The 72,089-nt window shown below is 40.5% G+C and overlaps 1 protein-coding gene across 1 annotated transcript; it reads left to right on the top strand.

The window, feature by feature from the left end:
- Positions 1 to 37,610: 37,610 nt before the first annotated feature.
- Positions 37,611 to 47,316, top strand: LOC103697749 (ent-copalyl diphosphate synthase 1, chloroplastic-like). The gene is made up of 15 exons (XM_039117290.1): positions 37,611 to 37,803; positions 38,905 to 38,997; positions 40,867 to 40,958; positions 41,408 to 41,696; positions 41,790 to 41,973; positions 42,074 to 42,288; positions 42,377 to 42,497; positions 42,580 to 42,692; positions 43,555 to 43,781; positions 44,536 to 44,651; positions 44,740 to 44,838; positions 44,922 to 45,170; positions 45,747 to 45,882; positions 46,007 to 46,216; positions 46,895 to 47,316. The coding sequence occupies exons 1-15, from the start codon at positions 37,725 to 37,727 to the stop codon at positions 47,126 to 47,128; spliced, it is 2,457 nt and encodes an 818-aa protein (XP_038973218.1). The 5' UTR covers positions 37,611 to 37,724; the 3' UTR covers positions 47,129 to 47,316.
- Positions 47,317 to 72,089: the final 24,773 nt, after the last annotated feature.

Raw genomic sequence — 72,089 nt, 5'->3', positions numbered from 1 at the left:
TAATTAAATTTATAAAATATGTGAAGTAAAATAATGATAAGTGCTATGAATAAGATATTAATTTATGCATTATTTAGCACTTATCACACCCCCCAATCTATATTTTGCTAGTCCTCGAGCAAAATAAAAAACTAACTCACTTTCGCAGGAATCGCGATTGCATTTACCGTATGCAATAAGGCTTTAAACTCCTAGGTGGCCCTAGTGGACGAGTTTTGTCTCGTGAGGGTTTCCAGCTCAGATACCCACAAACTGCTGTCTCTACCCAAAAGAATTTATTTTATCATTTTGTAAAATCTAATTTCAAATGCATAAGTGCCAAGAACTTCAAAAGCACACAAAGTTTTAATTACTAAGTCAGCCCAAATCCTAGGTCAGTATGCAACTTAAGTTGAAATCATTGAGTTTCCGTTAGGAAGTTGTAAGATTTATTTATATTTGGGTGCTTGGTGATATCTGGACCATATACAAGCTAAGGCTTTAGATCCCTAAAATACTGCTAAAACTAGTAGTTTCCAAGAATTGGTCAAATAAGACTTAATCACTAATTCAAAATCATCCTATCTTGCAGGATTTTGAGAGTTGTGGATGTTTACTTTAATACCTCTTGGGCTTTATCTGTAATATTCCAGTTTACTCAAATTTTTACAACGACGACTTTCACACTATCGTCTTTTTCAAGGCCAATATTATTTTTTTTCTTTTTTTATTTATATTTTTTTGTATTTATAAGTAAATTATGCACTTTTACTCTTGTAATGATTCCTCCATGTAGCGAGCATTCAGTCAACACTCCCACACCAGATAGCATAAGGTGTTGGGCATCAAGACTCCCTTACGGACCTATGCTCGGGTTCATCATCACAAGCTGCTGACCTTTGACGATAGGTAGCCCTTTTCGATATACCTAACTAAATTCACTTCTTCTTTTTTTTTGAGATAAATATGGGATAATAGTGAATTAGATAGGTATGATTCATCATGACTCAAGGTTGCTACCAGACTTAACAACATAATGTTGAACCTAACCCTTAGAAGTGCAGGCCATGTGTATTGTGAAATTCCAAAGTAAAAAATTATCTTACAACTCACTAAAAGAACTTTTAATGAAAAGAACTCAAATTGTCTTACTCCTTACTAATTATTGGGCTTTTTAGATTTTATATACTTTGTGTATTTATCATTTCAGCACTAAGGCATAGAAATTAGTTTTTTTTTTAATTCGAAAAACTTATTCACAAATCAAAAATTTAAAAAAATTTTCTCAAAAATTCCAATCCTATACCCCCCAACCTAGATCAAACATTATCCTCAATATTTTTTTTTAATATTATATTATTATATTTTTTTTCGTTATTTTATTTTGGACGAAAATATGATGCATATGGAGGATAGAAGTATTGTACCTTAGTTGCATCAGTAATATGAGGACACCTGAAAAAATACGATAAGAAAATGTGTAAAAATAACCTATGAAAATTGGGTTGCCTCCCACAAGCGCTAAGTTTAACGTCTTCAGCCAGACGCAGTGCATCCTTAATTATCCCGATAAATAGGATCCATTAAATCAAGGGATTCAATCAACTGTCCATCTGCAACACACTCTATGTAAGGTTTCAATCTTTGACCATTGACGTTCAGAACACGACCATCACTAATGTTCTGAATTTCTACCGCACCATGAGGAAAAACCTTCCTAACTAAAAAGGGACCATCCCACCTAAAGCGAAGTTTACCAGGGAAGAGATGCAATTTAGAATTGAATAGCCAAACCTTTTGGTTAGCTCGAAAGACTTACGGTTAATGGATTTGTCATGAAAAGCCTTAGTCCTTGCCTTGTAAATTTTGGCATTTTCATATGCCTCATTGCGTAACTCTTCAAGCTCGTTGAGTTGAAGTTTTCGATTAGAACCAACTGCTGCCATATCAAAGTTAAACTTTTTAATGGCCAAAAAAGCTCTATGCTCAAGTTCTATCGGTAGGTGGCAAGCTTTACCAAAAATCAGTCGATAGGGAGACATGCCAATAGGAGTCTTATAGGCAGTACGATAAGCTCAGAGAGAATCGTTTAACCTTTGAGACCAATCTTTTCTATCAGGGCGTATTGTTTTCTCTAAGATATGTTTTATCTCCCTATTGAAAACTTCAACTTGCCCGCTTGTTTGGGGATGGTACGGGGTGGCAACTTTGTGGGTGATTGAATACTTGCGAACCAAAGCCTCAAAAGATCGGTTGCAGAAATGTGATCCTCCATCACTAATGATAGCTCGGGGTGTGCCAAAGCGACTAAATATATTTGTTTGTAAAAACTTAACCACAAACTTATGATCATTAGTCCTAGTGGCAACAGCTTCTACCCACTTTGGGACATAATCTACCCCGACAAGAATGTACTCAAAATCAAAAGAACGCGGGAAAGGACCCATGAAGTCAATACCCCAGACATCAAAAATTTCTATAATTAAAATGGGGTTAAGTGGCATCATATCTCTACGGGTGATTGTACCCATTCGCTGGCATTGCTCACAAGTCCGACAAAAATTGTGAGCATCTTTGAACAAGGAGGGCCAATAGAATCCACTTTGTAAGACTTTAGCTGCAGTTTTTCTACCCCCGAAATGTCCTCCGCAGGCTTGGGTATGACAAAAATCAAGAATACTCTGAAATTCACATTCAGGCACACATCGACGGATTACTTGATCAGGACAGTACTTGAACAGATCGGCGTCATCCCAAAAGTAGAACTTAACTTGCAAAAAGAATCGATCCTTGTCCTGCTTGGACCAATGATCGGAAATTTGTCCTATGGCAAGATAGTTTACTATGTTGGCAAACCATGGTGTTTTTTCTTGTTGCACTTCAAACAATTGTTCATCTGAAAAGGAGTCATGAAGTGGGGAAGTGCTATGAGAAGGCTCGAGAAGGATTCTAGACAAGTGGTCTGCAACAACATTTGAGGTGCCTTTCTTATCACGAATTTCTAGATTAAATTCCTATAACAACAGGATCCATCGAATTAGACGAGGCTTAGTGTCCTTCTTTGAAAGGAGGTACCGGAGAGCAGAATGATCAGTGAATAAAATAACCTTGGATCCTAAGAGATAGGATCGAAACTTGTCTAGAGCAAATACTACAGCTAGTAATTCTTTCTCAGTAGTGGTATAATTCAATTGCGCATCTGAGAGTGTCTTACTAGCGTAGTAGATGACATGAGGTAACTTCTCTAGCCGTTGTCCTAAAACCGCTCCAATGGCATAGTCAGAAGAATTACACATAAGTTCAAATGGGAGGGTCCAATTGGGAGGTTGTATGACAAGTGCCGTAGACAACTTAGATCGGAATTTTTCAAAGGCCTCTTTACATGCTTCATCAAAGACAAAGGGTGTATCCTTGGCAAGGAGATTGCACAAGGGCCTAGAGATTTTGCTGAAGTCTTTAATGAAGCGACGGTAAAAACCAGCATGGCCAAGAAAAGAACGGATTTGTTTCACAGATTTGGGTGGAGGAAGATTAGAAATAAGATCAACTTTTGCTTTATCTACCTCAATACCCCTTTTGGATACAATGTGTCCCAAGACTATACCCTCTTGAACCATGAAATGGCTTTTTTTCCAACTTAGTATTAGATTGGTCTCCTTACATTCTTTTAGAATCAGTGCTAAATTATTGAGACAATCATCGAATGAGGGGCCAAAAACTGAAAAATCGTCCATGAATACCTCCAGAAATTTTTCTACCATGTCAAAAAAAATTGCCATCATGCATCGTTGAAATGTTGCGGGTGCATTGCAGAGTCCAAATGGCATTCTTCTATACGCAAATGTCCCAAATGGACATGTGAAAGTGGTTTTCTCTTGATCATCGGGATACACGGCCACTTGGTTATAACCAGAATAACCATCTAAGAAATAGTAGAAACCCTGACCGCTAACCTTTCTAATATTTGGTCAATAAAGGGCAAAGAAAAATGGTCCTTCCTAGTCATGGAGTTTAACTTCCTGTAGTCAATGCAAACACGCCAGCTAGTGGTCGTGCGTGTGGGCATCAACTCTCCTTCTACATTTTCAACCACAGTAATGCCCGACTTCTTTGGTACTACTTGAGTCCGACTCACCCAGTTGCTATCAAAGATAGGGTAAATGATTCCGGCATCTAGCAACTTTACTACTTCTTTCTTGACCACCACTTTCATGTTAGGGTTGAGTCTCCTGCGCATTTCACGGATCGGTTTCGCATCTTCTTCTAGGTGAATGCGATGCATGCAAATGGATGGGTCAATCCCCTTCAGATCAGTTACGGACCATCCAATTGCATGTTTGTGTTCTTCGAGTACACTCAAAAGTTGACTCTCCTATTTGTCAGACAGGTCAGCCGCGATGATTACAGGTAGGGTATCTTCAGATCCTAGAAAAGCATACTTAAGGGTTACCGGAAGTGGCTTTAACTCAAGTTTGGAAGGGAACTCGATGGAAGGGCACTGTGGCGTACTAGAAAGGGTAGGAAGAGGTTCATATCGGATACGCCAAGGATGAGAATTTGTGGAAGACGGATTGTCAAGTAGGACATTGACTTCTTCTATGGCCTTGTTAAATTACAATTATTAATGTCAAAATGGGCTAAACATGCTTCCAAAGGGTCATCTGCCAGAATGTAGAGAAGGGCTTCTTCTACAAGATCGTCCATTTTGTCTACTAGGAAGCACTCATCTTCCCTTGCAGGTTGATCAGAGGCATGGAATACATTTAGTTTGACTTTCATGTTCCCAAAAGATATATCCATCACCCGAGTTCTACAGTTAATACATGCATTGGTTGTAGCTAAGAAGGGACGACTAAGAATCATAGGGATCTATTTCTTAAGGTTCGGCACAGGTTCCATATCAAGGACGATGAAATCAACTGGAAAATAAAATTTATCTATCTTGACTAGGACATCTTCAATTGTTCCTCGTGGTATTTTAACAGATCGATCAGCCAATTGCAGGGACACCGAAGTAGGCTTTAATTCACCTAATCCGAACTTCTCGTAGACTGAATAAGGAAGGAGGTTAACACTTGCCCCTAAATCTAATAGTGCTCGATCAATAGAATTGTCTTCTACCACACAAGAGATGGTAGGTGCACCAGGATCCTTGAACTTAGGAGGGGTTTTGTGCTGGAGGATGGAGCTCACTTGTTCAGTTAGGAAGACCTTTTTAGGCACATGTGTCCTAGATTTTCGTTTCTGGGTACAAAGGTCTTTGAGAAATTTGGCATACGATGGAACTTGTTTTATGGCATCAAGGAGAGGGAGGTTGATTTTGACTTGTTTGAAGACCTCCATTATTTCTTCCAATGAAGTTCCTTTCATGCCAAAGGAAGAAGGTGCTTTCAGACATTGAGGAAAAGGGGCCTTTGGTGTAAGAGGTGTGGTCGATACTGGACTAGATGGGTTCTCTTTAGGCACAGTCACACTCCTGTCTTCATTTTCCTTATGTTCTTTTTCTTCAACCTTATTGTCCGCTTCTTAAGGTAGTTATGGCATTAGCTTGTTCATGGTGAACATCATTCGGGTGAGTCTCTTGAGCGATGTACTGCCCTCTCGGGTTACTCACTGGTTGGCTTGGAAGCTTTTCTTCCTCTCACTTGTTCAATGCATTAGCTAGTTGCCCCATTTGGGATTCTAGCTTGGCGATAGATTGCGTGTGAGAGTGCACCAATTGTGTAATGGTTTCCAAACCTTGAAGGACGGTCAACACTTTCTCCTCAAAGGCTGTGTTTCTATGAGGTGGAGGAGGAGTGTGTTGAAATTGAGTCGAAGGACGGTAGGGATGAATATTTTGTGGGGTTTGAAAATTCTGAGGGTTTTGAAAATTTTGAGAGTATGGTTGGGCAGTATTCGAAGCTTGCTGCTTCCAAAAAAAGTTGGGATGATTCCGCTATCCCGGATTATATGTATTGAAAAATGGGTCATTACCCGGTCTGGGCTGTGTTTGAGCTACCCGGTCTGGGCTGTGTTTGAGCAGCATTGATGTGTTCTTGCACGAGTTCGGAAAATTGAGGTACTGAGGGGCACTCATGGATAGGGTGGGATGGGCTAGAACAGATAGCACACACTTGTGCTTGAAAAGAGCTAACGACATGTCCTCCTATCATCAGTTGGTCAATCTTATGGGGCAATGCATCTACCTTGCTAGACAGGTCCATAGAATGACTTTTTCACAAATGGTCCCTTTTCTTTGAGAACTCGGGGGTGCTTGACGAGAACAGGAAGCATGGTGGAGGGAGTTTTCATTGAGATTTTCAAATAATTCCCATGCTTCATGCTCATTTTTAAGCATGAAAGTTCCCCCATAAGAAGCATCAACTATCTGACGGTTTCGTTCAGACAATCCGTCATAAAAGCATTGCACTAATTGCCACTTGGGTATCTGATGATAAGGGCATTACGGATTAGGTCCCGAAATCTCTCCCAAGTTTCATGAAATTCTTCTCCCTCAGTTTGGGAGAAGCTTGTAATGGCACGTCTAAACTGGTTCGTTCTTCCTATAGGAAAGTATTTTTTGAGGAATTCTTGTTGCATTTGATCCCAGGAACGAATCGAATCGGCTTCTAAAGAATTCAGCCATTGCTTGGCTCTGTCTTTAAGGGAGAAAGGGAATAATCTAAGTTTTAGAGCATCATCAGTGAAGTTCTGAATCTTGACAATGGTATAGATTTCAAGAAATTCATCTAGGTGTTTATATGGATCTTCGTTGGTGAGCCCATAAAAAGATGGGAGCATTTGGATCACACTAGACTTTATTTCATATTGTACAGCTGCTACCTCAGGTAATCGAATGCAAGATGGAGAAGTATAAATGGTAGGAGTAAAGTACTTCCTCAAGAGTTTGGGTTGTTCTTCAGCCATCTCGACAGGCGGAGCAAATTCTATGGTTCTATAGGTGCGGATTTTAGCTCGAAGGGCCCTAATAGAATGCTCTATTTCAGAATCAAAAGGTACTAATTCAGAAGATCTGGAACGATACCCTAGCATATACTAAAACTCTTCTGATCAGTCAAGTGCAGTCAAGCATGCATAAAGATTAACACATCAAATCCTTGTGTTTGCCCTAAAATCACTAGACAGCTCCTAACTGGTTTGAACAGAGCACCTAAGCCTCCAATCCGGTCTAATGAACTGAGTTGACCAGGTAAGCTCCCAGGTAAGTGGGAGGATCACGATGCATTGCGAAGGTCCCACTTAAAAATCACTTGCCTCGAACAGATGAACTGTCTCTCTTGGGACAAAGCTTGCCTAGACATCAACTGAGCCACAGAGCGAAATTGGTGCAACTTTCAGTGATCTTCGTCCTATTGAGCTCGAATGTCCCTAGAAGCCAACGTCTAATTGATTTTAATTAAAGTGATAGCTATGTGAGAATTGGTTCACCTAATTTGGGCAAGAATCTGGTGATGAAATCCAGTTCTTATCTTGTTGGGGTGATTGTCCTTATTATGTGCGGATTTTTTGGTGTATGTGTATCAAGCATGCATTCACACTTTTACTAAATTAAAATCAAACAATCACCACAAAATTTCAAGCAAACTAGGGATCAATTTAAATAAGAAAGGTTTAGAGGTTACCAAAGAGAATTTCCCCAGCATTTTTTTTATTTTTTATGCAAACCTCTACAGCATTCCTTTTTCAGTAGTTCCCTTTTTGCCCAGACTTCCTCTTCGATTCCTGATCAAATAATACTAAGAGAAAAATCAAAAATTAGTAAGAGAGAAAAAGAAGATTAGTAACAAAATAGAAAATATTTTTATTTTATTTTAGATATATATATATATATATTAAGATAAAAGAAAAATAACTATGCTAGCAATCCCCGGCAACGGCGCCAAAAATTGATAAATCGTCCATGAATACCTCCAGAAATTTTTCTACCATGTCAGAAAAAATTGCCATCATGCATCGTTGAAATGTCGCGAGTGCATTGCAAAGTCCAAATGGCATTCTTCTATACGCAAATATCCCAAATGGACATGTGAAAGTGGTTTTCTCTTGATCATCGGGATATACGGCCACTTGGTTATATCCAGAATAACCATCTAAGAAACAGTAGAAATCCTGACCAGCTAACCTTTCCAATATTTGGTCAATAAAGGGCAAAGAAAAATGGTCCTTCCTAGTCATGGAGTTTAACTTCTTGTAGTCAATGCAAACACGCCAGCTAGTGGTCGTGCGTGTGGGCATCAACTCTCCTTCTGCATTTTCAACCATAGTAATGCCCGACTTTTTTGGTACAACTTGAGTCGGACTCACCCAGTTGCTATCAGAGATAGGATAAATGATTCCGGCATCTAGCAACTTTACTACTTCTTTCTTGACCACCTCTTTCATGTTAGGGTTGAGTCTCCTTTGCATTTCACGGGTCGATTTTGCATCTTCTTCTAGTTGAATGCGATGCATGCAAATGGATGGGTCAATCCCCTTCAGATCAGTTACGGACCATCCAATTGCATGTTTGTGTTCTCCGAGTACACTCAAAAGTTGACTCTCCTGTTTGTTAGACAGGTCAGCTGCGATGATTACAGGTAGGGTATCTTCTAGTCCTAGAAAAGCATACTTAAGGGTTACCGGAAGTGGCTTTAACTCAAGTTTGGGAGGGAACTCGATGGAAGGGCACTATGGCGTACTAGAAAGGGTAGGAAGAGGTTCATATCGGATACGCCAAGGATGAGAATTTGTGGGAGACGGATTGTCAAGTAGGACATTGACTTCTTCTATGGCCTTGTTTAAATTAAAATTATCAATGTCAAAATGGGCTAAACATGCTTCCAAAGGGTCATCTGCCAGAATGTAGAGAAGGGCTTCTTCTACAAGATCGTCCATTTTGTCTACTACGAAGCACTCATCTTCCCTTCCAGGTTGATCAGAGGTGTGGAATACATTTAGTTTGACTTTCATGTTCCCAAAAGATATATCCATCACCCCAGTTCTACAGTTAATACATGCATTGGCTGTAGCAAAGAAGGGACGACCAAGAATCATAGGAATCTGTTTCTTAAGGTTCGGCATAGGTTCCATATCAAGGACGATGAAATCAACTGGAAAATAAAATTTATCTACCTTGACTAGGACATCTTTAATTGTTCCTCGTGGTATTTTAATAGATCGATCAGCCAATTGTAGGGACACCGAAGTAGGCTTTAATTCACCTAATTCGAACTTTCCGTAGACTAAATAAGGAAGGAGGTTAACACTTGCCCCTAAATCTAATAGTGTCGATCAATAGAATTGTCTCCTACCACACAAGAGATAGTAGGTGCACCAGGATCCTTGAACTTAGGAGGGGTTTTGTGCTGAAGGATGGAGCTCAATTGTTCAGTTAGGAAGACCTTTTTAGGCACATGTGTCCTAGATTTTCGTTTTTAGGTACAAAGGTCTTTGAAAAATTTGGCATACGATGGAACTTGTTTTATGGCATCAAGGAGAGGGAGGTTGATTTTGACTTGTTTGAAGATCTCCATTATTTCTTCCAATGAATTTCCTTTCATGCCAACTGAAGATGGATTATTTCCAAATTACTTTTGTAAATTCTTATTTAAATGCTTATTAGGCTTGTAGCCAATTTGCATGTTAATCCAAGAATAAATTAAAATACAAATAACCCTTGTTCCGATGTTAGTGGTGAATTCCTTACCCTAGGTTTTTCCAAACTGATATCATTTTAATTGCATTTCTTATTAACTTACTTAGTTTAATAGTCTTCACAAACTGTCTTTTTAAATATTTTTTTTATGAAAATAACTATATTTCAATTCCTGTGGATCGATATCCGTAATCACTATCCCCGGCAATGGCGCTAAAAATTGATAGTCAACTTTAAAGACCACGCAATAGCACGTATTTGGTAAGATAGTGATTACGGGTATCGATCCATAGGGATTGGGGTACAGTTATTTTCTTAAAAATATTTAAAAAAGAAAATTTGTGAAGACTATTAAACTAAGCAATTTTAATAAGAAATGCAATTAAAATGATATCAGTTTGGGGGAACCTAGGGCAAGGAATTCACCACTAACATCGAAACGAGGGTTAATTATATTTTAATTTATTCTTGGATTAACATGCAAATTGACTACAAGCCTAATAAGCATTCAAATAAAAATCTTACAAAAGTAATTTAGGAACATCCATCTTTGGTTGGCATGAAATGTCTATCCTAAACTAGCGTGACTGGACACTGCATCTTCCCTAAGCATGGGTGATCTTCTATTAACTTAGTGATCATGAAGAACAGTTGTATAAATGTGTTGCCCAGAGATGGTCACCCAAGAGGGGGGTGAATTGGATGTTTTAAAACTTTTTGGCTAATTTAAAAATAAAACACACAAATATATGAACTAAAGCAAAGATAAAGCGATAAGAAGAGACAACCACAAACACACGGTTTTATAGTGGTTCGGAGCCTTCACCGCTCCTACATCCACTCCCCAAAGCGCCTTGGGAATTTCCACTATAATCCAAGATTACAGTACGGTAGTTTTGCGAGTTCACTACCCAACTCGTTGTTTTACACCGGGCTCACAACAAACCCAAAACCCCCAATTTCTCTTAGGCTTGGGACGCCCTTTTCCTTGTTCCAAGTCCCTTGACTGGAACAAGCACCACAATAAAAGAGTGTATAAAAGGATATAAAAGCTCTAGAAAGCAAATATAGCACTTATGAACAATGAAACCCGGAAGAATCTTTTTGCCGTTGGAAGCGTGGGAGATGTTGATTCTTCCGATGTGGGACGCGTAGGGTTGGGTGTGAGCTTTGAATCCCGAGCACACGAGAGTGGTTGAGCTTGAAATCGCTTGGGAGACTTGTAAGCCCTTGATTTCCTTTCTTGAATGCACTCACTCCCTTGAGCTTTTCTTTCTAACTTCTCTCTTGAATGATTTTGCTTTTGGTTGGTTAAGAGTTGTTGAGAAGCACTTAAGAGCTCCCTTTTATATCCCAAAAAGCAAATATAGGCGTTAGAGATAAAGTAGAGAAGATTTGAAATTCAAATCAAACCTGAAAAGCTGTCAGTCGCGTTCCAGGCGCTCCGGGGACGTCTCCGCTACAACGAGAGACGTCTCGCCTATAGGATTTTACTTTTTACTTTATCTGGGGTCGACTCGGCACTTTACGGGGACGTCTCGGCGTGTTAGCGCTTTTTGAGTGGGGACGACTCCGCTGCTTTGGGGACGACTCCGCTTCTTTATCTCCGAAAATCATGTCCTCTGGAATTCCCTGAGAGAGTCGACTCCGCTCTTTCAGGGGACGTCTCCGCTTGTCTGCACTTTATGCGTGGGGACGACTCCGCTTTCTCAGGGTCGACTCCGCTTCCTTATCACCGAAAAAACCATTCTCTGGAAAACCCTGAGAGAGCCGTCTCCGCCATCTTAGGGACGACTCGGGAAGTCTCCTTTTTGCTTGCGGGGACGACTCCGCGTATAGCGGGGACGTCTCGCGCATATCCCTTGAAAAGCGTCTTTCTGCCGCCACTGAGAGAGTCGACTCCGCTACTGAGAGAGTCGACTCCGCTAACGCGGGGACGACTCGACAGAAGCCGGGGACGTCTCCAAGTGTGCCAGTTCTTCCTGCTTGTGCCAGAGACGTCTCTGAAACTATCAGGAGACGTCTCGGCTGTCCCTGAACTTTTTCTTTAGCTCAAAATATTCTTCAATAAATTCATAAAAATTATGGGAACTTGCCTAGACATTTCTTAACAATATTCTAAATAAAACACATGAATTTCTCAATTGAATTGTTAAGATATAATGGAATTTTACTCTAGTGTTTTGTATTCATCAAAATCCATTAGGGGGTTAACAATCTCCCCCTTTTTGATGATGACAAAACATTGAGTATATGCAAAATTTGAAATTTAAACATATACACAGTATTGATCAGATATACAAGTATAATGTTTTGATTTGAACTAGATACAATGTGCATCACTCAAAATATTCAATTTTCAGTTCTTTCCTTGTGCATAAGATTGATCTTTATAGTTCTTAAATGATTTTATCATATGAACTGAATTTGAATCAAGTTAGAATGAAATATTGATGCTGAAGATAATTGAAAGCTAGATTCTTTTTGACTCCCTCTTTCTTTTCCAGAAGGGCAATTATCTTAAAATCAATATTCTTCAATTTTATCTTTTCTAAATCAACTTTGGAGTATGATTAAAAAATTTGCATTCCATATTCAATATCCATGTCTACTCCCCCTTTCAATATACAAATATCTACTCCCCCTTTTTGTCATCAACATGAAGGGGACAAATTATCCTTTTTAGTAAAATTCAGCATATTCAAGGTGTGCTCCCCCTGTTTTATGTGCATTGTTTCTTTGTATCAAATTTGAATACTCAAGGTATGTGGTAGGATTTTTATGGCATATCACACAATCACATACACAATCACAGAAACACATACACAGAATTGGCAATGTACACAAGGTTTTCAAAAGAAATTGTATTCATTCATATGTCATTGTAGATCTTTGAAGTCAGTACATAGTCAAAAGAAGAAATCATTACAAGTATTGATTTCTAATACAAAAGTGTTTCAAAATGGCCTAGGATTTACAAAAAGAAGATCCTACAGGATATCCATCATCGGCGTCGTTGCTCATGGGGCCTACCAGTTGTACTTTGTGCATAAGCCTTACAGGCTGCATCTATGAAACCATTGATAGAATCCATGAGGGTCTTAAAGTGATCTCCCTGTGACTTGTGGAAACCTGCCACAAGTGCTTCAAACTCTAAGGTTGCCATCTCAATTCTGCCTCTAAGTTGGGCAACTAAGGTGCCCACATTGCCATCTGGCTTTGTCAACTCTTTGAGGCTCTTGGAAATGGCCTTCAAGCTGTCTTTGAGCTCTAATGATCTGCAGGTTTGGGTGGTACCCACCCCAACTATTTGTTGCTCTTGGGCTTCAATTTGAGCCTTAATTTCCTGCAGCTCTTGTCTGATGGGGGCCAGCTCTGCAGACATCATGGATCTCATCTCCTCCCTCATCTGCTGACAAATAACAGATGCTAAGGTGTGCATCTGCTCCTCTGATAGGAAGGAGGGCCCACTGACTGGAGGAGGTGGTGGCATGGATGTGGAAGGTCCAGCTGAGCTGGAGGGAATATCAGGGATGTCCATGTTGCTAGGTGGAGGAGAGTGATGGTCAGACTCATGATGTGGGATCTCAGCCTCTATGGTTTGTGCTTTTCTTTTTGGAACCTTGACCCAAGACCCATCTATCTTGTGAAATTCCATTCTTCTCATTGAGCCCTCATTGTAATAGTCGGTGTTTCTTAAGGGCTTTGCAGGTTCATTTGATGGAATGGAAACCTTGAAGTGTTTGAAGATTAAGGTAAAGATCATGCCATAGGGTATACTAAATCTAGAATACCTATGACATAGGGCAATGTAATTTAGCATGAGTCTAGGAAGGTTTAGAGGAATCCCTAGTAGGATGTGATGCATTATAACTAAGTCTCGCTCCGAAACAAAATCGAAGCGACCGGTTTTAGGAAATAGGACCCGGTTGACAATGCTTAAAAGGAGTCTCATCTCTGCATTTAGGTCCTGGGAGTTGACAACATCAAGAGGGCCGCAGTCCTCTCTTCCTAAAATTAAGTTTAGAGCTACTTCCCTTTGGGGATGTGAGGTTGGAGCCTCGCCGTCCCTAGGGATTTGCAAAACAGTGGATAAGATGTCCTCATTAATTTCTACTAATGTCCCTCGGACATGTGCGGTGAACCCTAAGTCCCCTAAAGCCATATCACTAAACATTTCTCTAACAAGGCCGGGGTAGGTCGAGGTATTGAGGGTGCAAAGATGCTCCCACCCTTGGGCTCGGAGTCTCTCTCCAATAGAGAACCCCTCATGATCTAAAAATGCAAAATCTATGTACCTACCGGTTGTGACTGTGCGATTTGCACAGGAAATCGTTGTGGTTGGCGGAGCAACTGGAGGAGAAGGTGCGGAGGGTTCTTCCCGCCGTTCCTCACCGTCGCCCGCTACTCTAGGTCGCTTCCCACGGGTCGTCCTAGCTTTCTTTGGTGCCATGGATGCTAGGGTTTGTGATTTAGGGCAAATGGAGGCTAGGGTTTGTGATTTAGGGCAAATGGAGGCTAGGATTTGAGGTGGAGAGCAAATGGAGGCTAGGGCTTTCCGTTTTGGTCGGGAATGAGGGAGAAAGCTCGAGTCGGCTCGAGCGATTTCGACCTATTTAAAAAGGCCTCATTCGGTCCCCGAGACGTCTCCGCGACTAAGGTGAGACATCTCCGCTTGGGGGGACGTCTCTGCGATTTGCCAGAGACGTCTCCGGCACTGAAAAATTTCAGACTGTATTCTATCTTCTCCCTTTTTTTGTTTAATCACCCCAATCAATATGATCTCTTTTGATAAACTTAGAGTGAATTTGTTTGTGATCCTCCCCCTCAATGATACATCCTATAATAATTTGATAATGATTTTTGAATTATTAATATTGAAATAAGGAACGTTTGACCAAATTTCGAATACCTATGAAATAGGCTCTGAAAATATCTCCATGAAGAGTCCAAGGGAGGGTAACCATCCTCCGGAAAGTCAACCAGTTCGTCATTTAGTTTAGATGAATTCATGCTTTCACTTATGTTTGCCTTGAGGTGGATTACTAGTTCGAGTAGCAAAGCAATGCAATACAAGTTCAATTCATTTGCTAGGATCATACAAGCTCAAAGCATTTCTTAAGAAATTGAATCTGTCTTTACAAAGGGGCTTTGTAAAGATATCAGCTAATTGATTTTCAGTACATACATATTCAATCATCACATCATTTTTCAGCACATGATCCCTAATAAAATGATGCCTAATCTCTATATGCTTTGACTTAGAGTGTTGGACAGGATTTTTTGTTAAGTTGATTGCACTTGTATTATCACACTTAATTGGTACATTGTCCATTTTAATACCGAAGTCTTCAAGTTGTTGCTTAATCCAAAGAACTTGGGCACAACAGCTTCCAGCTGCAATGTACTCAGCCTCAGTTGTGGACAAGGCAACTGAATTTTGTTTCTTGCTAAACCAAGAAACCAAATTGGCACCCAAGAATTGACAAGTGCCACTTGTGCTTTTTCTGTCGAGTTTGCACCCAGCAAAATCAGCATCAGAATAAGCAGTTAAATTTATATCAGATTGTTTAGAATACCATAAGCCTATATAAGATGTCCCTACTAGATATCTAAAAATTCTTTTAACAGCTTGCAAGTGTGATTCCTTAGGACATGCTTGGTATCTAGTACACACACAAACACTGAACAATATATCTGGTCTACTAGCAGTAAGGTAAAGTAGAGAGCCTATCATACCTCTGTACAATTTGCAGTCTATACTTTTACCTTTTTCATCTTTGTCAAGCTTGCAACTTGAGCCCATGGGTGTGCTGATTTCCTTTGCATCCTTCATCTTGAATTTTTCCAGCATTTCCTTGATGTATTTGGACTGACTGATGAAGATGCCTTCCTCTGATTGTTTTATTTGTAGCCCAAGGAAGAAGTTGAGCTCACCCATCATGCTCATTTCAAATTCTCCCTGCATAAGCTTGGCAAACTCTTGACAGAGACTATCATTAGTAGCACCAAAAATTATGTCATCCACATAAATTTGTACAAGCAATAAGTCATTTCCTTTTCTTTTAATAAAGAGGGTTTTGTCTACATTTCCTCTCTTAAATTTGTTCTCAATTAGGAAATTACTTAATCTTTCATACCATGCCCTAGGAGCTTGCTTAAGTCCATACAATGCTTTATGCAATTTATACACATAATCTGGATATAAGTGATTTTCGAAACCTGGAAGTTGTCCTACATAAACTTTCTCCATTATGTAGCCATTTAAGAATGCACTTTTTACATCCATTTGATAGAGTTTAAAATCCATGAAGCATGCATATGCTAAAAGCAGTCTAATAGCCTCTAACCTAGCAACAGGAGCAAAAGTTTCATCAAAATCTATTCCTTCCTCCTGATTATATCCTTTGGCCACTAGCCTAGCTTTGTTTCTTATTACTATCCCATCTTCATCTAGTTTATTTCTATATACCCATTTGGTGCCTATAATTGAAACATTAGGGGGTCTTTTCATTAGAGTCCAAACTTCATTTCTTTCGAATTGGTTTAATTCCTCTTGCATAGCATTCATCCAATTATCATCCTTTTCAGCTTCTTCTAGTAATTTAGGCTCTATTTGTGAAACGAAAGCAAGATAATTACTAGTGTTTCTTAAAGAGGATCTAGTTCTTATACCTTGTGAAGGATCACCAAGGATTAGATCCTTTGGATGACCATGTGCATACCTCCATTCTTTAGGAAGATCTTGATTTCTTGATGGAGGTTGATCTTCTTCATCTTGCTGATTTGTATCCTCTTTGATCTCATCCTCATGTTGTTTGTCTTGTATGGAGAATTCCTTGATCCCGTCTTCAAGTATACCTGCATCACCATCTTCTTCTTTTCTAGAAGAATCTCCATTAGTTTCATCAAACACAACATGAATGGATTCTTCAACAACGAGAGTTCTCTTGTTGAAGACCCTGTATGCTCTACTAGATGAGGAATAACCTAAGAAGATCCCCTCATCTGATTTAGCACTAAATTTACTGAGATTGTCCTTTCCATTGTTCAAAATAAAGCATCGACAACCGAAAACATGAAAATAACTTATATTTGGTTTCTTACCTTTCATCAATTCATACGGTGTTTTCTTTAAGATGGATCTAACTAAAGCACGATTTAAAATATAACATGAGGTATTTATTGCTTCAGCCCAAAAATACTTTGGTAGATCCGATTCGCACAACATGGTACGAGCCATATCTGCTAGTGTGCGATTCTTCCTTTCTACCACCCCATTTTGTTGGGGTGTCCCAGGTGCCGAGAAGTTGTGATTGATACTATTTTCGTCACAAAACTTTTCAAAGTGTTGATTTTCAAACTCGGTACCATGATCATTCCTAATTGCTTTTAGTTTAAGATTAAGTTCATTTGAAACCTTATTATGAAACTTGATAAAAGCGGGAAAGGACTCATCTTTGTGTGCAAGAAATGAAACCCATGTAAAACGTGAAAAATCATCAACAATGACAAGACCAAATTTCTTACCCCCTAGACTAGCAGTTCTAGTGGGTCCAAACAAATCCATGTGAATTAGTGCTAAGGGTTTTGATGTTGAGACTATGTTCTTAGACTTGAAAGAACTTCTTGTTTGTTTCCCTAATTGACATGCCGCACAAATTTTATTCTTTTCAAAGTCTATTTTCGGTAGTCCTTTGACTAGATCCTTTGTAATCAATTTAGAAATTAAATCCATGCTAGCATGCCCTAACCTACGATGCCATAACCAACTAGTCTCATTGACTTTGGGATTCATAGCTACAAGACATTGGCCATCCTTCATGGTGAGATCATCAAGATCTACCATGTAAACATTTCCATGCCTATGTCCTGTGAGTATGACCTCATTGTCAAATGGACTACTAATTATGCATAGTGATGATTCAAATGATACTTTAAATTTCTTGTCACAAAATTGACTTATACTTAACAAATTATGTTTTAGTCCATTAACCAACAATACATTATCAATAAATGAGGTGGGTGATATGGAGATTTTACCAACACCAATAATTCGGCCTTTAGCATTGTCTCCAAATGTGACTAACCCTCCTTCTTTCGATTCCAAGGTGACGAAGAGACTCTTGTCACCGGTCATATGCCTTGAGCAGCCACTATCAAGATACCACATTCTCCTTTTATTCCCGGCTGCAAGGCATACCTGCAAAATGATCATGTGAAGCTCTTAGGTACCCAAGTTTTCTTGGGTCCTTCGTGGTTAGTGTAGTTGGTTCTTTTAGCCGCCCATATTTTAGTTATGTTTTTAGCTTTTACAAATGTACTCTTGTTAGTTTGGATTGTTCTTTGAATACAAGAGTAGGCTTTATGTCCAATCTTTCCACAAAGAAAGCATGTTGGTTTTTCAGTTTTTACATCTTTTGCTTTTACAAAGAAATTCTTTAGATACTTTTGTTGCTTATTAGTTTTATATCCTAATCCGGCTTTATTGAAAACAGCTCTTTGATTTGAAAGAATAAGATTTAATTTTTCAGAGCTTTGTGTGAATTTTTCAACAATTGGCTTGTACTTATGTATCTCATTCTTAAGATTCACATTTTCTTTAACTAGTTCTTCCATATCCTTTTTAAGAGATTCAACAGTTTGCGCAAGTGAGGTATTATTCTTGAGTAGGGAATTTACTTTTAGATTTAATTCCTTGATTAGTGTTTTTGCCTTTACATTTTCAGTGCTAAGCCTTGAATTTTCGATTTCTAGGTTAGTAGTGTTCATATTTTTGACGCTCTCCTTCTCAATTAATAGGTTTTCAATGTTTTCCTTTAGTTTTTGATTGGAGGCTTTTAATTCTTTATTCTTTGCTCCCAACATACTACAATCACCCATAAGTTCTTGAAAAGCATCATATAATTCTTCTAAAGTAAAATTTATAGTTGGGTTTTGACATACCTCGTCATCTTCGAACGCCATGAAGCATAGATTGGCGGTCTCTTCCTTCTCTTCTTCGGAGGATGATGTGTCACTATCATCCCATGTTGCCTTCAATGCCTTCTTCTTCTTCTTTCCAAAGTGCTTCTTTTGTTGAGGGCATTCGGAACGAATATGTCCCGGTCTCTTGCAGTCATAGCATACGATTGGGTCTCTTTCTTTTTCCTTTTCTTTCTCCCAATCATTTCTCCTTCCAAATTTCTTTCTTGGGAATGGTTTCTTTCTTCTCATGAATTTTTTAAATTTCCTTACTATCAAACCCAAGTCCTCATCTTGACTTTCTTCTTCACTCTCACTGCTCTCTTCTTCACATACATTTGAGGTGGCCTTGAGTGCGATTGTCCTTTTCTTTGGCAGCTCTTCTTCATGCTGCTTCATCGTGAGCTCATGCGTCATCAATGAGCCCAAGAGTTGTTCTAGCCCCAAGGTGTTGAGGTCTTTGGCTTCTACAATCGCCGTGACCTTTGCTTCCCATGCTTTTGGCAGTGACCTGAGAATTTTACTCACAAGTTCGGGGTTAGTGTAAGATTTGCCCAAGCTTTTTAGGCCATTAATAATTTCGGTAAAACGTGTAAACATGCATGTGATGGTTTCACTAGGTTCCATCTTAAACAATTCATACTTGTGAACTAGAATGTTCACTTTGGACTCTTTGACTTGATTTGTACCCTCGTGGGTAACTTCAAGCCTATCCCATATTTCCTTAGCGGAAGTACATGTGGAGACTCTATTAAACTCATTTACATCTAAGGAACAAAATAATGAGTTCATGGCTCTAGAATTGAGTTGAGCCATCCTATCATCATTCTCATCCCAATCCTCCTCAGGTTTGGGAACTCGAATGCCATTGACCACATGTGATGGTTCTTGTGGTCCCTTGACTATAACCCTCCACAAGGCATAGTCTTGTGCTTGAATGAAGATTCTCATTCTAGTCTTCCAATAGGTATAATTTGTCCCATTGAAGAGTGGAGGTCTATTGGTTGCTTGCCCCTCGGCTGGAACATTGTTAAAGGGTGTTGCCATCTAGATCTTTGGCTAAGACGGTTAGGTCTTTCAAGGAATATAAGAGCACCGGCTCTGATACCACTTGTTGCCCAGAGATGGTCACCCAAGAGGGGGGTGAATTGGGTGTTTTAAAACTTTTTGGCTAATTTAAAAATAAAACACACAAATATATGAACTAAAGCAAAGATAAAGCGATAAGAAGAGACAACCACAAACACACGGTTTTATAGTGGTTCGGAGCCTTCACCGCTCCTACATCCACTCCCCAAAGCGCCTTGGGAATTTCCACTATAATCCAAGATTACAGTACGGTAGTTTTGCGAGTTCACTACCCAACTCGTTGTTTTACACCGGGCTCACAACAAACCCAAAACCCCCAATTTCTCTTAGGCTTGGGACGCCCTTTCCCTTGTTCCAAGTCCCTTGACTGGAACAAGCACCACAATAAAAGAGTGTACAAAAGGATATAAAAGCTCTAGAAAGCAAATATAGCACTTATGAACAATGAAACCCGGAAGAATCTTTTTGCCGTTGGAAGCGTGGGAGATGTTGATTCTTCCGATGTGGGACGCGTAGGGTTGGGTGTGAGCTTTGAATCCCGAGCACACGAGAGTGGTTGAGCTTGAAATCGCTTGGGAGACTTGTAAGCCCTTGATTTCCTTTCTTGAATGCACTCACTCCCTTGAGCTTTTCTTTCTAACTTCTCTCTTGAATGATTTTGCTTTTGGTTGGTTAAGAGTTGTTGAGAAGCACTTAAGAGCTCCCTTTTATAGCCCAAAAAGCAAATATAGCCGTTAGAGATAAAGTAGAGAAGATTTGAAATTCAAATCAAACCTGAAAAGCTGTCAGTCGCGTCCCAGGCGCTCCGGGGACGTCTCCGCTACAACGAGAGACGTCTCGCCTATAGGATTTTACTTTTTACTTTATCTGGGGTCGACTCGGCACTTTACGGGGACGTCTCGGCGTGTTAGCGCTTTTTGAGTGGGGACGACTCCGCTGCTTTGGGGACGACTCCGCTTCTTTATCTCCGAAAATCATGTCCTCTGGAATTCCCTGAGAGAGTCGACTCCGCTCTTTCAGGGGACGTCTTCGCTTGTCTGCACTTTATGCGTGGGGACGACTCCGCTTTCTCAGGGTCGACTCCACTTCCTTATCACCGAAAAAACCATTCTCTGGAAAAACCCTGAGAGAGCCGTCTCCGCCATCTTAGGGACGACTCGGGAAGTCTCCTTTTTGCTTGCGGGGACGACTCCGCGTATAGCGGGGACGTCTCGCGCATATCCCTTGAAAAGCGTCTTTCTGCCGCCACTGAGAGAGTCGACTCCGCTACTGAGAGAGTCGACTCCGCTAACGCGGGGACGACTCGACAGGAGCCGGGGACGTCTCCAAGTGTGCCAGTTCTTCCTGCTTGTGCCAGAGACGTCTCTGAAACTATCAGGAGACGTCTCGGCTGTCCCTGAACTTTTTCTTTAGCTCAAAATATTCTTCAATAAATTCATAAAAATTATGGGAACTTGCCTAGACATTTCTTAACAATATTCTAAATAAAACACATGAATTTCTCAATTGAATTGTTAAGATATAATGGAATTTTACTCTAGTGTTTTGTATTCATCAAAATCCATTAGGGGGTTAACAAAATGTCATATTTAAAATCACAGAAATTAAATATGAGATAAAAGAAGATATCTATTAAAAACAATATAAAGTTTATACAACTCCAAGAATAGAAATCAAAAAGTATAAAACCCTTAGCCCTTTGTTAGGGCTGCATCCAGCCCCAGTGAAGAGATTAGCCTTCCATGAAGAGTTGAACAGCTACACTGCAGGGGAACTTCATGATGATTGGCTCCTTCCCCCTTTCTCCCGTCGGCTCCCTCTCAGCACATCATCATCTTTTTCTTTGGGAAATCATTCCCAAAATACTCAAGAAACTCTTCTCCCTCCTCTGTTTCTTCTTCTTTCCATGGGATTTGGTCTGAGAGAACAGTTGGAACCGAACCGAAGTTGAAGAATGCCCTCTTTGGTTTCATGTCGAGCTTTTTATAGATTGCATACCTCCCCCTCTCCTCCTCTATTCTGAGTAAAGGATAAGGATGAAAGCGGCTGGATGGAGCTGATCCGGCTGGGATCGAACTGATCCTGATGCGGAGAAGATACGTGGGGTTGCTGGGATTTTGTGGGAGGAGAGAACAGTTGGGAGGAAGTGATGAATCGCGAGCTGAGATGCAAGGAATTCGGATGGATGTGATCTCAAAATAGGGGATTCCGTTTGTGGAGTGATCCGAAGGGAGTTTGGGGATGCTGCTGATGTGGGCATTGATAGAATCTCGGAGGAAGAGGAAGGGAATGCGGTAGATCGCTTGCGGATGAAGCTGATCCGGCTAAGATGCGACTGGGAGGAGATCTTTGGACGAAGTTGGGGATCCGGTTGAGAGATGGAATACGATCCATGAAGCTGAGAGCTAATGTGGACAGCCGAACGTGGGATGCAGATGACGTGAGAAGCATGGGAATTAAGCTGGATACGGGATAAGGATGGATCACGAACATGGTGAGCTAGGACGGACACGGAGGAGATGAGGAGGAAGAAGGATACGGCTGAATGCTGGATTGGAGCTTATCCGGGAGAAGAAGATCACGGAGAAGATGGGATCTGTTTCAACACAGGGGAAAACCGTGGTTGTTGTGAACGGTTGATGCTCTGTTCCAAAGGAAGAAGAGATCGGAAGCTGCGAGGAGTTGGTTGGGAGATTTGGATGAAGAAGGGGAACTGGGATGAACTCATGGAAAAGGAAATCCGTGAAGGATTGGTCTGTTGGGGTGAAGGGATTTGAGTTTATCTTGTGGACGAATCAATGTGGAGAAACAGAGAATTCTAATCCGTGGACTGCTCTGTTTGAGATGCTCACGGGATGGGGAAATGAGTTGGGAGATGTTGATCCACGGGAGATTGGCTCTGTTTTGAATCTAAAACAGGGGAGGAAAGGGAATGATAGCAGTCGTGGGCGTTTGAGAGGATCTCGGAGGATGTTGGGTTCGGTTGAAATGGAATGAAGGGAATGTGGGATGAAGAGAAGTTGAGAGAGACATTGGGAAGATGAACTTGCTTGCGGTTGATTCGGATAATTCACTGGTGTGGTCCGAAGAAGATGAGGAGGAGAAACAGAGGACTTGATTTTGGGAGGATAAACTCGGGAATGACGTGGAGGAGTTGGATTCGGCTGGGATTGGTTCCGAAATAGGGGAAGAGCACGTGAAGCTCGGGTTGCTGGGAACAAATGCTGGGAGATGATCGCGGATGGGGAGTTCTAATCCGTGAATGCTAGAGATCAAGCTCCCTTGCTCTGTTTGTTTCCGTGAAATCTGGGAATATGGATCGGAATGAATGAAGGATGCCTGTTGACGCGGATGTAGTGGAAGAGAAGAAGATGCTGGGATAAGGATGATCGCAGAGTACTCGGACGCGGAAGGAACTGGGAGCGTGGAGTTGGGATCAATCCGGAAGAAACGGAGTGACGAGGGAAGAGGGCTGATGAACTTGGGACGGTTCTGTTCGTGGAGGGATCCGTGGGATAAGGATGAACTCGATGTGGAAGAAACTCGGATGTGAGGGGAAGTTTAGATGTGAGCGTGGGAAGGATGACGTGGATGCGAGATGAATTTGGGATGCTGGGATCTAGCGGAAGAAGCTGGGTGGAAACGTGGAGTTGTGTCATGGAGAAATGGGTGTTTGATACAGGGGATGTGATCCTATTCAGTTGGTAAGATGGTTGTGTCAGAATCTGAGAGAGTCTTGATTTACGGGGTGCATGTGATTTAGGTTCAGGAATTATTCCTAATGAGCTTGACTCAACCTGCATATATTAGACTCAATCAATAAATAAATAGGTAAAACTTGAATTACTTTAATAATCTATTAAAATGCAATGATGAAGGTAATACATTTTTTTAGTTAAATTTACAAAATATGTGAAGTAAAATAATAATAAGTGCTATGAATAAGATATTAATTTATGCATTATTTAGCATTTATCAACAGATACGATGAATTCAAATAACACCAAACAAACTACACAAGTCGTGGAACTTAATCAAACTTTCCTAAAGACTTGGTCTTCTACGCTGCATCAACTTCCCACCCTCTTCAAAAACTTGACTCCGGCAAGTTAAGAGTCTTGTACTGCTGTAAAAGTTCTGGATGAAGTCGATTAATTTCTTCAGCCTGCAACCATACAAACTTTGATAGAGGACGATTCTTCCATCGGACCAGGAACTTGAAATACCCTCCTCGTTGAGTAGTGACAAACTGATGGTCTAGGATCGCTTCAATCTCTTCACGTGGAAGATATTGAGAGGTAGCCTCAGAGGAGTTTCCTCTACAACCTGCTCAGTTTCTGTCTCTCCTTGGAACTTATTTAAATCTTCAACATTGAAAATTGGACTAAACCCAAAATTGGCTGGTAAATCAATAAGATAAGCATTCAAGCCCAGCTTCTTAAGGATTTTAAAAGGTCCAGCTTTTCTGGCATGCAATTTGTTGTATGATCCTGGCTCAAATCTTTCTGGCCTTAACCTGATGAAAACGGAATCTCCCTCATTGAACTGCTTGTCACGTCTGCTTGCATTGGCCCGAGCTTGATACACTTCGTTCTACTGCGAAATCTTCCTCTTAACTTCTACATAAACATCTTGCATATACTTGACGAAATCAACTGCACCTTCACTCATTCGCTGAGAACTTGGCAATTCATGAAGGTCAATCGGTGTCAATGGCTTCCTTCCATTCACAATCTCGAATGGTGTACAGCCTGTTGTCCGGTTAACTGAGTTGTTGAAGGCAAACTCAGCTAATGGAAGAATTAGATCCCATGTGGTGGAATGTTCCTGGATCAGACATCTCAATAGACATACCTAAATTTGATATGGAAGAAATTCTGTTTGAAGAAGAGACAGAAGAGGAAGACCATGAGGAGCATTTGGAAGCCTCAAAGCTGCCAAGTTGTGTGATCCAAAGGGTGTTAACAGGGCAAAAACTAGAGTTGGTTTCCGATCCTTTGTTGGACAAACTACTGCATAATGCCCGAATCCCTTCCACTTGTAGCATTGAGGTCCTTCTCCTTCCATCTTCTGTTTGCCCTTGTTATCTCTTCTTCCTTGTACATTCGAAGTTTGAGATCTGTTAGGGACAGATCTTGCAAACCATGAATCCTGAGTGCTGGTTCTCCTAAAACTGGTCTCATCAGTCTAAACTTCAATGTGGAGAGCCATTTGATAGGCCTCATCCACATTCAGTAGCCTTTGCTGTTAGGAATTGTATCATAAGAGTCAATCGTCAGTGCGTTGATGATTAAATTTTGTAAATAAATTGATAAATTAATAAAATGTTATTTAGCATTGTTCATCATTTCATTGTATATCTTCAAACGAACTCTTATATGATGAAGTCCATAGGACTTGTTTTTTGATAAAGGAGGATTTATCTTCAAGTCCTTAAAACTGTTCGCGATCAAATGATATGTTGTTACTAGGACGACAGCATTATCGAGATTAGGTCGTTGTGTGATGTATACGTTGGTTGTCCTCTTAACCAAGGAGTGTGGAGACATTGATATGTCACACAGGTGAAGTGTAGGAGTACATTTTACTGAACGTGACCAATTTCGGAACGCTCTACTGTCAAGAGATGTTCCAAGTGGATATGGGTATAAGTTTGGCCCTCTGACCTGCGACTGCAACCTGTGACTAGCAAGCAACTCACTGTACTTTGGTACCGGACTACCTGAATTTCTAATTCAGTGACGGAAGATCACTGGGTATAGTCAAGTACTTGCGTAGTCAGTTGTGAGTCAAGATGGAATTGACCCCTTCGGAAAACAGGAGATAATACCTTGTGTTCAATTTAGCAAAACCTTGGCCACGATAATCCTTGTGAGAAGTCACAGGATTTCTAAAGTTGAATCATATCATGGATGCACTTATTACAGAGTTGACAGAACTCTGAAGTCATCCTGGCATTTAGGAGTCATAGGGATAAATTATACGGTAACCATAGTCCAAGGGTTCTTGAATGTTGCTTTACGATCATTCGGCCTATCCAGATGTCGGGTACCATTGCTAGATGGTTATTTCGATTAATATAAGTTGTTCTTGTGCTACTGGCTTAGGTTCGAACCTATGGGGTCACACGCATAGAAGTTTCTAGGTTGATCAAATGGCTGATTAATGATTAAGAATCATTCAAGGATAATTTGGTCAATTCGATTGACAAATTATCCTAAGCAAAAGTTGCATTAAAATAATTATTGAATTATTGGAAGGTTAATTAGTAATTGGATTACTAATAAATTCAATTTGATTGAATTATTGGACTTTAATTAAGCCAAATTGAATTAGATTCAATTTGGGCTAAATTAGGGTTTGACTTAATTTGATCGGGTTCGACCCGAGCCGATTGGGCATAACCTAATTGATCGGACTTGACCCAATTGGATTGGGATTGACTCTAGTCAATTAAGAGTCATTATTATGAAGAATTAAGTGGAATTAATTGCAATTGAATTGCAATTAGGCTGATTTAATGAGCCAAATCAAATTGGATTCGATCCAAATTAATTTGGATTCATGATTGGGTCAATTTGATTAAACCAAGGTTTGTGCGGATTTTAAAAACCACATGTCGTCGTAGGATGAATATGACTTAAGTCATGTTCACACTATGTGAACTTTAAAGTCCACATGGCGTCGTAGGATGCATGCTCCCAAATCAATTAATTCTCCTAATGAGATTAGGAATCCTAATATGATTAGAAAATTAATCAATTGATTAAGTGGACACATGTCATGCGTCTATGAGCATAAGGATTGGACACTTGGCATTAATCCAAGGGTGGGTTATAGTCTCATACTCCTAATAAGATTAGGAGAAGCCCTAAACCCAATTTATAAAAGGGTAGCAAGAGAGACATTATGAATTAATTCTCTCCTCTTCCTCTCCACGCCAAGGGTTTAGTGATTATGATTTTTTTAAGAACTTAGAGTTCTGAAAAATTCAGAAAAGGGTCACTTCATTACTTCTCCTCTTCTCCTTCTTCATCTTCTTCCTTCAGCTCATAAGATCAATCAAAGGTTGATTGATTTTAGGAAGAACAAAATCAGCCACAGTAGGGTTCCGCGCAGCTAGCACTTCTGCGGGATCAGATCAATCCGGAGCTTCGCGTGGATCATCCGTAGAGGCCAGACACGTGTGTGGCTACAAAGCTCGACTTTCAGATCTTCAAATCCAACCTCTTCATTATAAGGTATGAGATTTATTTTATCTTAGTTAGGTTTAGAATTTAACAAGGATTGTTGATTTTCTAATTCTATGATTAATCATGCTTATAGTTATTTTTACATAAATAGTTTAAACATTCCTGTAATTTATTTTTGAGATATGATCTCCCTTGCATTCTTGGAATTAAAGAGTTTAATTCTATCTTTCCGCTGCATTTTTTTGAAAATTTTTAAAATTACATGCATGCAAAAACCGGCTTTTTCCCCTCATTTGCCTCATCAACTCCTTACGGATATCAACTCTCAATCCGGTTCGATACCTCGCAATAGTCTGATAATCATTCTCTACCACTTGACTTCTCACTTTAAGTTCATGGAACTTATCAGTGTATTGAGTTACTGTCATTGTTCCTTGTTTCAGCAAAAGCAATTCTTCATACATAACTTGCTCATAGTCAATAGGCAAGTATTTCTCCTTTAGCTTAAGCTTCATCTCCTCCCAATCAGAATTGCTGGTTGTCTTGTTCTCGGCTCCTCCACACTTCCCCACCAAGCCCGAGCATGTCCCTTCAATTTTATCTTGACATACCTCACCTTTCTATCTTCCGACACTGAGAACCAATCAAAATAATCCTCCAATGCTGTCAGCCAGTCCTGGAAAGAATGGGGTTCAAGCTTTCCATGAAAGTCTGCAACATCTACTTTCATCCTCTTAGTCAATTCATCGAGCGGTTCACGTGCATTTCCATTGGTACCACCATTTGTTCCTCCATTGGTCCCCTCACGGTTTCCATGAACAAAATTTGGTCTGTGATGATGCCCACCACCTCTGGGTTGAAATCCTCCACGATTTCATCTCCCATGTGCACCTCGTGCTCTGATTCTCCCATCTCATCCTCATGGTTGGGTGGTTCCACCCTTTCTTCCTCGAACAAGACCCTGTTCCACAACTGGTCCATTCTTTGATCCATCCTCTGGGTAACAATTTGAAGCTGTTGAATAGCTTGTAGCAATAGTTCATTGATTTGGTTTGGATTGGGGTTGGTTGCATTTGTAGTGGCTGTGATGTTTTGGTCGATGTGTTGAGTGGTTTCTGGGCGGAGATGTTGGTTTTGTGGTTGACTCATGTTGTATGAATTACCACTTCTGGCGGTAGTCATGAACAGAAGGTGGCTTGGGAAAAGAAATGAAGGTGGCTCTGATACCAAAATTGATAGATCTCTTAAGCTGCAAATGAATCTCACGTTCACAACTCAAGAAGAAAATCAGGAATCACTCCTGAATGAAGGAATCTCTCCAACAAAAATTGGGTTTTATCAAACTTCATCTTTTTTTCTTTTGAATCCGAAATATACTTAAATAGAAAATCCTATGTGTTTGAAAGACTCAAGCTTACAAACCTATAAAATAGCTATCAAGCGCTGTTAATCAGCTTATTTTTCTAATTGACAGATACGAGGAATTCAAATAAAACCAAACAAACTCCACAAGTTATGGAACTTAATCAAACTTTCCTAAAGATGCTGCATCAGAAATCTGATTATTGACATGTCATAGTTTGACTACTGGTCATTTGGAAAGAACGTGACCGGCCAATATTCAACTTTGAAGATTTTTGATCAGGCCTGATTGTCCAAACTATTCAAAAGATTGGAAGACTGTCGCTGCCATTTAACATTCAAAGTCCATTCCTACCTTCTCTGACCTTTTGTCTGCTTTGTGAACTCTTCCAACTTGCACCTCTACATTTTATCTCATCTCTCTATTTCATGCTCCACATGCAAATAAACTACTACCATTAACACATTTGGGTTAGGAATTCCAGATTCTTCCTAAAACATGTGTTCCAAAGAGGCCTGCCCACCACGGTTAAAATTCAAGAGCTAAGAATGTCAGGTATGGTTGAAGATGAGAATGTTAACTTGCAAAGGGCAAAAATAACTAGGCCAGGTGATATACCCTTTATATTATCCCAAAGAACATACTCTTCTGACCTTGCAGTGCCAGTGAATCAACGAGGCAATGAGCCGAACCAAAGGATGGTCTTGGCTCAGCAAGATCAAGTGCAAACTCCCACAAATGTCCGGTTTCCAAGCCCAAGTTCAGCATTAGTTAGTTGGCAAAAGTTGATGATTTGGAACAGTGGAAGTCTGTTCAACAGAGCTCTGGGACCATTTTAGCCATCTAGAGCTCGTATTATAAAGTAATTAACTATTCATACCCCAACTGCATGGTGATCTTTTAGAGAATTGGTATAAATCTTAAGGGAGTGAAAACAGAACAAAACAAAACGAACTTCAAATAGATGACACTATGAATGATTCCGTAAAAGGATAATAGAGCTTTTTTCATGTTAAGTTGAGCTTCAGATAAGATGGTCAAGGCTCAAAAATCACATACAATTTTTGAGATTCAATTTTTCTTTTAGTCTTGGGTCTATAGTCGCGTGGATATCCGAAGGTGCATGACACCTGGTGGAAAATTACAGTCAGCCGTCTTGATGCAGTTCAATTTCGCTTGCACTGTGATTTTTGTGGTCCAAAGTCTACGCACATGAATTGAAGAGAACTTAGTCAAACATCTTCACTGTTTCATCTAAACACGTGCGTTAAATTTATTTGTTTTGTGTTATATTTACTCCTTCACCACCCTTCAAGAGAATGCACGAGTATCGGATGGTGATTACGGAAGGTGATGTGTGGCAGAAAATTAAAGCTAGCCATCCAGATGCGGTCCAATTTGGCTTGAACTTTGATTTTGGTTGACCAAGTCTAACCCCTGGCTGCTATTTGTTAAATTTATTTGTTGTTGATTCGTGATATTTGAAGATGGTGTAGGTGCGAATGGTTTACATAAGTCAGCATTGATGGCTAAAGTGATCTCGATAAGACCAACCACTGCGAGGTTGCACAAGTTTTGGATGTCCAAATTAAATTTCTTTCGTCTTCTTCTTCCTCTTATTATTATTATTAAATTTTTTCAGTGAAATCATAATTGCTTTCTTGAGGGATAGCTGGCTTAGATGTCAACAGTGATCTTTCATTTTTTTAGTTTTATTAATATGACATGTGCAGGATCCTTTGGCATTACGCTGTTCATCAGCCAATGCACATAGACCTTAGCTAACTCATCTAAGATTACTCTAAAGCACTTTAAGGCACAGCGAACTAAATCTTGTTCCCATTACTTAGGTCCAAGAGAAAGTTTCCATTTTTCTTTGTTTTTATATAGTCAATCTCTTCCTCGATATTTGGTGAAACTAATATGACTTATATTATATATGTACAGTTGGATCTTTGGTTGCAGTCATGTCTAATCTTAGATTAAAACAATGGACGGTTACACTACAAAAGAAATAGTGTTTCCCGGCACTTTCCAGAGCTTTTACCGGCGCTTATAAGCGTCAGCACTTTCCAATCCAACGCGTCCAAAAGCGTCACGAAACTGTCGGGCAGGTGGGCGTGGACGATTTTTGTTTCGACGCTTTCCACCAGCATCGGCATTACCTGACCCTTTACAGACGCTTTAAAGCGTCGGCAAAGGCTTTATATCCGACGCTTTTAAGCGTCAGTCACGGATTAGTATTATCGACGCTTTTATGCGTCGGTGTGCCTGTCCTGGGATAGTGTTATTGCCCAAGCTTTTAAGCGTCGGCAATAGAGATTTTCTTTTTTTAAAAAAATTCATAAAAAGAAATGTTAAACCTGTATACAAATTTATAAAACAAATTTTTCCAGCACAGCAAACACACAACCTATTATCCCATCACAAAAGTCACATCACAAACAAAATTTTTTATTAAAAGCTAATCATATTATCATATTTGATTACATTATACTTTAAAAATATTAAAAACATACATAGCAAATTCCTAAATAAACAGTCTACGAGGTCTCAAGGGTCGACGGCATCATCATCTCTACGAGTAGAAGTATCGGCAACCTACAAGAAAAAAAAAACTTTAGAAACTAAGAATACAAAAATCATTACGCTCGTACAAGAATATACTATAATTACATAAAATATAGATTTAGTTATTTACCGAAGGGACAAATCTCTGTAAAAAAGATGAAATATGGTCAAGCTGATCTTGCAAAGATTGTATCAACTCTTGGCTCTGCTTCAACTCCTCCATATCGGTCCTATGACTCTGCCTCATCTCCTCTAGCCTTGTCTTATATGACTGCTTTATCTGTACCATCTTTGCCTTCAGACTACAAACCTCTGCAGTGCTACTACCTTGTCTAGCATCTTGGGTATATCGGCTCACTGCAGACAACTGGGTGGCGGTAACTCCAACACCATAACCCCTCACTCGACCATAACGTTCTGGGCCCATTAATTCGGTATAGACCTGAGCCTCGACGCGACTGGCCGCATCGAATGATGATAACTCCCCGACACGCTCTGAAATAAGAGTTGTAGCTCTTTCCTATATATCTCTCAAAAAAAATATCACATTAATATTTAAAAAATTTTAAAATTTTTTAAAAAATATTCTGAACAAAGCAAAAATGAATACATACAACTATATCTCTCGACTCGTCCCGGACAAAGCTGCCATCTCGGTGGGTGTGAGTCATCTTATAAAACTCTACCTCACCAGGCTCCCTTCCATGTATTGGCAAACTATATATCATGATACGTGCTATATGTTAGTAGAGTTTCAAATAGTTTCAAAAAAACTTACGAATTCATTTCTACGTCTCGCATAACTCTTCGAGCCTGAAGTGTGAGGAACTGCTTGAGATGCTCGTGCAGCTCTACCAATATTAGAATATGTCTGCCAAAATAAAAGTATACAGTATAATATGATTCAATGTATATATTTGCAATCCATATTAATAATAAAGATAATATAAGATATTGAAACAATATACGAGACCTGCCCTCTTTCAGAAAACCAGTAGTGAATAAGCTCCCTCCACTGCTGAGGGTATACATCAGGAGGACAAACACGAGCAACCTCCTCCTCTGTCATACCTTCGCGCTTGTAGTCTGTCTTCAACTCCGCCTTATATTCTTTTCATTTACGGTTGAGGGACTTTAGCACCCAATTATGGCTCTCTGGAGGGAGTACAAACTTACCCTACAACAAGTGTCAAAATGTTATAAAAATATTAAATCAAAAATTATGGTAGTAAGCAAATTAACATACAGGAGGTATCAAATTAAAAAGAATAAATTCAATTCATTACCTGTATAAGTCTAAGAAGCTCAACCTTATACGAAGCAAGCATTTCATTCCACTTCGTATAGTTGAGCGGACACCGCTCACCATTGCGTGCAACCGATCCTAAAAAGCTTGATAGAAGACTTCCAGCTCTATTGATGGGCTGCCCCAATTTATTGCATTGGATGATGATCTTCTCACCCTCACGAAGCTGCCACACATCCTTTGCTTGAGTGGGTCCTCGTCTCGTTCTCACCGTCCCTTGTCCATTTATTAAAATTAAATAAAATATGCCTTTAAAAATTGAAGACAAATATGAACATAAAATATGAACTTTGAATCGAATTACCCTGGATCCAGAGCTCATCCATAGCAACATCCTCCCCTAGGCAATCAGCAGGAGGCTCGCGCTGAGATCCAAACTCGCGCTGCTGGTGCTCATATGGCTGCTGGAACTGCAGGGACTGATCAGAAGAAGATCCGACCTGAGAATGCTGGAACTCCACATTTCTAAATCGTTTTCCTCGGGGCATATTGTTACCTGATATGCACAAAAAAGAATTAATATTAGTTAATTGATAAATTTATACTAAATGAATTGCTAATAAAAGAGAACACAATAATTCATTCAACTAGATAAATTAGCATATGCAGGAAAAAGACAAGCAATAATGTAGGACGAAGAGTGTGGGGACTAACCATTTCACAACTATGAAGAAGAAAGTTGCCAAGAAAAATAAATATCTAGCAACTAATAATCCTGTATCAATTCTGATGGCAAAATCAGATAGTTATTAACCATGCAGCGAAATAAGGGCAGCTTTGGTTTAAAAGTGAACTAGACCTTAGTCGCTCGCGTAGAAGTAGTATCAAAGGATTGTTCTACTTGCCTGTAAAGGAGAAGCATAAGAAGCTTGTAAACGAGAGTAGATTTATGCAAAATTTACATTGCAGAGAAAAGTAGGGAGAAATTGGGAAAAGAATCAGATAATCATAATGAATGGCAAAAATTATATAAAAAATGGATAGGATAAAATTATTACACTACCTTTCCCATAGACAAGAGATGAATATGCGTTCTTTCTAGACATTACTGAACCTGAAGCACTGCATGATCGATTACATGACTGGAGCTAGCAGTGCAATCAGCATTGTTTTGGCATACAATGCACAATGTGATTATGCAATTCTGAAGTAAAAGCTATATCACAAGAGATTTATCAGAACAATTTAAAGAATTTAACGATGTGGTTCAAAGTTCACTAGTCACACGTTGTAGAGAGACAGCCTTGAAGAAGTTCCACAGTTAAAAGATGCCTTGAAAGTGGTTGCGTACCTTTCTACCATTGATGCCATGAAGAAGTTCCACAGTTAAAAGATGCCAGCTTTCTAGTCACAGATATAGAGCTTCTGTTCAAAAAGACTGGCATCCTTACATAAGATAGCTTGTCAAAAGAAATGCAGCACACGAGTGGGTACACTGGCACAGGAACCTCAATTTAGAAAATCCCAGCTTGTAGAGTGGTGTCATTCAGGCCCCAATTGGCAGAGAGGGTTACACTCAAAGTGGATGTCGAGACGATGGACACAATTTTGGTAGGATTTCATGCTAGTGGCTGGATGGGCTCAGGATGATCGATCGTTACAAACACTTGTTGTGTACGTTGGCAAATAACTCCTTGCTAAATAAGTGAAATTTCACAGGATATGGTGAGCGTTAGAGAGGATGCACGGCTTCTAAAAGACAATTAAACATAAGCATGTTTCTAACCTGAGGTTGTCATCCTCAAGAGCAGAAAAATTTCGTGTGTGCGGAGCACAAACTAAAGCAATGCGTAGTGCTGGTGAACGGGATTGCAAGCTTTAACCAGCCACAGGAGCCTCAAAACAGAGTAAGAAGCTGGGAGATAACTTCCATGAAGGCAAGAAAGATGATAAAGACCTCACTTTAATTAAATAATTAACATTCTTCCACAAAAAAAAAAATAACTAACATGCAAACTTGCCTACGATTTAACTCATACTTAATATGAGACTGGACATTGCTAATTAAATTCCAAACTACCAGATGAGAAAAAAAATAATTATGCTGGTGTTGGCTTTTTTTTCCATCTGGTCTAGGCAAGTGCCAAGGGACTCGGGTCCTAAAAAACTCAGTTAGCTAGTGGAGAAAGATACCGCATCTTCCATTTGATGTGCGCGGGCATTCCATCCGTATCTGATCAATCGAAAAGATGATGATGGAAAATGAAGGGATGATAGAAAGTAGCATGATTCCAAATATCTTGACCTTCAAGGATTTTTGTCATCATCACATAGTTGTTCAAAGATAGAAAAGGAGGTAAAGCACCAAGCTATAGTAGAAGGCGCAACACTAGACTATAGTAAAAAATGTAGCACTAGGCTACAGTTGAAACCTAACTCTACCTATTTATAGGATAAAAGATAGGTTAAAAATAAATGATAAAGATTCATTGATTGATAGTCGAAGGATCCATAATACATAGTATAATCCCATTATCTATACTAAAATAGAATAATTGCCCACTCTGATAGTTGTCGTCCATGTCTAGCCTCCATCTCTGGCCATTCTAGTTACCAACATCGTTTATCTTTTCACTATTGCACGATTATTAGAATGCATTAGCCGAAACTGATATTCATATTTATCGGCCTCGATATACCGTTCGCTTTCATCGGCCTATTCCATTGGCTATATTGTTTTCTTAATCGTCTCGTAGCAAGGTCTTCTGCATTTTTTGAAATCCGATTCACTTGTCCTTGTAGTTGATTTCTACTATCATGACCATTCCATTGGTTATATTGTTTTCTTAATCGTCTTGTAGCAAAGTCTTCTACATTTTTTGAAATACCATTAAGATCGATTCACTTGTCCTTATAGTTGGTTGCTACTATCTTGACCATTCAGCCAAGTAATCATCTTTTGGCCTATCCCTCCTAAAAATTTACCATGGTTGAACTCTATCAAACCTGGCAAAGATCACACGGCTTTCGCTTATATGACTTCATCAAATTTGATCCATATGGTGCCTACCTATTGTTGTTTTTCGACTTGTTGAGTTATGGTGCAAACAATTGGTTAATTAAGAAAGCTTATATAAAGTGGACAACTACCAAAGCTCCACCAAGGTGTTTTTCGGTCACTTTCATTTGTTGTAAAGAAGAGAGAGAGAGTGGAGAGAGCTTATCATGTGTAAAAATTAATTCCACTAACAAATCTTAATTTGCTATCTCATTCTACAATAGGGACAAACATTAACCACTTCTAGGTTTAGTTCTTTTAGAGTCGAAAGCTGCTCTTGTCCAAGATTCATTACTTAATTTCTGGAAGTTGGATAATGATCTAAATTCTGGATATAATTTGACCTTATCAATTTATCACTTAAAAAGGCCTCAAAAGTATCAACTCTAGCGTACTATAGTCTTTTATTACTTTACCTTCTAACACTTTTTCTACAAGATATAACAGAAAGGATTATGCATCGATTTTTTGTTAGTGCTTATAATAATTGGTTTTCTGTTTTACCAACTGTAAGGAGAAACTTTGATCTAGGGAAGAAATTTGCTGTGAGAAATTCCCCCAAGGATGTAGATACAACAATATAACTTCAAAGAAGTGGTAAAATCTAACTACATACACTAGCTTATAGTAAAAACATGATAATTTTCAACCATTGTTTAGAGCAAAATCAACCATTTTACTTGCTGCATTTCTAGATAATGAACAAGACATGGACTTCAAAGGGTCATCACACCGTCGCAATCAAAATTCATTAAGCAATACAAGCTTAAACTAAACCATCTACCAAACACAATCACTAATTCAAGTAATAGTTATACAACCCTTGGATGGAATATAGGAGACCATCTATTTTACATTCCTTCTTTTTATCATTCTCAAATAGAATGAAAGAAAATATTGTTTGAGGTCTCATGCACACTAGTTTGGGATTTATATGCACCGATTTTATTTTCTGCATAAACTCGTTAGACTGAAGGAAAATTGCCCCAATCTCATGTCTACCCTACTTTTTAACAAGTGGCATGATTATCTTAGTACAAGGGCAGCAAGAGAGGTTGTCTAAGGAGCGCTTGAGTGTATGCAGTCTTCCAAATCATAAGAAGTCTCTCTTATAAGCATCAGATAACCATACATCATTGGAGTGGAAACTTGCTGCATTTTGGCAATGCACTGAAGGTTTTAATTCTAGGGACAAGAAGGATAGTGGAAGCTTGCAACAATCCTAACACTTCAAATTCTGATGTCCATTGCTACATAAATTATTCTATTGGTGATCAACATATGTTAATGCTAAACTTAGTGGTTGAGCTTGTAAATGTAAAGAGTGCATTTTCAGCAATGGAATGAAAGAAACAGGCTTGAATTTGTCACACAACAGCCATCAATTACTGAATTAACAGACACTGATACGAAGACAGACTCCAGCTTATGAGGAATAAGGTGTTACAGATCAAGCGATGATTGACTAGGAAATGAAATGATTAGAACACTCATCACAGAAGTTTTGAAAGGTTATTTTTGAAAGGCCTTATTGTTAAGAGTAAGGCACGATGATCAGGGTAATGGACCTTTTGCAAATTAGCAGATTTATTACATAAACAAATCCACAATCATATTATACTGCAACTAAATATGAGGTTATACCGCCCATAAACTAATTAGGTACTTCTCAATGATCCAACAAATTGCAATGTCAGTGGGGAGAACAATCAACATCTCCATATTTGGGAAAGCAATCTTAAGCTATGCATGTCATCAAATTGCATCCAAATAGGAGATCTGCGAAACAAAATTTTTAACTAAGGCTCATTCGGCATATATGGTTGTAGTCAAAAATAAGGAAATGAAGTCAAATTTGGCGTTCCCCCATTGTAAGAAAAGTGATAACCCTTGTAGAGTAAAACAAGAAAAGTGGCTGCGTGATGCAGTGAAGCTAGAAAATTGTCACTCAAAGTATTAAGAAAAGACTACATCATTCAGAGTCAATACCGCCCTTGTAGACTAAAACAAGAACAGGGGATGCATAACGCACTGAACGTGCAAATTTTGTAAACCAAAGGAGAAAATTAAAAATAGGTTTCAATGTTTCATCATTCAGAGTCAGCACTCCCCTGGTAGGCTAAAAATAGTAAAAGAAAAGTCTCCATCATTTCCCCGTCAACAATGCCCTTGGACGCTTAAGCAATACCAGAGGATACGTGACGCAGTGAACCAAGAAAATTTCCAAGTCCAAGAACGGAGGATTCCAGCAGTGCTGAAGAATGACCGGATCGAAGGTGTGTCACTGTTAGCAGTTTTCTACCAAGACAAAACTGGGGCATGTATTGGAAAGAAACTTTGGACTATGCCATAATGTTAGCGTTTGTGTCCTGAGCCTCCTGTTCAACGAGAAAATCAGAACACGTTCTGTAAAGACAGCATTCCCTTCAAACGCATTAAATACGCATAGCATTCCCTTCACCGTTGAACAGTTTTCTCCCGTTATTTCTTTCGCTTTCCATCTATCCCTTTAAATCCCATCCATCTTATACAGAGAAGCGTATCGATCCCCCTCCTATCCATCCTCATAAACTTATTGCCGACCGCCACTCCCGCAACGCCACCTTTCCGCCCCCCACGTAGCCATGCTCTTCTCGGCCGCTGCCCTGATACCGCCCTCCTCGTCGGCGCTGCTGCGGCCTCGTCTACCCGTTTCTCTTCCCGGTACGCCCCCTTTCCTTCCATCCATCAGGCTCTTAAAGGATCATGATTTATTTGTTCCTGGTTTCCCCTGTTCTTTCCTCTTTCATCCGTCGAGGTATCAAACTAGAGTTTGGTTCGGTTTCGTCCGCTTTTTGTTCAATTTTTTGATGTTCGAAGAGCAGTGGAGGAGGACTACGAGACCGCCGGAATGTTCTTTGACCCCTCAATTAGCTAGGTTTGGGTCTAGAAGATAGCAATGACCAATGAGGCAATGGTGCATCATTTCATCCAAATGATCTAAATCTCTCGCTTTGTTCCATGCAAACTGTGCTTGAGATTTTCCTCCTATTTCTATCAGTGTACCGAAAAAGCCCCAAGTGTTAATGAAGTGTGACCATAAATGGTTTTAGATGGATTAGCAGGCTTTGAGAAGTTTTTTTTTTTTTTTTTTGCTGTCTCTCTCTCTCTCTCTTCTCTTTCAAGCGCCGTCTGATGGATCCATGATAATTTCTTTCCTTTTTCTTCCTTGAACAAGTGGCAATGGTGTACTTATCAGTGGTTTTAGATGGATAGATTACGTCGAGATCTAAGCTGTCTTTATTATTATTATTATTATTATTATTTTCTTTTTCCTTTCAAAAGAAAGTAGGATTTGAGATTCTGGCAAATGATGCAAGTTGTTTCATATTCTGATCATGTGCCATGAAACAAGGGTAATTGATATCTTCCCTAAATAATGCAGTTATTTAGTGAGGGAAATTTGATCAAAGAAACTTTAGCTCTTTATCTTCTTCCTGCTCTCATATATAAGCCGTTGTTGTAAATTTGGTCAGTCCTTTCTATGTGGAAATGAAAGAAGTGTAACAGAGAAAATATTATAAATAATATTTATTTATACACATAATATTAAGGTTTTAATCAGATAAGATCAGGGCCATCCATCCTGCTACTCCATAATTTATCTTTATTATTTTTGGAGGAAATATTTCTATAAGGCGGTAACCCAGGCCTCGTGCAGCCTTTTCTCGTTGTCTTCTTTCTACACGGGACATGGGTGGTCCTAATCAAGAGGAAATGAGGAATGGATGAAATGATGATTTGCTGTTTGTGCTCGTGTACCAGGTCCGTCTAATCTAGCTGTCGTACGGAGGCCAGAGGGTAACCTATGTCTTGCCCGCTGGAGGTGCCATGCAATATCCAAAGGAGGCGCTCAAGGTACTGATGCTCTTTAAAGCTCTTCTGAATCTCTTCCATAAACAAAAAAAAAAAAAAAAAAAAACAACTGTAAGAGAGACAATGGAATATTTTATTTTCTTTTATTTTGTTTTATCTCCTTGTTGACGGGGAGCTGCCTCGGGAACTCCGGGACGTCTTGTTTTCCGGTTTTATTGGGTGTATCCGTACCCGTGTTGTATAGATCGCCCGGTTTAGCAAAAAAAAAAAAAAAAAAAAAAAAAAAAAAAAAAAAAAAAAACATAGAACGTTATTTGCTGTTCCGTTCGGGACAGCGAACAGCCAAGCTTTACCTGATCCGCCGGTGCGGCCTCCAGTGATGTGAAGGGGTGAAGGGGGGCCCACGAGATTGATTGGCATATTGCTATTCGTCAGGAAATTGCATCCATATAAAGTTGGTTGTACGCTTCGGATGTGTAAAGCGTAACGGCCCAAAAAAATCGTTATAGCAGTTAAACACGATTTGTAAAATTTTATAATATTAAAAAATCATTAAAATAATAGTTACAATAACTCTGTTAGAAGAAAAAAAACAATAATGGTGTCATATTTTTTTTATTTTTTAATAGATAAATAATATTTATTTTTGGACCTTCTAATCACTATATTAGGAAAAATATTGATTTTATGAAAAAAATAATTATTTTTATTCAGGAGATGGTAAAGTGAAAATAATGGACGTTATTTATATTTATAGTGGTTTATTGTAACATGAAATAGCAAAGAATAATAAATATTACTTTTTCATATTATTATCATAATAATTGAATGCGAGGTGGCCATAACTATTATGACCATTATGAAGCTTATAATATGTCATTTAAAACCATGATAAAGATATACTATCTTAATATATTCTTCTAAAATTTTGAAAAGTAGTCCCATTTATAAGTTTCCGAGGATAAAATGTAATATTTATCTAAAATAAAAAAACTGTAATTTTTATTTTTTAGGAGTGAAAAAGTAATATTTAAAGACTCATTTGGTTTGCCGAAAAAGAAGAAAATTAGTATGGTCAATAGGAAAACAAAAAAATGCCTCTTATTGATTCAAGTTTTTAAAGGAGAGAGATAAAAAAGTAGCATTCACATGCGAATAAAATTTTTATATTTCATAGGAAAGAAAAACTATGGAGGACATGGAAAAACTGCTTTTCTACCGATTGAGAATTGAAGTCTTTTTTTTCCAAAAGTATCATTAAGTCATCAAAATTTATGGATAAGATCTTTTCCTTTATTAAGGGTATAATAAGTATCTTATATTACTTTTTCAGAAAAATAAATACTCAACCAAATGTAAGCTACTCTAGAATGTGCCACTTTTTTATTATCAATAAAATATGCCAAAATTATTTTTGCAGGTATGATGTTTCTAAGAATTATTTTTTTAGGAGCAACATTCCGGTGAGAAAAAATTTTCGTACAAACCAAACGAGTCCTACATATAAAGACAAGTTAGGATGATGGGGAACTTATCAGCCAATGTAATTTTCAGGAAAAGAGATTTTATTTTGATATATGTTGGATTCTTTATAGCAGAATGAGGAATCAAAAGGAGCTAATTAAATTAATTCCATTTTTCAAAGATAATATAAACTATTGTTGAGGTGATCTATCTTGTTCTTAAATGAACTATGATCGGGTGGTTTTCCCCAACTCTCCAACTCCTTTTTTTTTATTGCATTATCTGTAAATGAGAAACTGACACCGGAGGCCTTACATCATGATCAAATCCCCGGACATCCAAATAGCCCTTTAGCTGCTAGCTAGCATAACACAAAAGAAAATTTGACTACTTATTTTGATTTTTTTATGGAAAGGTATTCTTCATTTTGACGAAATCTATTTACAGAACATGGTGCAAATTTAGTCCAAGATGGGGTCCCAGTCATCAGCTGGCGAGAGAAAGTTCTTGAATCGAATGATGAGGACCAAGTGCCGGAGGTAAATGCCTATAAATCTAAAGCACAGGCATTAGTGAAAAAATTAAGGGCCTGTTTCCATGCCCAATTAACTGATCCTTGTGACATAATATTCCATGCATATAGAGTGGCTTGAACAGAGCGGACCATTTTTGAGCAGTTAAACAAAGCAGAAAATATTTCGAAGGAGAATCAAGTGCGAGGAATTGAGGGCAGGATCTGCTGATTGCTACGATTGACTTCAATATTTTCTATCCATTATAAACCATCCATCTTTTACGGTGGATGTGCCCATCTTTTACGGTGGATGTGCCATTGGTTCCTCGCACTACTCTCTTCCTTGCTCTACTCAACAGCTCCCTCCAATGCAGGAGATATGAAACTCATAGCAAATCTAGTTGTCAAATGTGTTATAGGACTGAGATTATTTGAGTTTATTCATGATCACATGGTGTTTGGTCTCGTCTGTAGGACATGCGGGGGATGATTAATGGAGTGAAGTCGATTCTTAGCTCGATGGATGATGATGGAGTAGTAAGCAGTTCACCATATGACACAGCATGGGTGGCCTTGGTAAGGCACCTAAATGGAAGTGGCGACCCTCAATTCCCATCTAGCCTGCAATGGATTGCCGAAAACCAGATGCCTGATGGCTCATGGGGGGACTCAATTTTCTTGGCTCACGATCGGTTACTCAATACTCTGGCTTGCGTCGTCGCACTAAAATCATGGAATACTCACCCTGATATCTGTGACAGAGGTTCAGATACCCATATCCCTTTCTAGAACTAGTCCACTGCATTCTAGTGTCTTTGAATGAGTAAAGAGTTGATGAAAGAAATTGTTTTGATAGGAATTTCTTTTCTTCGCGACAATATGTGGAGGTTGGCTCAGCAAGAAGGAGAGCTGGTGCTCATGGGCTTTGAGATCGCCTTCCCTGCTCTCCTAGAGAGAGCCAAGGCCTTGGGGTTGGAACTCCCTTATGATGATACTGCCGTGCAGGATATATATGCCAGCAGAGACCTAAAGCTGAAGAGGTAGGGGAATAGAAAGTTCTCTCACTCCACTTGTATATATTGTGCACTTGCCATTACTACATTATATTCTCAAGAAAAAAAAACCAACATTTTCCTGCAGGATCCCATATGATGTGTTGCACAAAATACCAACAACACTGCTCTATTCCCTAGAAGGACTGCCTGGTCTGGACTGGGAGAAGCTTTTTAAGCTCCAATGTGTTGATGGGTCCTTCCTAACTTCTCCTGCTGGGACGGCCTATGCTCTCATGCAGACGAACGACGAGAAGTGCCTCAATTACCTTCAGAAAACCGTCGAAAGGTTCGATGGAGGAGGTAAAACTATTTGATGCATAAATAATATATACAGTTTTTGATTTTTTTTTTTTGTCTAAATTAATTCTTGTGATATTATTCTCTGCAGTACCCAATACATTCCCTGTCGATCTTTTTGAGCGTCTGTGGGCTATCGATCGGTTGGAGCGCCTTGGGATCTCCCGGTATTTCGAACCCGAGATCAAACAATGCCTGGATCATGTCTATAGGTAAAAGTTTTCTGTGCACGAGTTATGATCAGCATTAGAATTTACTTATCTTTCGAGTTTTAAACATTTGATTAAATTATAGAAACTGGACCGAGGAAGGGATTGGTTGGACGAGGTATTGTACAGTATATGATGGGGATGATACGTCCATGGGATTCCGCCTCCTCCGTCTACATGGATACGATGTGTCTCCTGGTGAGTAGCAAATTATAATTATTGAAGCTACAATAAGAAGTTTTATAACAACTCACGACCTGACCCAAAATGACTAGCCGAAAGATATTATTTACATTTTTTAGTCATATAAAAGTATCCAAAATCTCCTCGGCAAATAACCGATATGGGACTATACACACGTACACATGGGTCCTCACATACTCTCTCCGTTTAAATCCTGACGTCCTTATCAGACCAAGGGTTCAAATCTATTTAAATCTAATTAATGCACCATTATAGGCCCGTCGTCAGCCTCCATTAAACCGTATTGCAGTGTCCCCTAGTTCACATAGGCTATGGGTCGAGTTCGTTCTGACACTATTTGTAACTACTCAGAACATCGCCCAAAATGGCTAGCCAGAAAGTATTATTTGGATTTCTTAATCGTGTATAAATATCCAAGATTTACCCAGTGAATATTCGACGTGGGACTGAACACACGCCCGCACGGATCCTTACATCGTCTTCCCATTTAAACTCCGACGTTCTCATCAGCCTAAGCGTTCAAATCCACAAATCTAATCATATGCACTACGATAGGCTCGTGGTCAGCCTCCATTAACCTGTGTTGTAGTGTCCCCTAGTCCACATAGGTTATGGGCCAAGTTCGCTCTAATACAATTTGTAACAATTCAGAACCTCATCCAAAATAGCTAGTTGGAAGGTATTATTTAGATTCCTTAGTACTGTATAAATATCCAAAATCTCTTCGCTAAATAATCGATGTGGGACTAAATACACGTCTGTATGGGTCCGCACAAGTTTAGTTACAAGTAATAAGATATGAACTGTGATTATGGTTATGGGCTGGGACTAATTTTTCCACTTGTCATCGTTGTAGATGTTTTCAGGCATTTTGAGAAGGAAGGTCGCTTCTTTTGCTTCGCTGGGCAGTCGAAACAAGATGTCACTGTGATGTGCAACCTTAACAGGGCATCTCAGGCGGCCTTCCCTGGGGAGAAAATATTGGAGCAAGCCAAGGATTTCACATATAGATTTCTCCGAGAAAAGCAAGCTTCCAACCAGTTCCTGGACAAGTGGATCATAGCAAAGGACTTGCCCGGTGAGGTAAGCAGCCTACACATCTCGCGTGCCGAATTTTTGGCTAGAAATTTCTATTCCTGCATTTTTCTTGCTCTGTGTAGAATTTCATTTTGTGCCTTCTAATATTCATTTCTGACCTCATGAAATGGATTGAAGGGATTTCTAATTAGAGATTCTTGGAATGCATGAACGTTTTGATAATATCCTGATCTCATTATAAGCCCACCTTAAAATTATTATTGAGGGGCGAAATAGTTGGGATGGCTATTATTTTTGAACCTCTACCAGGAGTGTAAATTGTGTAATTATTTGGAAGATTGTTATGATGATCATTTTTTTGAACTAATATGTAACAAATAATGGTCAGTAAAGAAGTTGTTTGACCAAATAAATTTTGGCCGAGTAAAAAATAATATTATTTGCGAGTACAATGTTTGAAATTAATAAGTGTTTGAAAATATTGCTTGCTATTTTTCATATGTGATAATTGTTAAAGTAAAAGGACAGATAACAAGCATTATGCAAATTTCAATTGTTAAGTTATCTAGCACAATAGATTATCTTTAAAGCCATTGCAAATAGTTATTTTGTTTCAAAAAAAATAAGATCTTTGCAAGTCTCGGCCAGTCTCCCCATTTTATCCTGGGAAATTCCTAGATTGGGACCGGATCCTTCAGGAGAATAGTTGAGTGCTCCGTATTTGTGTCATTAATTTTCCTCGGAAAGAAAGAGACGGGTGTAGGTGCTTACTGGCGTCAGAATCTATGAACTCACGCAGGTGGAGTACGCACTGGACTTTCCCTGGTACGCCAGCCTACCACGCATAGAGGCGAGGTTGTACATCGAGCATTACGGAGGTGCGGATGACGTTTGGTTTGCCAAGACCCTCTACAGGTAAAAAACAAAAAAAAGAGACGTATAGACTTAGCTACCTACCACTGCTTGAAACCTGATGGCTCACACGTGTCATTGGTGGTTGCAGGTTGCCACGTGTAAGCAACGATCTTTATCTGGAGCTTTCCAAGTCCGACTTCAACCGATGCCAGGCACTCCATCAGGTGGAGTGGGAAGGCCTTCAGAAGTGAGTATAATTTTATTTTCCTTTTAATTACAGGACGAGAATACTATTAGTCATGCGGGAGCATAATATGTGAATGGGTTCAGGTGGTGCGAGGAGAGCGGCCTGGCGAAGCATGGGGTGCGACCGGGCGGCGCGCTCAGGGCCTATTTTCTGGCAGCAGCGTGCATATTCGAACCGGAACGGGCGGCGGAGAGGCTGGCATGGGCTCGGACCGCCATCGTCGCCGACGCCATCTCTTCTTACTTCCGCAGCGAGTCGTGTTCAGATGAAATGAGGCAGGCCCTCATCCACGACTTCCTCGATGGAGGACGCAACGACCAAAGCTCTACCAGGTATGACGCAGAACCATAGTGCAGTGGGAAAATGAGCAGCATGGGAGCCATGTTTTCACGTAATTATAGTTTATTTGCTTCGAGAGAGAGAGAGAACAAAGATCCATTCGGCATAAATCGTCTGCAGTGAAGCCGTTTAGAAGCCACCAACCCGTCACAGTTCCATGTTTCAAGCGTGGTACCTCGTTTAGGTGGTAAAGGGGCGTACCCCCGAGCTATGACAGCAACGAGCACAAACATGTCCCCAACTACCGCAAAAAAAAAATCCTCTCGCATGCTTGGCTTCTCTTGGGAGCTTTACTTATAATTTACGGGCATCACTGGAGATAAAAAGTATACTTAAAAGTCCCTTGGATTTCCCGCTTGAAGTGACATGTTTTTTGGATTTCTCTAGTGACAACCAAGATAAAAACGGGCATATTCTCACGTCCCTCACTTGCAATATTTCACATTTTGTTTCTATCAAAACCAGAAAAATAAAATGGGGGAGTGAATCTATGTATATTATTTTCTCTCAATAGCTAGGTGCATGGCACGTACCAAACACCAGTATAATTATAATTATAATGGATGCAGGTTGGGGTGGAAGAGGAGTGGACTAGGAGGAGAAGAGGTGGTGGGCCTAGCACTTTTGCAGCTGCTCGACTGCATCACGTCCGATGCATTGCCGGCTAATCGAGGAAACCACGTCGACCACCACCTGAGAGAAGCCGTGAGCATTCCTTTTTCTTCCTTAAAATAAAAACCTTTATACATGCCATAAGAGCCAACAATGGAGGATCTGACTTCCGACCGTTTCTCTTTTTTTTTTTTGGCTGTCTGTTGTCTTCTGGCAGTGGGCTGAGTGGCTGCTGACGTGGAAGCACGAGGATGAGGGAACACACGTGCGGGAGGAGACCGGGTTGCTGCTGGTCCGCACCGTGGAGATTTGCGCTGGCCGGTCCGGTTCGGTCGAGCCGGCGACGGCTCGCTCGGAGTTCGACTGGCTGGCCAGGCTCACCTCCTCCGTCTGCCGCCGGCTCCAGCGCCGCATGCTGCTTCTGCAGGTAGGATTCATCATTATGCCTTTTGTAAGCTGCCGATCCTGTGCATTGTCTGTTTTTTTCTCCCTTCTTTATCATCTCATGCTACAAATTAAAAGGCCTAGTTCATGAACTTAAATTGTTTATGCTTTAATTGATGATAGATGACCAAATAAGGTGAGACGTAATGCAATATATGCCTTCATCTAGCTCGTGATGCAAACTAGAGAGGGATTATAGTTCAATTGTACATCATCTGTGCACTGATTAATGAAGATTATCAAGCAAGATGATACATATAATGCAAGTGGGTGCACGTCTATTTAATCATCCACCGTAAATAAGCTCATACTCCTTACCTACCTAATCTTTTAAAGTAGAGATATTTGAGGTGGGACCAATGTCAACAGGCCTTCACTTGAACTGCTTTGGTTTCCCTTTGGGATGATTGATCCTTCATTAGATTAACTTTAGCTGCTCAACATTCTTGGTTTCTCACATAGTGTGGTTAGCCCACAGAAATCTTTTTTACGAAGGAGATTAGCCCTCAATCTTTTCGTATCTGGTAATCAATGTATGAATTTGGAATACTTACTAGGGCTTAAAGTTTGAGGTGTCATTTGGAAACAGTGTTGTTCGTTGTCTTGCATGATTGTTTCAGTAAGTTATGAGCTGACAAAGATTGTCTACCCATCTGACCAGGGCACCCCAAAGAACTTAGCCACATCCGAGGAGGACAAGGCAGTAGAAGCAGAAATGCGAGAGTTAACACAGTGCGTGCTTCAGAGATCCCCTAGCCTCAGCAGCCAAACCAAGCAGACGTTCCTTACTGTCGCAAAAAGTTTCTACTATGCTGCCCACTGCCCATCTGCTACTCTCTACCATCACATCTCCAAGGTTCTCTTCGAGCCAGTAGCTCAATCTGGCTGCAAATAAGGTCAAGATCAGTTCTTCAGGATATAAAGAAGTCGTTGTTATCAATGTTCTGAATTCACAGAATAATTCACCTACAAACAAATTTTAACCACCAGCTACTGTAGCAGACATGCTAAGTGCAACACTACCCATCTAGTGGAATCCCTTGTAAAGGCACTTTAATAAATCATATTTATGTTCATTTAGCATGATTGGCCTTCTGCAGGTTATTATTGGCTGATACCTTTTGTAGCAACCCAAGATCTCACTCAAAATGGCTAGCAAGAAGGTATTATTTGAGTTTTTTGGTCCTGTATAAGTACTCAAGATCTATCTCGTGAATAACTGATGTGGGACTAAACATACGCCTGCATGGGTTCTCACATACTCTTTCCATTTAAACTCCGATGTCCTCGTCAGGCCAAAGGTTCAAGTCCATTCAAATCTAATCACAAGCACCACGATCGGCCCGTGGTTAGCCTTCATGAACCCATATTGCAATGTCCCCTAGTCCACATAGGCTATGGGCCTACTTCGCTCTAATTCTACATTGTAATATATAGACAAAAATATAATTTTTTTCTTTCATTTTTCTTTTTCAGCATGGTACCAAAGTCTGAAGCCTCAAATCGGCTATCTTTAAAAATTTTGTGGTCAAGCGAAGTCTCCGTCTCTAAGCGCCTGCGCCCCCACACATCAGCCCCAGATCGTGCCGTGGCCTTCAACTTCCCCTGACCCTTCACATGCATGGAGGGGTTTTGTTTGGGTGTGTTTTCTCTCTCAAGCCAAGGAAAAAAAAAAGAAAAAAAGGAAAAATCCATGAGAGGCTTTTGCACGGAGAAATTAGGGGTTTGGGTTGTGTTTGAGGGTAGGAGATCGCCCCCATGGTTGGTGGTGGACAGAGCTATGCATCAGGCGAGGGAGGTCGCCACCACTACCACTATATTCTCTTCCAAGATGACTAGGAACATCTGGGGTACTACATTCGCTGTCTCAGTGCCCAGTTTTACCGTTGTTTCTTGGGTGCCCCCACTCCTTGGTCATGTCAAAGTGAATTTTGATGGTAGTATGTCGGTGGATGGAGTATATGGTGGTATTGGCTTTGTTATTCGAGACCATCTCGGCAGTTTGATAGTAGCAAGTGGTCGACACACGCCTGGTCTCACTGTACTGGGGGCAGAGCTCCGGGCAGCTTGGGAGGGGCTCCTCTATGCGAGGCGGGTTTTGGGAGCCGAGTGTGTATGCCTTGAGGGTGATTCCTCTATTGTGATAGATTGGATCCGGAAAGTGGACAGGTATGGTGACGGTCATCCTCTCATTCGAGAGTCCCGCAGACTGGCCCAGGAGTTTAGAGATGTTCAGATAGCACATATGTTTAGGGAGGTGAACAGTGAAGCAGACTGAACTGCCTCCTTCGTCGCCCGACACTTTGGAGAGTTTCTTTGGACATCGATAGGAAACATACCCCAACCTTTGTACTTTTTGCTTTTTCTTTATCTGACTGGTTGTACTCGCATTAGAGCTCTATAGATTGCCATTTTTAAAAAAAAAAGCACTCTTTCTAAGCCGAAAAAAAAAGAAAAAAAAAGGTGGTGTTGGAGAAAAAATGGATCACTCAAAGCACATGGCCAAATCGCCGACACTTGATGACGAATGTGACAATGGTAAGCATACTCTCAGCAGTCACGACTTCAATGCCCCGACCTCAGCGCCCGACTTCAGCGCTCGACCTCAGCGCCTGACCTCGACATGAACGACCACAAAGCCCTCGACCTCGACAGGCATAGTCCCGGCTGAATCAAGCCCGATCGACCTCCAGGCCGAGAAAGACCCAGTCAAAGGGAGGAAACCGACCCCCACTCCACCGAAAATCGAGCCCTCCGTATCCGAGATCGAATCCTGCAATCTCCGCCTCAACAGCTGCCAATGTTTAAATTTACACGATCTCGACGGATCGCCAGCTAGCCCGAAATCTCGGGCCGTCCATGGTAATTTATCAATTCGCTTGATCACGATCACAGGTAACCGCTACTCCCCTTCCTATAAAAAGAGGGGAGAGCTCTGGGCAGGGGGAATCTTCTTTCCTCTCCATTACTTTTCTCCATTAAAAGCTCCTCTCTGACTTAAGCATCGGAGGGTGTTGCCCAAGGAGACAACCCAAGAGGGGGGGTGAATTGGGTTTGGATTAAATCTTGACCAATTAAAACTTGATTAGTAAATAATTAAACCTAATGCAAGCAGGTTAATTAAGCTACTTGATGAGGAGATTGGAAGAGATAAATAGCCAATGCAAACACAATGAAATTTTATAGTGGTTCGGAGCCAACCCTTGCTCCTACGTTCACTCTCCAAGCTTCACTTGAGAGTTCACTATAATCCCTTGGATTACAGCCGGTTATTTTATAAGTTCACAACCCAACTTGTTGTTTTCGAGAGATCACAATGAACTCGGTCGGTTTTCACAGGCTCACCGACTAGAACCACCCGATTGTTTTTTCGGAATCACAATCAAACTCTTACACCGTTGGTTTTAACTTCGGCTCACCAACTAACCTTACAACCCTTGATTCAATCTCCTGATTGAATCAAGTAAGAAAAAAAACGGTTTGTGAAAAGATACAAGGAAAGCTTCTTAAAAAAGCAGATATGAATCAATATGAATAGAGTAGAGTTAGAAGCCCTCAAACAGATTTCGAAAGAGGAAGAAAGGGCTTCTCGAACTCTGAAGTCTCCTCTGTGAGTGCACTGAAGATTTGATGTCAGAAGAAGAGCCTTGAATGCGAAGGAAAAACTTCTAGGAATGAATTGAATGCGTTTCTTCCTTCTTTTGCTTGTCTTTTCTCTCAATGGACTCTTGGTAGTTGAAAATCACTTAATGCACAGATGGAGTAACTCTCTTGTTCTCTACTACTGTTTACTCTGGCTATTTAAGCAGTCCCTTTCGAAAAATAGCCGTTAGACACTAATTTGTAGCCGTTCTGCACAGTCTGCACCTCCTGACAATGTATCCTTGGGGTTGGAGTCGACTCGCTCGATCTGGAGTCGACTCGGCTGTTGTTGGAGTCGACTCATGCTTTACTGGAGACGACTTGCCCATTGTTCAGGATTTGAATTAAAGTGACATCCCAACCTAGAGTCGACTCGGGCCAATTCTGGAGTCGACTCGCCAAGATCTGGAGATGAGTCGGCATTTTGGAGACGGCTCGTTCTCAGAATTTCAAAGATCAATTTTTCTGTATTTCTCTCTTGAGTCGACTCGGATTCTCTTGGAGTCGACTCGGCTCTCAGAGCCCAAAAAACTGATCCTCTGTCTGTTGATCTGAGCTGCCTTGGAGTTGACTCGCACTTTGTTGGGGTCGACTCGGCTGACTTGGGGTCGACTCTCGAATTCTCGGAGTCGACTCGTTCATAGGGTCACTGAGTTTGGTTTTCTGCCTTTCAGTCTACTTTCTTCTAAGAGTCGACTCTGGCATGATTAGGAGTCGACTTGCTAAACGTTGGAGTCGACTCACATTCTTCTGGAGTCGACTTGGTAACAGAGTCTAAAAAACATCGTTCTGTCTTTCTGTCTGTTACCCTTTTGAGTCGACTTGGAACCGTCGGGAGTCGACTCGGCAAGCATCGGAGTCGACTCGAAATCTTCGGAGTCGACTCGGTGACAGGGTCTGAAATTCATCTTTCTGTCCTTCTGTCTGTTCTCAGTTGGAGTCGGCTCGTAGTGTATCGAAGTCGACTCGAGCTCTATGCCAGAACCTCTAAAACACTTAGAGTCAACTCGCAATCTTTCGGAGTCGACTCGAGCTTCAGACTTTGGCTCAATTGAGTTCAACACTTAGCCAAATTACTTTGAACCAAGGCTCGATGCACTTAAAGATAAATTCACATATATTCGTCTGAAATACTAGATTGAATTCATTAGTACAACATGAAACATACTCAAATGCTTTGAGCTCATCAAAATCATATAGGGGTATAATCAATCACTCCACAATCTCCCCCTTTTGAATGATGACAAAATATTAAGTATTTGTAAAGTGAATTGCTCAATCAAGAGGTGAATCATAGTAAAGTTTTGAGATGAATTCAAATGTCTAGTCATTTAATTTATCCAAAATTGAAAGGTATGAATCAGTAAATCCTGAAATTAAAGCTCCCCCTTTCATTTGGAATTATATAAGCCTTCAAATCATGCAATCAATTGTTTGGTTTATATGTATTTAATGAATTTGCTTTTTTAAGATTTCAGATTCTTCCCCTCAACATGTGCAGTCAATTTTGTTTAAATTTTCTGAATTTTCTTTTAATATTTTGAAACTTTTGAGCTTAGAATCTTACTTTCAGAGGAAAAATCTGTTCTTGAGTATGATTCAACTAATCTCCGAATATCCCTTGAATAGATTCTGGAGATTACTCCTTGAGGAGCCCCAACAGAGAGATAATGAGCCTCGAGAGTTGAATCCACTAAGAACCAATTACATTTTGCTTTAAGGATTTTTTTTTTGTTTCATGATTCTCTTTACATTTCAATTCATCATATTTTCTCCTCCTTTTTGTCATCATAGCAAAAAGGCACATAACACAAAAAGAGATAACAAGTCAAATTGCACAGTTTTTTTGAAATAAGATTTTTATTCATTGTATTAAAGTCAAGATTGAGTATAAAAGTGAATACATATCAGAAAAAAATTCTCAAGGAACTGTACATCATAAACTCAAAAATACACTAGGGTCGTCTAGTAGTGGAGGATGTGGCTCCCGTACTCAGTCTAGTATATCGCATGAGCAAGCTTATCCCCTCAGATACATTCTCTAGTTGTGCGATGATCTCTGAGGTGGCCCTAGATTGTATCTCAGTTAACTGGGTCACATTCTCCTGAATAGTGTCAAGCTTGAAGATTAAGGCATTTGCAAGCCTCTCCGCAACTTGACTCTGGCTTTCCAGCTCTTCTCTGATGCTGTCTCGCATCTTCCTCGTGTCATCCTTTATGTCGCTAAGGCTCTAGTATTGACCCTAGACTAGGCTCCTTATGTTGGACATTTCCTCCTTAAGGTCTGCTATCATCTTGGATACCGCTGCTGTGGAGGGAATGATATCAGTGGAGGGAGCACTAAGTGGACCTCGCAGCTCTCTCAATATGTCATCTCTCAGCTCCCTCACTATCTCCTCTCTCATCTTCCGGAGCTGCTCAGTGCTGATCCGGACTTCTAGGAGTTGCTGAGGTGGTGGAGCTGTAGATGGTCCAGCTGAAGTAGATGGGAATGAGAGACCAGAAGTGGAAGGAAAAGTGGGAGGAGCTGTGTAGTGGTCCTGGTAATGGTCAGGGCTAGGTGAATGGTGAGTAGTAGGGTCAGATGGTGTTGATGTGGATGTTCTCCTAACCCAGACACCGTCCATCTTGTGGAAACCCATTCGGTGGAGAGTCCCCTCACCCATGTGGTCAGTGTATCCGAGGGAACGAGAGGGTTCTCCCTCAGGGATAGGAACTTCTAACTCCCTAAAGATGAGTGTGAAAAGCATGCCATAAGGGAGACTCAACCTAGGTTTGTCTAGGGGTTCACAAATATATCTATAAATGAGTTTGGGGAAGTTCAGGGAGATGTCCTGTAGAATGTGGAACATCAAGCCTAGGTCTCTTTCAGAAATGAAGTCAAACCTCCCGGTCTTAGGAAAGAGAGTCCTAGAGATGATACTTAGGAGGAGTCGCATTTCAGCTGAAAGCTGATTTGCAAACACCTCCTCTATGGAGGATTGAGGTGGACTCCCTAAGATGGTCGTAAGGGCCTCAGTCTTGTCAGATGGATGTGTGGGAGCAATCCCCTCTTGGGAGAGATGGAGGACTCGAGCAATGAAGTCCTCCGAAATGAAAATAGGGACACCTGCTACAGTCCCTTGGATACCACCGCCACCCCGTATGACCATCCCATAAAATTCCCTAACTAACCCTGGGTATGTAGGGAGGTTAAGTGAACAAAAGAACTCTAAGCCCTGGGCTCTAAGACGATGCCCTAGGGTGAACTCTTTCCGGGAGAGAAAGTCAAAGTTGACTTTCCTACCGGTAGAGACAACCCTCCCGGTGCACGAACGCGAGGGAACGACCTATGAGGGGAAGGAACCGGAGGTGGTGGCCTCACGGGTTCGTTCTGTTAGATGTATGCCCTAGAAGCCAATTTGGCTGACACATTGTTGATTCTAGGGACATAATTTTGTACTTGACTATTTATTATTGAATAAATAAAAGGCATCTTTTTCATTCATATTGTTTATGTGTCTATGAATCGTCCAAGAAATTAATAAGATGATGATACATATTCTCAAGAGTTGAGAATTTGAGCCATGTATCATTGGTGATTAATTTCTAAATGCTCCTGATCAAAGGATCATCACGAGGACGGTGATCGATCCGATCAGTGCACAGATCACTCTCCTTCTGGATGGACGAGACTTGAGTCCACAGTGTAGGGACACTGAAGTGATAGTGCAGGTGCTTGTTAGAGAACAAGGGTACTGAGCGTGACCAATACAAGAAGTCACTTGGATGTCTATCCACTCGTCAGTGACTTGCTTGATGTTGCAGTAGTGTGACTGGTCCTTTGACCTGCGGTGCTTCGGCTACTCACAGTGAGGTTATTGTAGTTTGACTGCACACATACATGGTCTCTAGCCATATGGGTCCATGCAGTGTAGATTGGCTGCAGTAAGTTCACTGTAGGAGTAGGGTATGCACCTATATGGAATCTATCGACCTTGATAGATAAGGAGAGATCCTATGTGATTTATAAGACTGAGTTCGTAAGACCTCGGCCGGGGCAGTATACATATTGGAGAAAGAGTTTTTCACTATCGAACTCGAGTCGAATAAATCTTGACATATGACAGACGATGGGGTTTGACGAGTTGTCCATGACCTCCGTCCTGTAGGGATCCACGATAGTAGGACTGTATCACATGTTAACTGCACCTAGAGGTTCATCATTCCATTCTGCTGGGTAGCCACTACATGCTGCTAGGTGTCACTGGTGGATGGTGGGACTCATAGGGATTATCTTGATGATCGATAAACCCCAATGAGTTGAGTTGGAATCGTTCCAACCCATTGAAAGGAGTTTTCAATGATATAGTGATAGAGATCACAATATATCTCACTACCAGTCAGAATAGAACCTATGGGGTCACACACACTAGAAGTATTGACCGATCCGATGGTTGAAATCGTGATTAGGAATCACAAGAAATCAATTTGATTGATAAGAAGTTGAAGAAGAAACAAAGGGAATTAATTAATTAGACTTAAACACAAATCCTACTTCGGGAGGGATTCCTAGAGTCCTAATTGGATTAGGGCTGGGAATCCTAGTTGGAGTAGGACTGGAATTCCTACTTGGAATAGGATTCCTACAATCCTAATGAGATTAGGAATTTTGAATTAAAATTGGATTCCTACTTGGAGTAGGATTCCTAGAAATCCTAATTGGATTAGGACTTCGGATTCAAATAGAGTCCTAATTGGATTAGGACTAAAATTAAATACATCCTAATTAGATTAGGATTCCTTAAGTCTAAATTAATTATTAATCTAATGAATCAACATGACTCCTAATTGGATTAGGATTGAAGAGTTCAATTGAGTCATGGTTCATTCAAATCCTAATTGGATTAGGACTAGCATAGATTGAACCCAATTTGGCTAATCCTAATTGGATTGGGATTAAACCATAAGAGAGGCACCCAATCCTCTTTGGAAGAGGATTAGGGCATCACAAGAAGGAGGGTTCACGCCCCTCCTCCTCTCCTTGTGTGCGGCATGAAGAGAAGGGCCGGCGCCCCCCTTCCCTCTTAGGCAATATGTCTAGGGCTCCTAGATTGTAGGAGCCCTAGATGGCTTTATAAGGAGGCATGAGGCCGGCGCCCTAGCCAAGAGCTCTCTTCCTCCTCTTGCTGCCGCCACCAGCCCCCTCCTCTCTTGGTTCAGCCGCAAGCAAAGGGAGAGCAAAGTCCAAGCGTTGGCGTCATCCTCTTCCTCCAATCCTTCTTCCAACGCAGGGAAAAGAAAGAAGGCTGCAGAAGCTGTGTTCTTCTTCCTTGAGTCCCTTCTTCTTCTTCCTCCTCTCAAGCACTTTCAAGAGTTGAAAGAAAGAGAGGAGATCAGCCATCAAAGGAAGTCTCTGCAAGGGAGCTAGCACCCCGGGGAGACGAGAAAGCTTTGATCGGTCCTCTGCTTCGTGTGGATACCCGTAGAGGCCGGACGTTTGAACGGCTTCAAGCGAACCCTCTTCCTAAAACCACGAATTCAGATTCGCGGTGATCATCTACCCGCGCAAGGTGAAGATTTGATCTTCCTATTAGTTTTAAAAGGATTTAATTCTTACCTAATTACGAAAGGTCTCGAAACAACGTTCATGAGATGAACGTCGAACTCGTGCATGCCGATTCCGCTGCCATCTGAAAAATTTTTGAAATTTCAGCGGCATGGGCGGGTTCCCAACAGTGGTATCAGAGCCTAGGCTTCGTAGATTAAGGTAAGAATTAAATATCTAAAGGCATATTAGATCTGAAAATTAAATGATCATGCATGCTGAAAAATTCTGCATGCAGATTTTTTCAGGGGTGCTGATTTTTACATGCTGATTTTTATGTGATAAAAAGATGATTCTAATTGCATTGTTAATGGGATTACAAAGTTTAGAATCATGATTAGCATGATCAGCGACCTATGTCATGATATAATCAGTTAAGTTTCAGATCTGAAAATTATAATTGTAGCATACGGTGATGATCATAGGATTCAACCCCTTTTGGTATCAAATGTAATGACCTGCGATGTGATCTGCGATGTCATGTAATTTTTCAGATGCTTGCATGCATCTTATTTGATGTTTTGAGAGGCCTGCGTGCCTCCTAAAAGGAGATGTAAATTATTTTTATTTTTATTTTTACATCTGGTTGTATTTCTGTGATGTGATGTACATCAACGATCAAGTCGAAGACGATGCATGAGATGAACAGGGGTCTAAGCGGTTGATGGCGATGGGATCAAGAGTTGATCAAGGATCGAATCAAGGAAGCTTGGAACCAATTCAAGAGTTGAAGACCACTTGATCAATTGATGTGCATGTGCTTGTAATACGACCTAATTAGAATCCATGATCATCACCTAGTTAAAGTTTAGCTTTAATTATTGCCGCGATTATAACTGCCTGCAATGCGCCGTTTGCATGTGATGTGAATGAGAGTCGGGTAGATAGGTCTACATGTGATGTAGCAAACCCAATTGAGACCTAAATCAAAACCTCCTCAATCAAGTCGAGAGTGAACCGACATGAGCAAGTCATATTAGATTAATTGATCTAATTGGTGTCTAGGAAAGCATGAAAGGTGGTTACTTAATTAGGACCTTACTCTCTGAGTAAGGGGAGCCTCCCACCTGCTTACCTGGCCAATTGTTCGATTACCTCTTATGAAAGGTTCAAGTTGCAAACACTAAGACCTGATTAACCAATATTAAGTCAATAGGTCTTCCACTGTAGTAGAGCTGCTAAGGCCTTTCTGATGTTGACTTGTCTCGGCTGGATACAGTGGTCAAGTTGCATTGGGGGGCTGGACCTCTCTATAGACATGAGATGTTGTAGGGTAAAGGTGGGGTTGGGCACCAATAACTGTTAGGTGAGGACCCAATGACGACTTTATTCCTACGGTTATACAGTGGGTCTGACTTAACTAAGAAATGGGACCAATAACTGTTAGGTGAGGTCTTCATGGCTTAGAGACCAAGTTGCACTGCAACATGCTTGAGAAGCATTGTACAAGAGTTGTACACTCATCCATCTATATGTCACCAATAACTGTTAGGTGAGGTGGCATGTAAATTGGTGGGACCGCAGTACCCACTAGAAACCCTAGTCGTGTGGGATTTCCGTTTTCCTACCAGGGGAGTGTGAGGAATTCGAAAAAATAGTGGGAGTCACATTTGTTCTAAAAGACCTTAGGACAGATTAGGATCAAGTACAAAAGTCTAACTAGAATCTTTACTCTCTGCAGATACAATGTCGGCTTCAAACCCTTTGACCCGTATTCTTGAGACCAACCGACTGACCGGAACCAATTACAAGGACTGGCTTAGAAATCTCAAAATAGTTTTGGACTGTGAGAAGATAGGCTATATACTCGATTCAGATATCCCCACATTACCAGCACGTCCCACTGATGTTCAGCGTGAGATGCATAAAAAGTGGTTGGACGATGACATTAGAGTAAAATGCTATATGATGGCATCTATGTCTAATGAACTCCAATGCCAGCATGAAAATATAAAGACTGCTAGGGACATACTGGCACACCTACAAGAGTTGTATGGTGAGCAGAGTCGCACAGCTCGTTTTGAAGTGTCCAAGAGGCTTTTCAAAGCGAAGATGCGCGAAGGGCAGTCTGTTCATGATCACGGTCTGACCATGATCAAGGACCTAGAGGAGCTTGAGAAGCTCGGTATGGACATGCACAAGGAATTGCAAGTGGATTTGATCCTACAGTCACTTCCTGATTCATTTGGTCAGTTTATAGTAAACTACCACATGAATAAGATTGAATGCACTAAGACTGAACTAATCAACATGTTGGTAACTGCTGAGGGAGCCTTGAAAGGTTCAAGGGGCAATGTCCTCGCTGCTGAGTTGACTTCTGGTTCCAAGAGAAAGTCTACTTGGAAGAAAAAGAAGCCTGCAAAGAAGCAGAAGAAAGACAAGAAGCCAAAGAAGGAAGTTCAAAAGAAAAGGGCTAACGACAAAGGAAAATGTTTCCACTGCAATGTCGAAGGCCACTGGAAGAGAAACTGTCCTTCATACCTCGAGAGCCTGAAGAACAAGAAAGGTGACACACCTTCAGAAGGTATAGACTTGCTCATTATTGAAACTAATCTAACGGTTTCTTCTACTTCTAGTTGGGTTATAGATTCTGGTTCTAGTGCTCATTTGTGCACTACCATGCAGGGTCTAAAGGAAAGTAGAAGGCTGGCGGAAGGTGCGGTAACCCTTCGGGTTGGCAACGGGGCAAAAGTTGCTGCTGTGGCTGTGGGCACCTACCATCTGCGACTACCGTCTGGATTTAGTTTAATACTTAGAGACTGCTATTATGTACCTGTTGCTAGCAGAAATTTGATTTCTGTTTCATGTCTAGCACAGGAAGGTCATGTTTTTACATTTGACAAAGACTGCTGTTCTATTTATTTGAGAAATAAAATAGTCGCACGTGGTTTTATGATTGACAGTCTCTACCATTTACATATGGATGTATCTGTGAATGTTACCGAGCAAGATGTGAGTGCCAAAGGATCCAAAAGATCCAGAGATGAGATAAACCAAAGATATTTGTGGCACCTCAGACTTGGCCATGTTGGAGAAGATAGAATGAACAAAATGGATAAAGATGGGCTCTTAGGCTCATTGACTTCCGAGTCATATCCAGTTTGCGAGTCCTGTCTTCAAGGAAAGATGGCTAGACTACCCTTTGTAGGACATGGGGAGAGGACCACTGAAATACTTACCCTAGTACATACAGATGTATGTGGCCCATTCGATGTGCTAGCCAGGGGACGTTATTCTTACTTCATTACCTTTACCGATGATTATTCACGGTATGGGTATGTGTATCTTATGAGACACAAGTCTGAATCCTTTGAAAAGTTCAAAGAGTTCAAAAATGAAGTAGAAAAACAAACTGGAAAACCTCTTAAGGCTCTTCGATCAGATCGGGGAGGAGAATACCTTAGTGGGGAATTCCGGGACTATCTCAAAGAAAACGGCATAGTCTCACAATGGACACCTCCGGGTACACCTCAACTCAACGGGGTGTCAGAGAGGAGGAATCGGACCCTATTGGATATGGTCAGGTCCATGATGAGCTTCACTGATTTACCTATGTTCCTTTGGGGAGATGCCTTACTCACAGCGATTTATTTATTGAATAGAGTTCCCTCTAAATCCGTTCCTACCACACCGTATGAGATATGACATGGTAAGAAACCAAGTCTGGGTCATCTCAAGATTTGGGGATGTCCGGCCCACGTCAAGCGACTACAGGCGGACAAGTTAGAGGCTAGGACCATAAGTGCTCGTTTTATAGGATATCCTAAAGAGTCATTAGGATACAATTTTTACGTCTCAGAGGATCACAATGTGTTTGTGAGCCGTCATGCCATCTTCTTGGAAAATCAGTTTATCCTTGATAGAGGCAGTGGGAGGAAAATTGAGCTTGAAGAGAAAGTCTCTGAAAAGCAACGAGTCATGGATCCTATAGAACCTATTCATAAGGAGCCAGTACACGATGTCCCTCAACCACCTCGTAGATCTAGTAGGGTCTCCCATCCTCCCGACAGATACTTAGGTATACTAGAAGAGGATACAGAGGAAATGTTCCTAGTGGGGGATAGGGATCACATACAGGATCCCAAAACCTACAACGAGGCGATATCTGATATCGATTCCGAGAAATGGCTGGAAGCTATGAAGTCAGAGATAGACTCCATGCATTCCAACCAAGTCTGGACCTTAGTAGATCCACCAGAAGGTATTGTACCTATTGGATGCAAATGGATCTACAAAAGGAAGATAGGTTCGGATGGAGAGGTAGAGACCTATAAGGCAAGGCTTGTGGCGAAAGGGTATAGTCAGCGCGAAGGCATTGACTATCAGGAGACCTTTTCACCTGTAGCCATGCTAAAATCCATCCGAACATTGCTTGCCATTGCAGCATTTCATGATTATGAAATCTGGCAGATGGATGTGAAAACTGCTTTCCTGAATGGATATCTTGATGAAGATATCTATATGGAACAGCCTTTGGGTTTTACTTCCAGTGATGGAGATCACAAGGTCTGCAAGCTGCAAAGGTCCATCTATGGACTAAAGCAAGCATCTCGGAGTTGGAACACTCATTTCAATGATACAATCAAAACGTTTGATTTCATCAAAAACGAGGAGGAACCATGTGTTTATAAAAAGGTTAGTGGGAGTGCTGTCGTTTTTCTCGTACTGTACGTAGATGACATTCTCCTGATTGGGAATGATATTCCCATGCTAACCTCGGTCAAGGTCTGGTTGTCAAAAGAATTCTCCATGAAAGACCTTGGGGAAGCATCCTATATTTTGGGAATAAAGGTCTATAGAGATAGATCTAAAAGGATGCTTGGCCTGTCACAGAAAATGTACATAGAGGAGGTGCTGAAGAGGTTCAGCATGGAAAACTCCAAGAGGGGTCTTTTACCCCTAAGGCATGGAATTCATCTCTCCAAGAAGATGTGCCCCAACACACCTGAGGAGATTCAACGCATGAGCAAGATTCCTTATGCATCGGCAATAGGAAGCCTCATGTATGCCATGCTATGTACACGACCTGATATAGCTCTTGCTGTGAGTGTCACAAGCAGATATCAGTCGAATCCAGGTGAAGAACACTGGACAGCTGTGAAGAATATTCTTAAGTACTTGAGAAGAACTAAAGATTTATTCTTGGTTTTTGGAGGATCATCAGAGTTAAAGGTAGAAGGGTACACAGATTCAGACTTCATGACTGATGTCGATGACAGGAAGTCAACATCTGGATACGTGTTCTTGAGCAATGGTGGTACGGTGAATTGGAAGAGTTCTAAACAACCGATCATTGCTGATTCGACTATGGAAGCCGAATACATCGCCGCCTCTGAAGCTGCTAAGGAAGGCTTCTGGTTCAAGAAATTCATTGCAGAGCTGGATGTGATGACATCAGATGCCATAACACTCTACTGCGATAACAATGGCGCCATAGCCCTTGCTAAGGAGCCAAGGTCTCATCAGAAGTCTAAGCATATAGAGCGGCGCTTTCACCTCATACGCGACTATGTGGAGAAGAAATATGTAGAGGTGCAGAGAGTAGACTCCGCGGATAACGTGGCAGACCCTTTCACTAAGCAGCTGAGTCAGCAAAAGACTGAAGCCCACCTTAAGAAGATGGGCCTAAGATATATGACCAATTGGCTTTAGTGCAAGTGGGAGATTGTTAGATGTATGCCCTAGAAGCCAATTTGGCTGACACATTGTTGATTCTAGGGACATAATTTTGTACTTGACTATTTATTATTGAATAAATAAAAGGCATCTTTTTCATTCATATTGTTTATGTGTCTATAAATCATCCAAGAAATTAATAAGATGATGATACATATTCTCAAGAGTTGAGAATTTGAGCCATGTATCATTGGTGATTAATTTCTAAATGCTCCTGATCAAAGGATCATCACGAGGACGGTGATCGATCCGATCAGTGCACAGATCACTCTCCTTCTGGATGGACGAGACTTGAGTCCACAGTGTAGGGACACTGAAGTGATAGTGCAGGTGCTTGTTAGAGAACAAGGGTACTGAGCGTGACCAATACAAGAAGTCACTTGGATGTCTATCCACTCGTCAGTGACTTGCTTGATGTTGCAGTAGTGTGACTGGTCCTTTGACCTGCGGTGCTTCGGCTACTCACAGTGAGGTTATTGTAGTTTGACTGCACACATACATGGTCTCTAGCCATATGGGTCCATGCAGTGTAGATTGGCTGCAGTAAGTTCACTGTAGGAGTAGGGTATGCACCTATATGGAATCTATCGACCTTGATAGATAAGGAGAGATCCTATGTGATTTATAAGACTGAGTTCGTAAGACCTCGGCCGGGGCAGTATACACAGTGGAGAAAGAGTTTTTCACTATCGAACTCGAGTCAAATAAATCTTGACATATGACAGACGATGGGGTTTGACGAGTTGTCCATGACCTCCGTCCTGTAGGGATCCACGATAGTAGGACTGTATCACATGTTAACTGCACCTAGAGGTTCATCATTTCCATTCTGCTGGGTAGCCACTACATGCTGCTAGGTGTCACTGGTGGATGGTGGGACTCATAGGGATTATCTTGATGATCGATAAACCCCAATGAGTTGAGTTGGAATCGTTCCAACCCATTGAAAGGAGTTTTCAATGATATAGTGATAGAGATCACAATATATCTCACTACCAGTCAGAATAGAACCTATGGGGTCACACACACTAGAAGTATTGACCGATCCGATGGTTGAAATCGTGATTAGGAATCACAAGAAATCAATTTGATTGATAAGAAGTTGAAGAAGAAACAAAGGGAATTAATTAATTAGACTTAAACACAAATCCTACTTCGGGAGGGATTCCTAGAGTCCTAATTGGATTAGGGCTGGAAATCCTAGTTGGAGTAGGACTGGAATTCCTACTTGGAATAGGATTCCTACAATCCTAATGAGATTAGGAATTTTGAATTAAAATTGGATTCCTACTTGGAGTAGGATTCCTAGAAATCCTAATTGGATTAGGACTTCGGATTCAAATAGAGTCCTAATTGGATTAGGACTAAAATTAAATACATCCTAATTAGATTAGGATTCCTTAAGTCTAAATTAATTATTAATCTAATGAATCAACATGACTCCTAATTGGATTAGGATTGAAGAGTTCAATTGAGTCATGGTTCATTCAAATCCTAATTGGATTAGGACTAGCATAGATTGAACCCAATTTGGCTAATCCTAATTGGATTGGGATTAAACCATAAGAGAGGCACCCAATCCTCTTTGGAAGAGGATTAGGGCATCACAAGAAGGAGGGTTCACGCCCCTCCTCCTCTCCTTGTGTGCGGCATGAAGAGAAGGGCCGGCGCCCCCCTTCCCTCTTAGGCAATATGTCTAGGGCTCCTAGATTGTAGGAGCCCTAGATGGCTTTATAAGGAGGCATGAGGCCGGCGCCCTAGCCAAGAGCTCTCTTCCTCCTCTTGCTGCCGCCACCAGCCCCCTCCTCTCTTGGTTCAGCCGCAAGCAAAGGGAGAGCAAAGTCCAAGCGTTGGCGTCATCCTCTTCCTCCAATCCTTCTTCCAACGCAGGGAAAAGAAAGAAGGCTGCAGAAGCTGTGTTCTTCTTCCTTGAGTCCCTTCTTCTTCTTCCTCCTCTCAAGCACTTTCAAGAGTTGAAAGAAAGAGAGGAGATCAGCCATCAAAGGAAGTCTCTGCAAGGGAGCTAGCACCCCGGGGAGACGAGAAAGCTTTGATCGGTCCTCTGCTTCGTGTGGATACCCGTAGAGGCCGGACGTTTGAACGGCTTCAAGCGAACCCTCTTCCTAAAACCACGAATTCAGATTCGCGGTGATCATCTACCCGCGCAAGGTGAAGATTTGATCTTCCTATTAGTTTTAAAAGGATTTAATTCTTACCTAATTACGAAAGGTCTCGAAACAACGTTCATGAGATGAACGTCGAACTCGTGCATGCCGATTCCGCTGCCATCTGAAAAATTTTTGAAATATCAGCGGCATGGGCGGGTTCCCAACACGTTCCATGCCTTGGAATGTCTCTCAGCACCGCTCGCGGTGAGAGGTCTCTTCCAGCTCGGGACAACGGCTTTTCTAGGCATTTTGACCTAAAAACCGAGGGAAGGACAATAAAAATGAGAGAAAACACGAGAGAAAGGGCCAAAAATAGGTCGGGGATGATGTAGGAGACAACTCTAGAAATTTTGAACAGTGGCGGCTGAAAATAGAAGTGAAGAAAAAACATTCCGCTTAGGGTTAAAAGTCGGATTTCCGATCTTGAGTCGACTCCGGTAAGTTACGAGTCGGCTCGACCTCGAGTCGACTCCTAAATATGTGCGAGTCGACTCGCTCACGATCCGACTCTAAAATCTATCCGAGTCGACTCGAACTCTGGCACATAACCAAAAACTCAGTTAATTCCGTGCCAAAGAAGAGAGATATGAAAATCTTTAGAACTTAAGGAATGATTCGATGACCATAGACGAGAAATCCTATATCCACCATAAGTTAATCATCAAAATCCATGAATTATAGGAGAGTATCATAAGAATGGATCAATCACTCCTAATCCTCTTCTAAGAATACAAAATCGATCTTCACTCAAGGATTTTATGAAGATATCAGCAAGTTGATCATCAGTGCAAACAAATTCAAGCATCACATCGCCATTTAACACATGATCTCTTATGAAGTGATGTCTTATCTCAATATGTTTAGTTCTTGAGTGTTGAATTGGATTTTTAGTTAGATTTATAACACTTGTATTATCACAATTTATGGGAATCTTATCTTGTTTAATGCCATAATCTTCAAGTTGTTGCTTGATCCATAAAATTTGAGCACAACAACTTCCGACAGCAACATATTCGGCTTCAGCCGTAGACAGTGCAATCGAGTTTTGTTTCTTGCTAAACCATGAAATTAAATTCTCTCCTAAAAATTGACAAGACCTGCTGGTGCTTTTTCTATTAAGTTTACAACCAGCGAAGTCTGAATCAGTGTACCCTATTAAGTTTATACTTGATTCTTTAGAGTACCATAGACCTATGTTTTTTGCTCCAATTAGATATTTAAAGATTCTCTTAACTGCAATTAGGTGTGATTTCTTAGGATTAGATTGATATCTAGCACACATGCATACACTAAACATGATATCAGGTCTACTTACTGTAAGATATAATAAATATCCTATCATACCTCTATACAGCTTTTGATCTACTGATTTATCTGATTCATCTTTGTTTAGCTTGCATGATGAGCTCATAGGAGTGCCAATTGACTTGTTTCCATCCATATCAAACTTTTTTAGCATTTCCTTGATGTATTTAGCTTGATTGATGAAAATCCCTTCCTGGGATTGTTTGATTTGAAGTCCGAGGAAGTAGTTTAACTCCTCCATCATGCTCATCTCAAATTTACTCTGCATTAATTCAACAAACTCTTTGCAAAGACGATTGTTAGTAGCACCAAAAATAATATCATCTACATAAATCTGCACTACTAACATATTTTTGTTTTTCTTTTTCAAAAATACAGTTGTATCAATATTTCCTCTAGAAAAGTCATGGTCTAACAGAAATTTGCTAAGTCTTTCATACCATACTCTAGGAGCTTATTTTAGACCATAAAGTGCTTTATTTAGTTTATAAACATGATTGGGGTATTGATGATTCTCAAAGCCAGAAGGTTATTCTATATAAACCTCCTCATTAATATACCCATTCAAGAAGGCACTTTTTACATCCATTTGGAATAATTTGAAATCTTTATTACATGCAAATACTAGTAACAATCTAATTGCTTCAAGTCTAGCTACAGGAGCAAAAGTCTCATTAAAGTCTATACCTTCTTCTTGATTATATTCCTTTGCAACTAGTCTAGCCTTGTTCCTAACTACAACTCCATTTTCATCAAGTTTATTTCTGTATATCCATTTAGTTCCTTTTATTGAGTATTCAGTGAGTCTTTCAACTAAGTTCCATACTTTATTTCTTGTAAATTGGTTAAGTTCCTCTTGCATAGCATTTATCCAATTTACATCACTTTCAGCTTCTTCTATATTTTTAGGTTCTAAATGTGAAACAAATGCAAGATGATTATTTAAGTTCCTAAGAGAGGCTCTAGTTCTAATAGGTTGAGATGGATCATCTAAGATTAATTCTTTAGGGTGACCGTGAGCATACCTCCAAACCTTTGTCAGCCCATGTTCGAAAATTACATCTTGGCTTGTTGTAGTTTCTTCAACTTGCTTGGGTTCATCCTCTTGTAGAGTCATGTGATCCATCTTTTCTTCAATTATTCCTGCATCATCATCAAATACTACTCTCTTGCTGGAGGAAGCATCATTAGACTCATCAAACACAACATGGATGGATTCTTCAATAACAAGGATTCTTTTGTTGAAGACTCTATAAGCCTTACTTGATGTAGAATATCCCAAAAAGATACCTTCATTAGATTTGGAATCAAATTTATCTAAGTTATCTTTGCCATTATTATGAATGAAACACCTACATCCAAACACATGAAAATAGTTTACTTTGGACTTTCTATCTCTCCAAAGTTCGTAAGGTGTTTTCTTTATAATTGCCCTTAGTAGAACTCTATTTAATATATGATATGATGTGTTAATGGCTTCCCCCTAGAAATACTTTGGGAGGTCACTTTCACACAACATGGTCCTAGTCATTTCCTCTAGGGTTCTATTCTTTCTTTCCACAACTTCATTTTGTTGTGGTGTCCTAGGTGCAGAAAAATTATGAGTTATTCCCTTTTTACTATAGAATTCATCAAATAGATGATTTTCAAATTCCGTTCCATGATCACTCCTAATAACTATAACTGAAGCATTTCTTGAGTTAGTTACTTCCTTATGAAATTTCTTAAAAACTGAAAATGCTTCATCTTTATGAGCTAAAAACATGACCCATGTGTATCTAGAAAAATCGTCTACAATGATAAGGCCATACTTGTTTCCACCAAGGTTTGTGGTTCTAGTTGGTTCAAAAAGATCCATGTGAAGTAGTTTAAGGGGTCTAGTAGTAGAGACATAATTTATGGATTTAAAGGAACTTCTAGATTGTTTGCCATATTGGCATGCTTCACAAATTTTATTTTTCTCAAATTTTAACTTTAGCAAACCAATCACAGAATCTCTTTTAACTAATTTTGATATTGTATCCATACTTGCATGACCTAATTTACGGTGCCATAACCAACTTGCATCATTGACTTTAGAATCACTAGCTACTAAGCAACGGCTATTTTTGGCAAGATCTTCAAGATCTACTACATAAACATTGCCACGTCTTATTCCTTTGAATACTAAGCTATTGTCAATTGAGTTGGTTATGATGCATAAAGATGGCTTAAACAGAACATCAAAACCTCTATCACATAATTAACTAATGCTAAGTAACTTATGCTTAAGACCATCTACAAACAGTACATTATCAACGAAGGTTGAAGGGGTGATTTATATTTTATCTATACCAATGATGTGACCTTGGTTGTTGTCTCCAAAACTCGCCGCACCTCCCTTCTTAGGTTTTAGGGCGAAGAATTGCTCCTTGTCACCCGTCATTTGTCTTGAGCAGCCACTATCCAAGTACCAACAGTTTTTATTAAGCTTGGCTGCAAGACACTCCTACACAAGGAAATCATATAATCTTAGGTACCCAAGTTTTCTTGGATCCTTTAAGGTTAGCTATGTTGGTTCCTTTTGGAACCCAAACCTTTTTATTTTTTATTTTAGCTTCTATTTTTCAATGGTTATACACATTAGCTTTATGTCCTACTTTTCCACAGCAAAAATAGATTATATTTTTAGTTTTACTTTCCCCAGCTTTTACAAAAAAAATTTTAAGAAACTTTTGCTTATTCTTAGGCTTATACCCTAAACCAGCTCTATTAAACACGGCTCATTGACTATTAAGAATTATCTCCAATTTTTCAGAACTATATGTAAACTTTTCTACAATAGGTTTGTATTTATCAAGTTCTTTTGTTAAGTTCAGTTTTTCTATTTATAATAAGCTTAAATCTTTTGTAAGATTATCTTTTATAGTTTGATTACTGTTTTTATATTTTGAAATCTCTTTAGTTAATCTTTCTTTGTCTTTAATCAAGGTACAGTTCTTTTGAGTTAATAAATAGTTGCTTGTTTTAAGTTTTAGGTTTTCTTTAATAAAGGAGTCCTTTTCCTTAATCAGACTATCATTTTTATGACTATAAGATTTATTAGTCAACCTCAAATCTTTGTTTTTAAGAGTTAAGGATTTATACTCATCCATTAGTTCATTAAAGGCATCATACAATTCATCAAAAGTAAACTCTAACTGAGTTTTAGATGTTACCTCATTATCATTTGCCATAAAGCAAAAATTTGCTTTTTTCTCTTGTTCCTCATCCGATGATGATGATGATTGATCAGAGTCTGTCAAAGTGGAGACAAGAGCTTTCTTCTTCTTGTATTTGCTGCCCTTCTTTAGCAAGGGACAGTCGGTTCTGAAATATTCCGGCTTCTTGCATTCATAGCATCTGATTTCCTCACTTTTCCTTTTCTTTCCTTTATACTTGTTGTAGGAACTTGAGGAACCTCTCTTCTGATGAAAGGACTTCTTCCGGTTGATGAATCTTTTGAACTTTCGCACGAGAAGAGCCTCATCTTCATCTCCCTCATTGTCTTCTTCTTCACTGCTGCTACTGCAAGAGGGATCCTTGTTAAAAGAAGTAGACTTAAGGACTATTACCTTTTTTTTGTGGAAGGACTCTTCTTCACTGTGTTGCTTCATTGTGAGCTCATGTGTCATCAAAGATCCAAGGAGCTCCTCGAGTGGCAGCTTGTTCAAGTCTTTAGTTTCTTGGATCGCCGTTACCTTGGCTTTCCATGATCTTGGTAAAGATCGAAGAATTTTTCTGACAAGGTCACTGTTAGTATAACTTTTGCCAAGGCATTTTAAGCCGTTGACAATATCAGTAAATCTAGTGAACATGCAGGTGATGGTTTCATTAGATTCCATTTTAAACAGTTCATACTTATGAACTAGCATGTTTATTTTAGATTTCTTAACTTGATTCGTACCCTCGTGGGTCACTTCAAGTCTATCCCATATCTCTTTTGCAGAAATGCAAGTAGAGATTCTATTGAATTCATTATGGTCTAAGGCACAATAAAGTACATTCATTGCTTTGGCATTTAGTTGTGCCTTCCTTCTATCACTATCATCCCAATCTTTTTCAAGCTTGGGTATAGTAATGTTATCTACATAGATAGAAGGAATATATGGTCCATTAACTATGATGCTCCAAACATCATAGTCTTGGGCTTGGATAAATATTCTCATTCTAGCCTTCTAATAGGTGTAGTTAGTTTCATTGAAGAATGGAGGCCTATTGGTGGATTGCCCCTCACTAAGAGAAGATCCAAAAGGGATTGTCATTTTAATCTTTTACTCTTTTAATATAAGAGCTCCGGCTCTGATACCACTTGTTGCCCAAGGAGACAACCCAAGAGGGGGGGTGAATTGGGTTTGGATTAAACCTCGACCAATTAAAACTTGATTAGTAAATAATTAAACCTAATGCAAGGAGGTTAATTAAGCTACTTGATGAGAAGATTGGAAGAGACAAATAGTCAATGCAAACATAATGAAATTTTATAGTGGTTCGGAGCCAACCCTTGCTCCTACGTCCACTTTCCAAGCTTCTCTTGGGAGTTCACTATAATTCCTTGGATTACAGCCGGTTGTTTTACAAGTTCACAACCCAACTTGTTGTTTTCGGGAGATCACAACGAACTCGATCGATTTTCACAGGCTCACCGACTAGAACCACCCGATTGTTTTTTCGGGATCACAATCAAACCCTTACACCGTTGGTTTTAACTTCGGCTCACTAACTAACCTTACAACTCTTGATTCAATCCCCTGATTGAATCAAGTAAGAAAAAAAAATGGTTTGTGAAAAGATACAAGGAAAGCTTCTTAAAAAAGCAGATATGAATCAATATAAATAGAGTAGAGTTAGAAGCCCTCAAACAGATTTCGAAAGAGGAAGAAAGGGTTTCTCGAACTCTGAGTCTCCTCTGTGAGTACACTGAAGATTTGATGTCAGAAGAAGAGCCTTAAGTGCGAAGGAAAAACTTCTAGGAATGAATTGAATGCGTTTCTTTCTTCTTTTGCTTGTCTTTTCTCTCAATGGACTCTTGGTAGTTGAAAACCACTTAATGCATAGATGGAGTAACTCTCTTGATCTCTACTACTATTTACTCTGGCTATTTAAGCAGTCCCTTTCGAAAAATAGCCGTTAGACACTGATTTGTAGCCGTTCTGCACAGTCTGCACCTCCTGACAATGTATCCATGGGGGTTGGAGTCGACTCGCTCGATCTGGAGTCGACTCGGCTGTTGCTGGAGTCGACTCATGCTTTACTGGAGATGACTCGCCCACTGTTCAGAATTTGAATTAAAGTGACGTCCCAACCTGGAGTCGACTCGGGCCAATCCTGGAGTCGACTCGCCAAGATCTGGAGATGACTCGGCATTTTGGAGACGGCTCGTTCTCAGGATTCCAGAGATCTATTTTTCTGCATTTCTCTCTCGAGTCGACTCGGATTCTCTTAGAGTCGACTCGGCTCTCAGAGCCCGAAAAACTGATCCTCTGTCTGTTGATCTGAGCTGCCTCGGAGTCGATTCGCACTTTGTTGGGGTCGACTCGGCTGACTTGGGGTTGACTCTTGAATTCTCGGAGTCGACTCGTTCACAGGGTCACTGAGTTTGGTTTTCTGCCTTTTAGTCCGCTTTTCTCTGAGAGTTGACTCTGGCATGATTAGGAGTCGACTTGCCAACATTAGAGTCGACTCGCATCCTTCTGGAGTCGACTCGGTAACATGGTCTAAAAAATATCGTTCTGTCTTTCTATCTGTTACCCTTTTGAGTCGACTTGGAACCGTCGGGAGTCGACTCGGCAAGCATCGGAGTCGACTCGAAATCTTCAGAGTCGACTCGGTGATAGGGTCTGAAATTCATCTTTCTGTCCTTTTGTCTGTTCTCAGTCGGAGTCGGCTCGTAGTGTACCGGAGTCGACTCGAGCTCTGTGCCAGAACCTCTGAAACACTTAGAGTCGACTCGCAATCTTTCGGAGTCGACTCGAGCTTCAGACTTTGGCTCAATTGAGTTCAACACTTAGCCAAATTACTTTGAACCAAGGCTCGATGCACTTAAAGATAAATTCACATATATTCGTCTAAAACACTAGATTGAATTCATTAGTACAACATAAAATATACTCAAATGCTTTGAGCTCATCAAAATCATATAGGGGTATAATCAATCACTCCACAGAGGGCATGCGCCGGAACCCCCAGCCATAGGCTTCTTGCAGGTCCGCCGGAGACAGCCATCCGCTGCCGCACCGCCAGCCGGAGTTCCTCCTCCTCGATCCATAGTCACCCTTGGGTCCGATTTCTAGCAACAGTTGGAGCTAGAGGAAGGGCCCGAGTCGTGACCATGAGATTAAGGAGTAGAGGAGCCTCTAATGCCTCTCGGCATTGCGTACTAAGTCCTGGCCACTCAGTCCAGAACTCGCCACCAAGGCCTCCGGCGAATCAAGTTCATCAGATCCAACCAGAGCAATTCAACAGACTGGTGCAACAAGTCCAGGCCCTGGCAGTAGCAGTCCAAGGCCTGCAACGCATGGAGGCCTCTCCCATGCCACCTCCGCGGGTTCATGTTCAATCGGTGCTCCTTCCAGATGGGCCTGTGTCCCAAGGCTGAGATCCCCATGACTCTTCGAAGGTCAACAATGGAGAACAACGCTGTCACCAGGGTCCAACCCAGGCGTCTCCCCGAAGAGAGCCACTAAGGAAGAATCAGGATAAAAGACCACAACCTTTAGAAGCCAAATCGACCCTGGGTCAGTCAATACCGAAACAGACCACTGAGGCGATCTTCCAAGGCGGAGAACTCGACAAAAAGGTCAAGAAACTCGAGCGGCAGATCGAGGTGCTCCAAGACCAGAGGGCAAGGCGCAAGGGCGACCTTGAGTTCACCACCAAGTTGCCTTTCTCTCGTCAGATTGAGGATGAACCGATCCCACCGAGGGTCAAAATGCCTCAAATAGAGCCCTACAATGGGACCACCGACCCCATGGACCACTTGGAGAGTTACCGAGCCCTTATGGCGCTGCAGGAATCCTCGAAGGCTGTGCTCTGTAAAGCTTTTCCTGCAACCCTCCGAGGAACGGCTCGGCTTTGGTTCTCCGGTCTAAAGCCGAGCACCGTGTCTTCCTTTGAGCAGCTGGGCAGATAGTTTGCTACCAATTTTGCCGCCAGCCGATGCCAGCGGCGAACATCGAATTCTCTCCTCGATATCAAGCAAAAAGAAGAAGAGTCCCTCAAAGACTACATCGACCGTTTCATCGCCGCAACCTAGGAAGTCCACGAGCTCGATGAGTCGATCGCCATGTCTGCGCTGAAAACAGAAGCTCAATCCTACAGGTTCCTCTTCTTCCTCGAGAAGAATTTTTTCGCTGACTTCACGGAGATACTAGCCCGAGCTCGGAAGTATGCAAAAGCTGAAGAGGCCATGGCTTCTCGGCGGGATGCCGCCGAGAGACCCACAAAGGGGCAGAAGAAGA

Source organism: Phoenix dactylifera, unplaced genomic scaffold (assembly GCF_009389715.1).
Source record: "Phoenix dactylifera cultivar Barhee BC4 unplaced genomic scaffold, palm_55x_up_171113_PBpolish2nd_filt_p 000202F, whole genome shotgun sequence".
NCBI lineage: Eukaryota > Viridiplantae > Streptophyta > Magnoliopsida > Arecales > Arecaceae > Phoenix > Phoenix dactylifera.
Note: the sequence above shows the minus strand (reverse complement) of the source record. Positions and strands in the feature narration are given on the sequence as shown.

Coding starts and splice junctions, on each gene's coding strand:
- LOC103697749 (XM_039117290.1), top strand. CDS start 37,725: ATGCTCTTCTCGGCCGCTGCCCTGATACCGCCCTCCTCGTCGGCGCTG. Junction 42,498..42,579: donor TGCCTGGATCATGTCTATAG/GTAAAAGTTTTC, acceptor ATTAAATTATAG/AAACTGGACCGAGGAAGGGA. Junction 42,693..43,554: donor TGGATACGATGTGTCTCCTG/GTGAGTAGCAAA, acceptor TCATCGTTGTAG/ATGTTTTCAGGCATTTTGAG.